General features: G+C 44.4%; 1 protein-coding gene across 2 annotated transcripts; it reads left to right on the top strand.

Moving 5' to 3' along the window:
• The first annotated feature begins 10521 nt into the window (after positions 1-10521).
• On the top strand, positions 10522-64569 carry PLPP2 (phospholipid phosphatase 2). 2 transcript variants are annotated; one of them, XR_014173833.1, is made up of 7 exons: positions 10522-10898; positions 48391-48542; positions 54255-54532; positions 57254-57311; positions 59754-59930; positions 63400-64203; positions 64315-64569. XR_014173833.1 is itself a non-coding variant. In XM_081935875.1 (6 exons), the coding sequence occupies exons 1-6, from the start codon at positions 10847-10849 to the stop codon at positions 63526-63528; spliced, it is 846 nt and encodes a 281-aa protein (XP_081792001.1). In that variant the 5' UTR covers positions 10522-10846; the 3' UTR covers positions 63529-64259. The 2 variants fall into 2 exon arrangements, 1 of the variants encoding a protein (XP_081792001.1); XM_081935875.1 differs by lacking the exon at positions 64315-64569 and having other exon boundaries at positions 63400-64259.
• Positions 64570-68241: the final 3672 nt, after the last annotated feature.

Raw genomic sequence — 68241 nt, 5'->3', positions numbered from 1 at the left:
ATAGTAGAGTTGGAAGGGACCTTGGAGGTCTTCTAGACCAACCCCCTGCCTAGGCAGGAAACCCTATACCGTTTCAGACTAATGGCTATCCAACATCTTCTTAAAGACTTCCAGCGTTGGGGCATTCACAACTTCTGGAGGCAACTTCTGTTCCACTGATTAACTGTTCTAACTGTCAGGAAATTTCTCCTCAGTTCTAAGTTGCTTCTCTCCTTGATTAGTTTCCACCCATTGCTTCTTGTTCTGCCCTCAGGTGCCTTGGAGAATAGTTTGACTCTTCTTTGTGGCAGAAGTTCTCTACACTAGCCAAACCTAATTCCTTCAACCGTTCTTCATATGTTTTTGTCTCCAGGCCTTTAATCATCTTGTTGTTCTTTGCACTTTTTCCAAAGTCTCAACCACTTTTATGTAATGTGGTGACCGTAACTGGATGCAGTTATTCCAGGTGTGGCCTTACTAAGGATTTATAAAACGGTACTAAGACTTCACGTGATTTTGATTCCATGCCTCTGTTTATACAACCAAGGATCGTATTGGCTTTTTTGGCTGCCGCTGCACACGGCTGGCTCATGTTTCACTAATGGTCCATTAGGACTCCAAGGTCCCTCTCACAGTTACTGTTTTTGAGCCAGGTCTCACCGAAGCTGTCCTTGTGCCTTTGGTTTTATCCTGCCCAGATGTAAAACCTTGCTTTTCTCCACAAAATTTCATTTTGTTGGATAGGGTCCATTTTTCAAGTCTGTCATTTATTTATTTATTACTAGTGGATAGCCCAGTGTTGCCTGGGTATTTATTTATAGGGGGGGAAATGTCCAGACCAAACTTAATTTCTAATGTTTGATTTTCCCCCTTACCAGAGGGAGCCCCCCTTGTGGAGTACTTTGAAGTCGTTACCATGGCAATTCCACTGTGCTGTACAGTAGAAGCCATTTAACGGCAGTACAATAGAAGCCATTTAAAGGCACAAGAGGCTGCACCTTAACAGAACACACACTCCAAGGTGTGTTAGGGGTGTCTTACCCCCACAGTATTTTTCTCCAGAGATTAAGTCATCTATGTTTTCCAAGGCACCTGAGGGTAGAACAAGAAGCAATGGGTGGAAACTAATCAAGGAGAGAAGCAACCTAGAACTGAGGAGAAAATTCCTGACAGTTAGAACAATTAATCAGTGGAACAGAAGTTGCCTACAGAAGTTGTGAATGCCCCAACACTGGAAGTCTTTAAGAAGATGTTGGATAGCCATTTGCCTGAAACGGTATAGGGATTTCTGCCTAGGCAGGGGGTTGGCTAGAAGACCTCCAAGGTCCCTTCCAACTCTACTATTGTATTGTATTGTATTGTATTGTATTGTATTGTATTGTGTACCAAGTTTGGTGGAAATTGCTTGAGGCATTCCAGGGTTATGCTGGAACACACACACACACACACACACACACACACACACACGGTCAGAAAAGTCATAAAAATGGGGCAAACCTCAACAAATTTCTCACTTAGCAACATAAATTCTGGCCTCAGTTGTGGTTGTAAGCCAAGGATTTTCTGTTATTCTGCTGCCTTCCCGCTTACCGTTTTTTTACACTGCAATTGTACATTTTCAACACTAGAGGGCAAAGTGGTTCCATCGCTTTCCCCGAGCTGCCTCTTTGAAGGAATCCCCAAATCCCAAATTCTAATCCAATGTGGCAGTTTCTCCCCTAATTCTCCTACATTTGCCCCCCCCCCCCGCGCCTTATTTAGAAGCCATGAAATGATTATTATTCCTATCGTCAATGATTGACTATTTTAACCTTCCTGGAAACTTTTTGCTTAGTGCCATGAAAAATTCCGTGATACCCAGAAGGTCTGTGGCTATTTTAATTTCCATCCTCCCCTGACCTTTAAGGAAAACACCTACAAGCCAGTGGGTGGGATTCAGACGGTTCGCACCACTTCGGGAGAACTGGTTGTGAACTTTCTGAACAGTTTGGCAAACTGATTGTCAGAAGAAATCATTAGGGCAGAAAACCGTTTTTTTTGTTTTTTGTTTAATTAAGAATTTTTAATAAGTTTTACAATTATCACCCCCCCCCCTTACCCTTCCCTCTTCCCACTCGACCTCCCCCCGACCTCCCAAAGCAAAATACAGGGTATAAACATTTAACAACCATACACTAACATAAGCTAACTAATTTTAACATATTACTATTCTTGTGCTTTAACTCCCCCTTTATTAAACTAGCTTTGAATAAATTGTACTATTCCTTATGCCTTCATTCATAAGCTAACTGAAATTTTTTAGTCCGGTATTTGTTTTGAATATAGTCAATCCATCTTCTCCAGTCCAGCTTGTACTTCTCATTTGAGTGGTCCTTCAGATACGCTGAAATTCTGGCCATCTCTGCTAAGTTTACTACTTTTAACGTCCATTCTTGGATAATGGGCAACTCTCCCTTCTTCCAATACTGCGCCACCAACAATCTTGCTGCCGTTGTTAGGTTCAAAATCAAATTAGTCTCTGTAACGGTACAATCTGAAACTATACCTAACAGAAACAACTGGGGCGTGAACTTTATCCTCTTTTTCAAAATATTTTGAATAACCCACCATATTTTTATCCAAAATGCTTTAACTTTTTTACAAGTCCACCAAATATGGTAGTACGTGGGGCAGAGAACCGGTTGTTAAATTACTCGAATCCCACCACTGCTACAAGCAGTCCTTGGTGTAGGACCACAATTGCTAAGCAAGACAGTGGTTAAGTGAGTTTTGCCCCATTTTACGACCTTTCTCATCACAGTTTATGAGAATCATGGCAGCTGTTAAATTAGGAACATGGTGCTTAAGTGAAGCTGACTTCCCCATTGACTTGGCTTGTCAGAAGGTTGCAAAAGGGGAACATGTATCATGTTTCCCCGAAAATAAGACAGGGTCTTATTTTCTTTTGACCCCTGAAATAAGCGCTTGGCCTTATTTTTGGGGCGCTCTTCTTATTTTTGAGATGCAGGAAGCCCCTTAACCGCGGCCTGTAGAACAGCTGATCCAGGGAGGGCAGGTTCCCCCCCCTTCCTCCCTCGGGAAATGGCGGGGACCGACTGCGCATGTGTTTAAAAATTTTAGGGTAGGGCTTATTTTGGGGGAGGTCTTATTTTAGTGCATGCACTCAAAAGCCTGGTTAGGCTTATTATCCGGGGAGGGCTTATTTTCAGGGAAACAGGGTAGACTTTGGGTAGCAAGCAGAGGTGGGTTCCTACTGGTTCGGATCACTTCGGCTGAGTAGGTAGTAACTCGGCCTGCCACGCCCCCAAACCAGTTCTGTCACCGGTGGCGGCATCTTGATTTTCGGTTCTGTGCATTTACAGAACAATCTTCATTGCCCAAAAAAATTTTTTTGTTCTTGCGCACACATTTTTTGTGCACCGAACCAACAATAATGCCGGTAGCAACCCACCCCTGGTAGCAAAGTTTAATTTGTAGAAACTACAACAACAACAAAAGCACTTCTGGAGTAAATAGTGAAATTGCTACCCAACCAGTACAATATCAAGAGTGAGATGGGAAATGATGTTCTTTTATTTAAAAAAAATGGAGGATAGGTAACTTTAGATACTTCATGGATTTGCAAAGTATTACGACTCTCGGTTGCTTAACAACCGTGGGAAAAGAGCCAGCAACTTTTAACTCTGATCTCTGCCCAAAATTACACTGCTGTGTAATGTTGAAGTAAACAGAAATGGCTTTTTTCCATAGATGGATGTCAGTTAGCCAGGAATTGCTGGGTTCTGCGTTCTTCAGTATTTGACTGAGTTCACACAAACCACAGTTTCCTTCAAGCAGGGTTTTTCTGAGCACAGTCTAGGATTCTCCAACTTGTTGAGCACTTTCCACACAAGTAAGATGCTAGAGGTGAGGAGGACCACGAGGTCGTATTAAAGCATTGCTGACAAAAGGTTGTGTGAAGGCATCCAAAGAAGGAGAGAGAACCTGCCATCTCTGTGAGCTTGTGGCTTCCAAACATTGAAATGTTCTTGGTGTTTTGGGATCTTCCTTCTTTTAACTCCGTTATTCCATGCCTGGAGTGAGAGATGTCCGCTCTTGAATTTGCGCCAAACTTCCAGACGTTTCAGGAATGTTCTCGGAGTGAAGTCCATCTTTTCTTCTTGGAGCTAAATAACTTTACTCCTCCTCATCTTTTTTCACTGCTTTTAATTTCCACTGTTCTCCTTATCTATATCTGTGTCTCTCAATCGTGGACTTCAACTCCCAGGATTCCCCAGTCAGCTATGCAGATCAACATTTCTGGACCTCAATAGCTTTTAAGATGTGTGGACTTCAACTCCCAAGAGTCCTCAGTCAGTCAGCCATGCTGGCTGTGGAATCCTGGGAATTGAAGTCCATACATCTTAAGGTCATTGAGGTCCAGAAATATTGATCTACACTGCCCTCTTCTGAATCGGCTTCACTTTTTCTAAGTCTTTCTTCAAGTGGAAGCCTTTAGACCAGGGGTGTCCAAACTTGGGAACTTTAAGACTTGTGGACTTCAACTCCCAGAATTCCCCAGCCAGCAGCTGGCTGGGGAATTCTGGGAGTTGAAGTCCACAAGTCTTAAAGTTCCCAAGTTTGGACACCCCTGCTTTAGACGAGTGGTTCCCAACATGGGGGGGGGGAGCAATTTGATTTTTAATGGGGGCAATTTGAACCTTGTTTAAACCAAGTTAATGGCCTTTTAGGCTTCCTCCGCATGAGTAGAGTTCACTTTTTGAGTAAAGTAAGAATTATATGTTACAGGAGGTGGGGGGGGGGACACCAGGATTTTAGAGATGCTTAGGAGGGGCATGCCCCAAAAATGGCTGGGAACCACTGCATTATAAAATGTTTGCCTAATCTTAGCGATTTTAAGACATGGGGACTTCAACTCCCAGAATACCTTGCTGCCCGGGGTGTTCTGGGAGTTGAAGTCCGCACATCTTTAAATGGCTCAGATTGGGAAACATGGCATTATTAGGATGGATTCTGACCATAGCAGAAGAAAGAATAATGACTTCCCATGTTTTGGAAACTAAATTTCTGCTGATTCAACCCAGGATAACAAAACAGAATTCTTCTGCTCTGTCACACACATGGCCTGAAGGCAAAAACCATGTTGTGCCTTATCATTATCTTTTTCCTGCAGAGACAAGGGGGATCAACCCAGCTTTAACCGAGCCTAGAATCCCCACTAAGTCATAACTTGTGGCTTGCAAACCACACCGCATAGATTTGCATGTGCCAAGAAGCTGAAACCAAACAGAACTGCAGCAAACTTGAATCAAAGGTATAGATTCATATCTAAGGATGTATTTCTTCGTTAGGCCCCGATTATAAAGTGGTTAAGCCTGTAAGAACAGCGAGTCAGTTAGCTCAGTCCTTGACTTGTGACCACAACAGAGCCAAATTTTTTGTCGCTAAGAAAGGCAGTTATGAAGAAGTGAGTAGACGGCCTTTCTTGTTAAGTTGTTAAGTGAATCACTGCAGTTATCGTATTTTTCGGAGTATAAGACGCTCCGAAGTATAAGACGCACCTAGCTTTTGGGGAGGAAAACAAAGGGGGGGGGAATCTGCCTCTGCCTCCTAGCAATTTGCCTCCTTGCAACAAACGGCAAACAGTACAGACAATATACACTTTGTAGTGTTACATTTCAGACTATACTTGTACAGATGCTGTTAAAATGGATGTGGCTTTCTGGAAGTATAGTTATTTCTCTGCTATTTAAAAGAAGATACAATAGCCCTGGGCCTCTTCAGATCAAGCATTTATTTTAAAAAGTGTCTTCATTTTGTTAAGCTGTCTGGAACAATAATGAAGCCGTCTTTAAAAAATAAGTCTAATAATTTGAACATTCTATAGGCATTTATAGTTATTGACTTACCTCCTTGCAGCAAACAGCCTGATTAGCACAAGAAAAAAAAGCTGCTTCTGCCTCCCAGCAATTTGCCTCCTGGAGCAAACAGCAAGTTTCACTTTCAGTTTAAGAGTGCCTCCCGATCATCAGCTGTTTCAGGCTGCAGGGATTGCTATAGCCTATTGCAGCCTCCGCAAGCCCCATTTTCCCTGTTTGCTGCAAGGAGGTAAATTGCTGGGAGACAGAGGCCAAAGGGGGTGGGTGGGTGTGGGGGGGCTACTTTCATTTGGGCTACGCACCCAAATTCTCACCCTCTTTTATGGGGGGGAAGGTGCGTCTTATACTCCAAAAATACGGTGATTTAGTAACACAATCCTGAAGTTAATCTGGCTTCCCCATTGACTTGGCTTGTCAGAAGGTTGCAAAAGGTGATCACGTAACCCTGGGACTCTGCAACAGTCTATGAACCAGTTGCCAACCGTCTGAATTTTGATCACATGGCCTTAGGGATGCCACAACGGGCATAAGTCACTTTTTTTCAGCACTGTCGTAAGTTGAGCACATGGGGAAGCTGAGATGGACAATGGTTGCTTGGCTGGAAAGTTCTGCAAATTACTTGGGTGCACGAAGAACAGGGCAAATATGATGGTTTGCAGGACTCCGATCCTTGTAGGAACAGACACATCCCAGCATCTGATATTTTTTCCAAGGATTTCATGGCTGCTTTATCAAGTATTCATCTGCAGTGGCTCAGTGGTTAGAATCCAGCATTGCAGGCGGACTCTGCTCACTGCCAGGAGTTCAATCGTGACCGGCTCAAGGTTGACTCAGCCTTCCATCCTTCCAAGGTCGGTAAAATGAGGAGCCAGATTGTTGGGGGCAATAGGCTGACTCTCTAAACCACTTAGAGAGAGCTGTAAAGCACTGTGGAGCGGTATATAACTCTAAGCGCTATTGCTATCATCTCTCTCTCTCTCTCTCTGTCTCTCTCTCTATCTATCTATGTGTCTGTCTATCTCTCTCTCTCATCTGTCTCTATCTCTGTCTATCTATCTCTATCTATCTCTATCTCTCTCTCTCTCTCTCTCTCTCTCTATCTATCTCTCTATCTATCTATGTGTCTGTCTGTCTCTCTCTCTCATCTGTCTCTATCATCTATCTATCTATCTATCTATCTATCTATCTATCTATCTATCTATCTATCTCTATCTATCTGTTTGTCTGTCTGTCTGTCTGTCTCAATCTCTCTCTCTCTCTCTCTCTCTCTCTCTATCTATCTATCTATCTATATCTATATCTCTCTATGTGTCTATCTCTCTCTCTCTCTATCTATGTATCTGTCTATCTCTATCTCTATCTATCTATCTCTATCTATCTATCTATCTATCTATGTCTCTCTCTCTCTCTATCTATCTATCAATCATCTATCTATCTACCTACCTACCTACCTACCTACCTACCTACCTACCTACCTACCTACCTACCTATCTATCTATCTATCTATCTATCTATCTATCTATCTATCTATCTATCTATCTACAATCTCCTTTTCTCCCTTTCTCTCTCTCAAGAGCCCTGATAGTGCAGTGGTTAAAATGCAGTATTGCAAAATAACCCTGCCCACTGCCTTTTGTTCAATCCTTACCAGCTCAAGGTTGACTTATCCTTCCATCCCTCCGAGATGGGTAAAATGAGGCTCCAGATTGCTGGGGGCAAGACGTTGACTTTGTAAACCGCTTAGAGAGGGCTGCAAAGCACTATATACGTCTGCATTTCTTAATTTTTGATTCCTTTGGGGTTCAGAGTTGATCCTAAAAGGCAAAGACTCTCCACAAAGATACCACATTTCGGTATCTTCATTGTCCTAGTCTAAGGCTGGTTGTTCTACAGGTAGACCTCGACTTAGAAACCACAATTGCCACTGGAATTTCCACCGCAAGGCGATGTGATTGTTCAACAAGTCGCTCCCAATTTTACAACCTTTTAAAAAAAACACCACACTTCCTTAGAGGTGAATCGCTGCAGTCGTTAAGCGAACAGGCAGTCCCTGGGGTGAAATCCTCCCGGTTTGGCCTGGTTCGGCCGAACCGGTCAAGCCGCTTGTCCTTGGTTTTGCAAACCGGTAGGAAAAAAAACCCCTGTGAGCTGTGCGATTGTCGGAAGCTTTTTTTTCCGCTTGTTAAACATTTTCCCCTGTCAAATAGGCAGAGAAAAAATGCTTTAAAAAGCTGAAAAAAACTAGCTGAAAGTGAAAATAAAGTTAGCCACACCCACCCAGTCACATGACCCACCAAGCCACGCCCACAGAACCAGCGGTTGGGGGGAGGTTGAATTAGATTTCACCACTGATACCACCCCTGCCGAAGGCGGCTGGGAATCTACCTGATCCCAAGACAATTAAACCCAGGGGTGGAATCCTACCGGTTTAACAACGGATTAACTCTCCCATCAGGAAGGCATGGCACTCTGCACATGCTCTTGGTTGCTGAGAGTCGTGTCCCCCCCTGACCCCCGCCAGAATGCTACAGGATTGGGTGGGATTAAAATCAAAGGGATGCTAATAAGAAATCCTTTGCCTGTGTGCATCAAGGCGTTTCTCACCTTCCTCTTTTCTAAAGAGTGAAGTGGAAGGGCATGTTTGGCGGCTGCTCCGAATTATTCTGTTCCTGATTTCAAAGAGTGGGGAAACAAACGGGGGTCTCTGAGCTTGCTTGTTTTCTTGGAGGCGGTTCCTTACCCAAAGTAGGCTACATCAAACTAGGTTACCCAAACTGGGTTACTACTAGTGCAGGTTTGACTAGCCCCAATGACATCACCGCTTAAGTCAGAGGTGTCCAAATTTGGGAACCTTAAGACTTGTGGACTTCAACTTTAAGACTTGTGGACTTCAACTTTAAGACTTGTGGACTTCAACTCCCAGAATTCCCCAGCCAGCATGGCTGGCTGGGGAATTCTGGGAGTTGAAGTCCACAAGTCTTAAAGTTTCCAAGTTTGGACACTCCTGACTTAAGGTAATGAAATCTCTGCAAGAAAACAAGCAAGCAAGGTGAGAGAGCACCAAGGATCCTCATTTCAATCCCAAGCAACAAATATTCGCCTTTTGAGTGGGGGGATTCTTTGTGGATCGCCGGGTGGGAACCTTTCCTTCCTGCCGATCAGAAGGGGGAAAAAAGGATGAGAAACATCGCAGGGGCTCCAGATCCCCAAATTTTCTGGAAGTCATTAAAACAAAGCTTTCTCCTTCACAAGCACTTATACAGACCGTCCTCGACCTACAACAGCTCGCTTAGTGACGGTTCAAAGTTACAACGGCACTGAATAAAGGGACTTATGACCATTTGTCACACGTGGTCACGTGATCAAAATACAGGCGCTTGGCAACTAACTCACATTTATGACAGTTACAGTGTCCCGGGGTCATGTGATCACCTTTTGTGATCTTCTGACGATCAACTGATTCGTATTTATGACGGTCGCAGCGTCCCCGGGGTTACGTGATCCCCTTTTGCGACTTTCTAACAAGCACAGTTAAGGGGGAAGCCAGGTTCATGTAGCTGCTGCCTTGCAACCTGAACAACCAGAGCGATTCACTTAACAACCGTGGCAAGAAAGCTTGTAAAACGGGGCAAAATTCACAATGTCTCACCTAGCCACTGAGATGTTGGTGCTCAGTTGTTGTCGTGGGTCAAGGACTACCTGTAATAAAATCGACAATCCAAGCAGGATTGGAGAAAGGGTTGGGGAGGGGGGGAGCGTCCGTCCTCACTCTATGACCGCCAGGTCTTTAGGGGTGTGGGGGGAAAAAAACCCCACTTCATTCTTCATTCTGGAGGTTGAAACATAAACAGCGGTTTCAGGAACTGGGAATGTCTAGTTTAATGAAATGAAACACAGAGGCTCAGTGGCTGAAACGCTGAGCTTGTCAATCAGAAAGTTCGGCAGTTTGGCAGTTCGAATCCCTAGTGCTGCGTAAGAGTGAGCTCCCGTTCCTTGTCCCAGCTTCTGCCAACCTAGCAGTTCGAAAGCACGTAAAAATGCAAGTAGAAAAATAGGGACCACCTTTGGTGGGAAGGGAACAGCGTTCCGTGCTCCTTCGCCGTTGAGTCATGCCGGCCACATGACCACAGAAACGGAGATGAACACTGCCCCCTAGAGTTGGGAACAACTAACACATATTTGTGAGGGGAACCTTTACCTTTTCCTTTTCCTTTAATGAAAAGAAGGACTAGGGGAGACATGATAGCAGTCTTCCAATATCTCAGGGGTTGCCACAAAGAAGAAGGAATCAAGCTATTCTCCAAGGCACCTGAGGGTAGAACAAGAAGCAATGGGTGGAAACTAATCAAGGAGAGAAGCAACCTAGAACTAAGGAGAAACTTCCTGACAGTGAGAACAATTAATCCATGGAACAACTTTGCCTCCAGAAGTTGTGAATGCCCCAACACTGAAAGTTTTTAAGAAGAGATTGGACAAGTATTTGTCTGAAGTGGTGTCGGGTTTCCTGCCTAAGCAGCGGGCTGGACTAGAAGACCTCCAAGGTCCCTTCCAACTCCGTTATTCTATTCTACTCTATTCCTCCTCCTTGAAATCTCATGTCACTCTTGACGTGCTCAGGAACCCCGGTTCCTCAAGCGCCTTCCGCCCGCTGGTCCTTCCCAACAGGTGGGGCAGGTTGTCAGCTGATCCCAAGTTGCGGGTCGCAAGAGCGAGGCACTCTGCACGTGCTTGGAGCTCGTCCCGCGGGAGCGGCTTAAGCCCGGCCCTGCGCCTCGCCCCGAAGGAGAGAAGCGAGAAAAGCGAGGCGAGGCGAGGCGAGGGCGGTGCTTTTCCCTCTGGCCGATCTCAGCCACTCGGCCGGCTCCGCCTCTTGGCTTCCTTCCCTCCGAAAGCTGCAGCGGCGGTGGCGGCGGCGCTGGGGCTCGTCTTTCGGCCGGCTCCTTGCGCGATGTGAGGCTCTGGATCGCAGAAGCGGCGGGCGCAGCGCGATGGAGCGCACCAAGCTGTTCGTGGCGCTGGATGTGCTGTGCCTGGTGGTCGGTAAGGAGCCCCCCTCCCTCCCTCCCTCCCTCCACGCGGGACCAGAGAGAGGAGCCCCACTTTCTCACGCCCACCCCCCAACCTGGCTCCTTAACTCGGACCCTCCCCGAATGCCTTTATCTTTGGGGGGGAAAGGGGGTCCAGAGCACCCCTTCCTTGTTTTGCATCTCCCCTCCAAAAGACGAGTCATTGATTGATTGTCTGATTGATTGGTTAACCGACTGATTGATTGATTGGCTGATTGATAGATTGATTGATTGGCTGGCTGATTGATTGATGGGCTGATTGACTGATTTCCATCCGAGTCCCTTTCGCAATCATTTCTCCTGCTTTTATCTTTTGCCTTTTTTGTTATGTAGGGGTGGGAAAAGTTTTACTCTCTTCTTCTGCTCCCCTTAAAGTTGTTCTAAGCACTTCGTTTCCTTCCCTTCCTTCCCTTCTTTCCCTTCCTTCCTTTTCTCCTTCCTTCTTTCCTTTCCTCCCTTCCTCTTTCCTTTCTTCCTTCCTTCGTTCCCTTCCTTTCCTCCTTCCCTTCCTTTCCTCCTTCCTTCCTTCCTTTCCTTTCCTCCTTCCTTCCTTCCTTTCCTTTCCTCCTTCCTTTTCTTCCTTCCTCTCTTTCCTTTCCTCCTTCCTTCCCTTCCCTTCCTTCCTTCCTTCCTTCCTAGGACTTTTTCCTAGGGGTTGTTTGGGGAACCCCGCAGAATGGGAAAGCTTTCTTCCTGGTAAATGTGCTTCAATCTCTTTGGTCCTTGTTTGCATTCCTGGGGAAGGAAAACTCCTGGGACCCTTCTAAGAAACTCATATTTTACCAATTTGCTGTGGAGCCTTATTCCTCATTTCTTATATTGCTGCAGCCTGTTTTATTGAGACCAGCTGGGGCCTGGGTGGGTGGGTGGGAGGATGCTCCCCCCTTGCATTTGGAGCCAACAAACCCAGCATCCCTGCTCTTCTCCTTTGAAGGCTGCTCACCTCTCCCTTTCTAACAAAATCAAATCCCTCTGCCCCTCCAAGGGCTGCATTCACAGGACACGCTTAACCTGCTTTCCCCAAAAACGAACCCCTTTTCTGACTTCACACAGAACCGAAGGGCTGGTTCGTGGGACATGCAGAATTGGCAGCCTGGATCAAGACTAAGTAGCTTAGTGCCCTTGTGTAAATGCGAGGGCTGTTGTCTTTTGTTGGGAAGGGATTGCGTGTGTCGGGGGTTGTGTGAATGCTCAGAGCCAGGCAGAGGGAAAGATCTGAAGTTGGTGCTGAACTGTAGACATTTGGAAAAAAAGTTGTGGTGGTGTTTATATTTAGCTTAGGAACTTTAAGATGGGTGGACTTCAACTTCCAGAATTCCCCAGCCAGCATGGCTGGCTGGGGAATTCTGGGAGTTGAAATCCACCCATCTTAAAGTTCCCCAAGATTGGGGGAAAAAAACCACCATTTTGATTCTTTCAATAAATAGCCAGCGCAGCTTTGGAGTCCAACCAGCTTAATCATAATGGTTTAATCATAATCGTGGTTTAGCGAAAGTTGACTTTACAGCATTTGCAGCCCCCCCATCCCCACCCAACCCCCCCCCCCGACTGTCTGCCTCTAAGCTGGCTGTTTGAAATATTATCCGTGATCTGAACTCCATACACAACATTTCAACATTCAAGCAGAGTTATTTGGATTTTGGCTTGTTCCACAAACCTTGCCAAATGTGCATTGTTTATAAACCACAATTGGGCCAGCTTTGGCTTGGTCACATGAAGCCAGCTGTTGCTTCGCTCTTTAAAAGTCCCCAATTTTTTTCCCCTTCGTGCTCAGAACGACGCATCACACTTCAAGGACCGGTCGTAAGTCCCTTCCTTCAGCAACGTTTTAATTTTGGACAGTCGCTGAACAAATGGTCGTAACTTGAGGTAGTCCTCAAGTGACAACATTTACATGTAGCGACTGTTTGAAGTTATAACGGCACTGGGAAAAAAGTGACTTATATACCTTTTTCACACTTACAACCAATTGTGGCATCTCTACAGTCGTGTAATCAAACTTTAGACTTTTGGTAATTGACTCATATTTATGACGGTTGCAGCATCCCAGAGTCTTGTCCCTTTTGCGACCACCTGAAGTCAATGGGAAGCCAGATTCACTTAACAATATTGCTAACAGCTGCAGTGATTCACTTAACTGTAGCAAGAAAGGTAGTAAAAAACGGGACAAAATTCACTTAACGACTGTCTTACTTAACAACAGAAACTTTGGGTCCAATTGTGGTTATAAATAGAGGATTATATGTACGTATTATAAAAACAAGAATTAGCTTTGGTCATTTCATTGTGTTTCGTCTTAACAGGAATATTTTGGAAGATTTTCAAACATTCCATACATGACAATCTTTAATGTCCCCGTTGTGATGTGTATTTTGCGTTTAGGTGTTGTAACGCAAAGAATAACTACTTTTACAGGTGGTCCTCAGTTAATGACCACAATCGAGCTTCAAATTTTTATTCCTAAGCGGACAGATGCTAAGTGAATTGTGCCTCGTTTTGCGACTGTTTTTGCCAGCAAATCACTGGAGTTGTTAAGTGAATCCCATGGTTGTTAAGTGAATCTGGCTTCCCCCATTGCCTTTGCTTATTGGAAACTGGCTGGGAAAGGTCACAAATGGTGATCATGTGATTCGGGGACAGTGCAACTGTCATAAGTACATGCCAGTTGCCAAGCGTCTAAATTGTAATTATATGACCCGCAGTTGTAAGTGTGAAAAATGGTCATAAATCACTTTTTTCAGTGCTGCGATCACTTGCCACGGTCACTAAATGAATGGTTGTAAGTCAAGGACCATTTGTACCCAATTTGGAGTAATTGACCAAAGATTTGGGAAAGCATTGTCTTAGAATTATCTTATGTGATGATTTTAGCCAGAACAAGAAGGTTATTGTGACAGATATGGGTGGAGTTTTGAACCTGAATTATTTTGGGGTGCACATCCAGAATTTTCAATGTGTAACTTTTTGTGGTTCTGATTTGGCGTGCCTCATTTTCAGGGGGAGTTTGTTGTATTGTGTTGGGAGAATGCACTGAGGGAGCTCAACCAATCTCATTGTACATCGGTTGTGCACTGACAAATAAATTATTATTATTATTGTTATTATCCTACACTCCAAACTCAGCAAAATGCTTAGGGATCTGAACTGGGGCAAAGTGAGTCCAGATAATGGAGAAAATTAGGATGGCCCCGCTATTAAACAAGCATTACTTTGAATCCAGGGAAGTTGAGGTCAAAAAAGTCAAGATGGCAGCCACAAACCATGCCATTGCAGGCCTGCCCACTTTTCGGTGTGTTTCACGTTGGCTGGAGGGCATCTTCTTAACTTTTCTTTTATCCTCTCTAAATAACACCCATCCCCTTCCGGGTGGTACCCAAATTCTGGAAATGACTTCTTAAAAAAGACACGAAATATATTTAATTGTTTTTAAAATCATGCATTTAGTTCAGAGTGCTAACTCCAATTTCTTCCTAATTTGGAATGTTTTGCCCCGACTGTTTCTAAACAGCCTGGCCTCCACGGAGATGTGAACGCAGTTAGTCTTAATATAAATAGCCCGGATATAAATGGGGAGGGGGATTTCCTAATCAATATAATATAATTATAATCGGAAGGCCAGCATCTTAAGTGTGGTTCTGTTGACATAATGGCCCATTGATAGACAATTGCATTTGTCTCTAGAGATTTAAATTCCTTTTCTTGAGCATTTTGGTCCCCCCCCCCTTCTCTTCAGTACTTGTGGCAGTGAGTTCCAGATGTCCAATTATGCATTGGCGTGAAGGTTCAACATCTGTTTGTTCTGTAGGATGAAAACTGGGCAGCCCAGACAAACATATGGAAGAACACTGGAAGTTTTTAAGAAGATGTTGGACAATAATTTGTCTGAAGTGGTGTAGGGTTTCCTGCCTAAGCAGGGGGTTGGACTAGAAGACCTCCAAGGTCCCTTCCAACTCTTGTTATTCTATATTTGGAAGGTGATGATCTGATAGAACGAGACAGGCACATCCTGTGTGCTAAGATAGGATTTTACATTTTTCATGAATGAACATTGAAAACTAATAGATAGGAAGGGAGGTAGGGAGAGAGGAAGGAAAAGAGGAGAGGGGAGGAAGGAGGGAAGGAAAAAGGAAGAGAAGGAAGGAAAAGGTGAGAGTGGGAGGGAAGGAGGAGGGAGGGAGGGAGGAAGGAAAAGGGAGGGAGAGGGACGGAGGGAGGAGAACAGAGGGAAAAAGGGAGGAAAGGAAGGAAAAGGGAGGGAGAGAGAGTGAAGAAGGAAAGAGCGAGGGGAAGAAGGAAAGAAAAGAGGGAGGAAGGAAAAGGCAGAGGGAGGGAGGAAGGAAGAGAAGGAAGGAAAAGGCAGAGGGAGGGAAGAAAGGAGCAGGGAGGGAGAGAGAGGAAGGGAGAGGGAGGGAAGAAGGAAAGAGCGAGGGGAAGAAGGAAAGAAAAGAGGGAGGAAGGAAAAGGCAGAGGGAGGGAGGAATGAAGAGAAGGAAGGAAAAGGTGGGAGAGGGAGGGAAGAAAGGAGGAGGGAGGGAGGGAGGAAGGAAAAGAGTGGGAGAGGGAGGGAAGAAGGAAAGAAAAGAGGGAGGAAGGAAAAGGCAGAGGGAGGGAGGAAGGAAAAGGTGGGAGAGGGGAGGGAAGAAAGGAGGAGGGAGGGAGGGAAGAAGGAAAGAGAGGGAGGGGAGGAAGGAAAGAAAAGAGGCACGGAGGGAGAAAGGGAAGAAGGAATTGGCTGGTGAATTCTGGGAGTTGAAGTCCACACATCTTAAAGTTGCTGAGGTAGAAGAAAGACATTAGTAGTGTCATCTATATTTGCTGGAATTGTGTGAGGACCCCCAGCGTTCTCCTCAGGGGCCTCAAAAAAGTCAAAATGTCAGTTGCCACTATGTGACCGAAGCCCCATTGCCTTTATATGTGCTTGTGCAAAGCCGCGAGCCTGAGATTAAGCGGTTGAAGCCGCCATCTTTGTTTATCATCCCTGCAGAGACGCTACTGGGCATTGCAGGGGTCTGAGCTAAGTTGGGCAGAGATGCTGATCTGATCCTGTTGAATTGGTGGTTTAGTCCCTAACAAGCGGCAAACATTAACCCTAACCGTAACCCTAACCGTGTAGACTACAGGGAGTCCTCGATTTACAAACCACTCGTTTAGCGATCGTTCAAAACCACAACGGCATTAAAACAAGTGACTTATGACCATTTTTCACACTTACGACCCTTGGTGACGTGATCAAAATTCGGGTGGTTCATATTTATGACAGTCGCAGTGTCCCGGGGGGTCGTATGATCCCGTTTTGTGACCTCCTGACAAATAAAGTCAATGGGGAAGGCTGATTCACTTAACAACCATGTTAACAACAGCTGCAGTGATTCACTTAACAACCCTGGCAAGAAAGGTCGTAAAATGAGGCAAATTCACTTAACAAATGTTTTACTTATACCAACAGAAATTGGGGGCTCCATTGTGGTCGTAGGCCGAGGACTGCCTGTAAATGTCGGAATGGGGGCAGTGGTCAGGGGTTCTAATCCTGTCTCAAACCATTTAGGGATGAAATAGAGTTCCCACTTTTATCTTCACACACACACCCTCCCAAACGATACAAATGTCAGATTAAACGTAAAAAATGAAGGATCATTGCTTTTCTCCTCTCCATAATGAGACTGCTCATTGTGGTCATAAAGCTAGTCAGTAACAGGATTGACCTGATTTTACAATGTTTTTAGGGCCATTTCATTTTAATGTGTGCTGATTAGTGTACATTTAAAGTGACAATAAAGTTCCATTCCATATTCTATTCTATTCTTATTCCTTATTCCAGTCCACTCTATATTCTATTCCATTCTATTCTATTCTTATTCCTTATTCCAGTCCACTCTATATTCCATTCCATTCTATTCTTATTCCTTATTCCAATCCACTCTATATTCCATTCCATTCTATTCTATTCTATTCTATTCCTTATTCCAGTCCACTCTATATTCTATTCTATTCTTATTCCTTATTCCTTATTCCAGTCCACTCTATATTCCATTCCATTCTATTCTATTCTATTCTATTCTTAGTCCTTATTCCAGTCCACTCTATATTCCATTCCATTCTATTCTATTCTATTCTATTCTTAGTCCTTATTCCAGTCCACTCTATATTCCATTCTATATTCTATTCTATTCCATTCCATTCTATTCTTATTCCTTATTCCAGTTCACTCTATATTCCATTCCATTCTATTCTATTCTTAGTCCTTAGTCCAGTCCACTCTATATTCCATTCTATATTCTATTCTATTCCATTCCATTCTATTCTTATTCCTTATTCCAGTTCACTCTATATTCCATTCCATTCTATTCTATTCTTAGTCCTTAGTCCAGTCCAGTCTATATTCCATTCTATATTCTATTCCATTCCATTCCATTCTATTCTTATTCCTTATTCCAGTTCACTCTATATTCCATTCCATTCTATTCTATTCTTAGTCCTTAGTCCAGTCCAGTCCAGTCTATATTCCATTCTATATTCTATTCTATTCCATTCCATTCTATTCTTATTCCTTATTCCAGTTCACTCTATATTCCATTCCATTCTATTCTATTCTTAGTCCTTAGTCCAGTCCAGTCCAGTCTATATTCCATTCTATATTCTATTCCATTCCATTCCATTCTATTCTTATTCCTTATTCCAGTTCACTCTATATTCCATTCCATTCTATTCTATTCTTAGTCCTTAGTCCAGTCCAGTCCAGTCTATATTCCATTCTATATTCTATTCTATTCCATTCCATTCTATTCTTATTCCTTATTCCAGTTCACTCTATATTCCATTCCATTCTATTCTATTCTTAGTCCTTAGTCCAGTCCGGTCCAGCCTATATTCCATTCTATATTCTATTCTATTCCATTCCGTTCCCTATTCCATTCTATATTCTATTCTAAATGAACTGTTGCAAGTGTAGGACTACCTGTCTTGATAGGCGACAATACAGGTGAGATGACAGCTTGCCTGCAGAAGTTGTGGATGCCCCATCACTGGAGGCTTTCAGGCAGAGACTAGACAATTATTTGTCTGAAATAGTTATAGGTCTCCTTGCCTGAGCACTGGGTTGGACTAGAAGACCTCCAAGGTCCCTTATTATCCTATGTTCTATGGAGGACTTGGCTTTTCAAAAAACCATGTTTGACTATGGCCCTGAAAAGAAAGGAAAGCCACAGCCACACAGGCCTTACCTGGCAGTTATAAAAGACAAATTTCCACGCCCTTCTGGTGGGTGCCAGCCGATGAGTCATCTCGACATGGCTGTTTGGACTCAACAGGGGGAAAAAATTCAAAGCTTGGGACCAACAAATCAGGCGTAGGATCCAATTTTTCAAACTTTGGATCTCCTTCCACAAAAGCATTCCTCTCCCCCTTTAAAATAGGACTGCATAAAAGAAATGTAGAAATATTTTGCCCCTTCCTTCTGGAGTCAGATATATATATATATATATATATATATAGTTAAAGTGGAAACGAGAAATTAAAATACGTGCTTTGGCAAATGCAGATTTTCTTTTTCTTTGTGCCCTTTTAATTGCACATATTGTTTTCAGATTCCCAGAGACGGTGGCTTGGGGACTTTAGATCTGCATCTTTGCCCTGTAGCACGAGAACAAGGAAATTAATAGGTGAACCGACGCTAACCATAACTTCCTTTTTTTCTTTTTTGCAAATTTGCATGTTGGTGCTTGCCTGTCAGATTACATTAGGTAGTGTAAACTTGGCCTAGCTTTTTCCAGAATGTTGGTTGATTTGGTTACAATACTCCCCCCCCTTCCCCAATGTTCTATCCTGCAGATGTTTTTTTTTTGGGTGGGGGGAACTGCCAGCGTTGAATGGCACGTATTGGAATTAAATTTGCGTTTCCCACACATCTGGAACTGTACAACTAAGTTTTCTAAGTTACTTTTAACCAGAAGCAGGAAAGAGTTGGGGTGGGGAGGAAAAACTACTTTGGGGTTATATATATATATATATATATATATATATATATATCACTCGCCATCTTCAGGCTGTGGTCTTTATATATATATATATATATATATATATATATATATATATATATATATATATATATATATATATATATATATATATATATATATATATATATATATATATATATATATATATATGTGTTGTATTTGTACTGATAAATAAATAAAGGGAGACTAGTATAGATCTATTTCGAGCTAATTAGCTCTCATCAGCTAGGTTCAAATCCCAGTAAGGGTATGGCTAGCTGATGAGAGCTAATTAGCTCGAAATAGATCTATACTAGTCTCCCTTTATTTATTTATCAGTACAAATACAACACAAATATAAAAGGCAACATTAAAAATAAGAATATGGTTTTCTGCCTGCATGGTCTTCTGAGATGAAGCCGAAGGACAGAAAGAGGGAGTAGTGACCTTCCTCCCATATTTAGTCATACCAGGGGTTGTAACACAAATATATATATATATATATATATATATATCACTCGCCATCTTCAGGCTGTGGTCTTTATATATATATATATATATATATATATATATATATATATATATATATATATATATATATATATATATATATATATATATATATATCACTCGCCATCTTCAGGCTGTGGTCTTTATATATATATATATATATATATATATATATATATATCACTCGCCATCTTCAGGCTGTGGTCTTTAAGCCTTTAAGCCAAAGACCACAGCCTGAAGATGGCGAGTGAGATCTTGCTGAAACGTTGCAAAGACAATCTTAATCTTACACGGGAAAAGACCCGAATACAACAAAACCAGCATATGTGTGTGTGTGTGTGTGTGTTACAACCCCTGGTGTGCCCTCCCTTTATTTATTTATCAGCACAAATACAACACACACACACACACACATGTATGTATGTGTATATATATATACACAAACCTCAGAAAACACACACACACACACACACACACACACACACACACACACACACATATATATATATATATATATATATATATATATATATATATATATATATATATATATATATATATATTTGTGTTGTATTTGGGCATACCAGGGGTTGTAACACAAATACATACATACATACATACATACATACATACATACATACATACATACATACATACAGGAAAGTTAAGAGTAGGAAAGTTTTCTAGAAAAGCAGTAACGTACTAATACATAAGTATATGTTCAAAGAATGTGACATAGGTAAAAAAAAACAGATTGGAAAATATAACGAGGAAAAGGGGATGTAAAATGGCAAATATAAAGTTAGAAGTGGGTTTGCTAGAATACCATCCCGAAAATACACCAGACGGAAGAGGAAAATGGGCAAGCACAACAATAGAAGAGGAAAGGAAGAGAGGAAGAGGAGAGGGGGAAGGAGAGGGAAAGAAGAAAGAGGGAAGGAGAGGAAGATGGGGAGGGATAGGAAGAGGAGGAGCGAGGGTGTGAAGGGGAAGAGGTAGAGAGGAGTAGGGGAGAGGAAGGGGAAGAAGGAAAGGGAAAGGAGAGGAGGAGAAGAAAGGAGAGAAGGGAGGGAGGGAGAAAAGGAAAGGAAAGAAAAGTACAAAACAAAATAGGTGTATGGCAGGGGTGTCCAAACTTGGGAACTTTAAGACTTGTGGACTTCATGCTGGCTGGGGAATTCTGGGAGTTGAAGTCCACAAGTCTTAAAGTTCCCAAGTTTGGACACCCCTGGTGTATGGGATGGTAAGCAAAGCAATCCTGATCATATGTATTTTAATCTTTTATATGGAAAAGTGAATGTTTAAAAGTGTTAAAACGGGATAAGAATAAGAACTAAGAGAATGTGTGTATGAGATTAAAATAAAAAACTTTTTTAAAAAAAAAAAAGGAGGAAAGTTTTGACTCAGGAAGAGGCGTTCTTCTATAAAAACCTAGGGTTGTTGTGCGTGGGCCCTTAAGGTAGAGTGCTCCCAAATTGGAAGGCTTTGAGGCGACCCGTTAAAAGAATGGATGCGCAATTGAAGTACAACTTATGTGCTTTATTTGGAAGTGGGTTCGTCTGTATTTTGGGACAAAGGTGGATGAGAAGGGAAGAAGATTAGCCATGCAGATAGGGGCAAAAAACTTTAATTTATTCTCTGTTGGCTGATTAACGCAAAGGACAAAGGATTATGCCAGGAACTGAAGCTCTCATCCCAGTTCCAGGAAGTTTTCCGTTCATTTCTCATCCAGTTTTTGAGATTTTTGGCAGAATTTCTCGATGGCTGTGCCTAGAGACGCTGCAAAAGGAGGCCAAGCAGTTTTTCTACTCCTGCCACTGGCCAAACCAAGGCATTTTTTAAACAGGTAGTCCTCAACGTACGACCCCAACTGAGCCCACGGTTTCTGTTGCCAAGTGAGAAATGTGTTAAGTGACTTTGGCCCCATTTTACGACTTTCCTCGCCACGTCTGTTCAATGAATCGCTGTAGTTCTTCAATGAGGAACGCGGTTGTTAAGTGTGTCTCGTTTCTCCCATTGGGCTTTGCTTGCCAGAAGGTCGTAAAAGGGGGATCACATCACTCCGGGACACGGCAAGCGTCATAAACGTGGGTCAGTGGTCAAGCAGCCAAATATAAATCACGTGACTTTAGGGATGCTGCAACGGTCATAAGTGTGAAAAATGCCATAAGTGTAAGTGTCATAAGTCACATTTTTCAGTGCCGTTGTAACTTTGAACGGTCACTAAATGTTGTATGTTGAGGAGTACCTGTACTCCATTGGTATTTGCCATTTTGTTGAATTGGCTACTGACTGTGTTTTCGAATCTCTTAAATGCTATTCTGATTTTTAAGGGCTGAATATTGTTGATGGGAACTAATCCAGGAGAGAAGCAATCTAGAATCACTTCCTAACAGTGAGGACAATTAACCAGTGGAATGATCTGCCACTGGAAGTTGTGGGTGCCTCCATCACTGGAGATTTTTAAGAAGAGACTAGACAACTATTTCTCCAAAATGGTATACAGCCTCCTGCTTGAGCAGGGGGCTGGACTAGAAGACCTCCAAGATCCCTTCCAGAGCTATTCTGATTTATTGATTGAGCTCTAGCTTGGTTCTACAGTTTAGGTAATCCTCAACTTACAACCATTCATTTAGTGACCGCTTGAAGTTACAGCGGCACTGCTGTTTTTTTACACTTACAACCATTTGCAACACCCCTGTGGCTGTGTAATCAAAATGTTGAAAGCTTGGCAGCTAGTTCCTATTTGCGATGGTTGGAGTCTTTCCTGGGGTCACGTTGATCCCCTTTTGCGACCTTCTGACAAGCCAAGTCCATGGGGAAGCCCGATTTGCTTAACAACCATATCGCTAATTTAAGAACTGCAGCCATATGGCAAGAAGGGTTGTAAAATGGAGCCAAACTCACTTTGCCACTGTCTCACAAAAAAACGCCAGATAGATCTCGTTTCAAAGTGATTATTTCAGTCGTGCAAATGTATTTTGAATGGTTAATTTGTTGTTGTTAGTTTTGAAGTCGTGTCTGACCCATCGCGACCCCATGGACAACATTCCTCCAGGCCTTCCTGTCCTCTACCATCCTCTGGAGTCCATTTAAGCTCACGCCGACTGCTTCGGGGACTCCATCCAGCCCCCTCATTCTCTGCCGTCCCCTTCTTCTTTTGCCCTTCATCGTTCCTAACATGAGGCTCTTCTCCAGGGAGTCCTTCCTTCTCATTAGGTGGCCAAAGGATTTGAGTTTCCTCTTCAGGATCTGGCCTTCTAAAGAGCAGTCAGGGTTGATCTCCTCTAGGACTGACCGGTTGGATCGCCTTGCAGTCCAAGGGACTCAGTGCAGGAGTCTTCTCCAGCACCTGCGAGTTAATATCATCCATTTAATTATCTCATCCTGTCTCTCTGGGCTGGTGACTCAGAAGCCACTGACCTTTGAGCCGTTGGGCCTTGGCAACAGATTCAGGAACATGGGTGGCAGAGCCCTGAGGTTTAATCCCTTCGGCCTGAGCATGTTTTCGTATGGGGAGTCCTCAACTTAAAGCCACGATTGGGGCCAGGATTTCTCTTGCTAAGCGAGAGAAATGGTTTAGTGAGCAAGGCCCGATTTTACGAACCGTTTGGCTGCTGTTGCTAAGTGAAGCACTGCTGTTGTTAAGTGAATCAAATGGACATTAAGTGAATCTGGTGTCTCCCATTGCCTTTGCTTGTCAGAAGGTCGCCAAAGGGGATCCCGTGACCCCGGGATGCTGCAACCGTCATTAATGTGAGTCAGTTGCCAAGTGCCCAAATTTTGAGCGTGTAACTGATGCTGTGATGGTTATAAGAATGAGGACTGGTCATAAGTCACTTTTTTCAGTGCTGTCATAACTTTGAACGGTCTCTAAGTGAATGGTGGTACATTGAGGACTACCTGTGCAGGTAGGCCTCGACTTACGACTGCAATTGGCCCATTTTATGACCTTCCTTGCCACACTTCTTAAGTAAATCATTGCAGCTGTTAAGTTAGTGACAAAGTTGTTAAGTGAGTCTTGATTCCCCATTGACTTTGCTTGTCAGACGGTCGCAAAACCCCAGGACACTGCAACCGTCATAAATATGAACTGCTTGGCAAGCATTTGAATTGTGTCCATGTGACCAAAGGGTCGTAAATGTGAAAAATAATCCTACCTAAGTCACTTTTTGCAGTCACGTGGTAACGTCGAACGGTCGCTAAAGCAACCGTTGTAAATCGAGGACTCCCTGTGATGCTTTTTGCATTTGGATTTTATTTTGCCACCTCTCTGGGAAACAGGGAGTCCTCAACTTACGACAGATTCATTTAGTGACTGTTCAAAGTTACAACAGCACTGAAAAAAGTGGCCTACGTCGATGTTTCAGACTTACGACCATTGCAGCATCCCCAAGGGTGATGTGATTTATGTTTAGATGCTTGGATAACCGACTCGCATTTATGACGGTTGCTGTATCCCAGGGGTCACGTGATGACTCCCTTTTGCGACCTTCTGACAAGCAAAGTCGATGGGGGAAGACCGATTCACTTAACAACCGTGTTACTAATTTAACAACGGCACATGCAAGGAGTGGAATGTGTGGCGAGAAAAGTCGTAGAAACGGGGCCTGAGTCACTGAACCAATTTCTTGCTGAGCAACATAGAATTGGGGGATGGGGGGGTCCATTGTTGTCGTAAGTTGAGGACTACCTGTAACCCATCCTCCCCATGGAAAAATCGGTCCTCAGTTTTTGCAGGCGTGAGCTTTGGAGAGAAAAATTCCAGTCGAAAATCCTGGGTGTTGAGTTGTGGGTCAAAGCGGGCCAGGATTGGGGTGCGGCTTGTTTATAAGCTGCGGAAAATGCCATTGAAGAGTCTCTTGTAGGCCCTTGACGGAGCCGCTTTGGAATGGAGAAATTCCACCTGGATTGAGAAACCTTTTTTTCCTTCTTGTCAATCATCGGATGATGACGATTTAAATTTTGTCGTTTTGTTTTCAAGTTGGTGGAAGTCGTCACGCTTTCTCGATTTCTCCAAGCGCTGATTCTTGAGAGGAAAGGGACGTAATACGGCTGGTTCTCGACTTCCGACTGCAGCTGAGTCCAAAATTTCCATTGCTAAGCGAGGAAGTCATTATGTGAGCTTTGCTTCATTTTATGACCTTTCTTGCCACAGGGGTTAAGTGAATCCCCGCAGTGTTTACATCAGCCACACGGTTGTTAAGCGAAACTGGCTTCCTCCTTGATTTAGCTCGTCGGACGGTCGCAAAAGGGGATCACAGGGCCCCAGGACGTTGACGCCGTCATTAATATGAGTCAGTTGCCAAGCGCCTGGATTTTGATTGCGCGACCGCGGGGGTGCCGCAGCCATCGTAAGTGTGAAAAACAATCCGATGTCACTTTTTATCAGTGCCGTTGTAACTTTGAACGGTCATTAAATGAACTGTCGTAAGTCGAGGACTGGCTGTATTCTAATCAGTGAATTGGTCTCCTGGATTGGCAGCCGGAATTGCTCCAGGGCAGCATTGATTTAGCAAACCAGGTTTAATTAATTGATCACAGCTTAAACAACGTTCAGCCTATCTGGATTTGCAACGTGTCTGTTTCGGCGGCTGAACCTTGTTTAAGCTATGATCAATTAATTAAACCTGGTTTGCTAAATCAATGCTGCCCTGGAGCAATTCCGGCTGCATATATTATATATATGTAGTCCTCGACTTACAACAGTTCATTTAGTGACTGTTTCAACGTCACTGAAAATAGTGAGTTATGGCCATTTTTCCCAGTAACAACCTTTGTAGGATTCCCATGATCACGTGATCAGAATTTAGATGCTTGGCAACTGACTTATATTTATGACGGTCACAGTATCCCTGGGACACGTGATTCCCTTTTGCGACCTTCTGACAAGCCAAATGTCCATGGGGAAAACCAGGTTCGCTTAACAACCAGGTGACTGACTTATCAACTGCATGGATTCACTTAACAACGGGGGCAAGAAAGGTCGTAGAAGGGAGCCCAAGCTCACTCCACAAATGCCTCACTTAGCCACAGAAAGGTTGGGCTCCGTTGTGGCCGTAAATCGAGGACTTCCTGTATGTCAGCAGCTCTCCCTTTCTCTTTCTTTAGCCCCTCTTCGGTTTCTTTGAAGGAGATTGGGTGAGTCATATTTGAATGAGAAAAGTCAAATAAATCTTCCCCCGCTTTGAAAAAAGATCCCTTCCCAACCTCTTAAAAGGCAGATCTGTAAACCCACACCGTAGCTTCTGATGTTGCAGCTGAATCATTTCTCAGCAGCGGAGAAAAATTGGTGGAAAGGAGTCTTTATTGTAAGCAATTCCCGACCAATTTCGGCTGCCTCTTTTGTCCAAGAGAGATGGAGAAAAAAAAAATCAATAAAATACTGCACTTGCAATGCCTCTGACATAATATAAGCGGCACATAAAATTAATGTGTTACTGATAGAAGAGAATATGTGTAGCTCTGGATTGGAAAATGGGGTCCTAGGTACTCTCTGAGTTGGGCTGTTTTCTTGCAGACATTTGGCGACCCAGCTAGGTAACCTCATCAATCCTAGAAGGTGTGTGTGTGTGTGTTCTAGCATAACTCTGGAATGCCTCAAACAATTTCAACCAAACTTAGTACACAGATGACGACACTTTCTGGAAAAAAGTACTGTGGGGGTAAGACCAATGTTCCCTCTAATTTTTTTTTCAATGTGAGCAGAAAAGTATAGAGTTTGAGCGGCACATTTTCATGCCTGAGCACCTGAATTTTTTTCACAGATGTCACCTAAGTCAACAATGAAATCAGTATTATTTGAAACTCAAAGTTATGTTTCTTCAAGGTACCCGCTTAATTCAAAGTGTTATATAATATCAGTATCACTTAACAACGCTCCTGCTTAGCAACCAAAATGTTGGCTCAGAAACTCTGGCATTTGAAGCACGCAAGTCTTAAAGCTGTCAAGTTACAAGATCCTTGCACCCCTAACCCTTTAGAAAAAAAAAAACCCAGGGGTCTTCAAACCTGACAACTTTAAGACTTGTGGACTTTAACTCCCAGAATTCCTCCTCCAGTCATGTTGCAGCGACGTCATCTGCATGGATCTGCTCCATCTTTGGTTTCTTCATCGTGGGCAGGGCTGCTGCTGAAGATGCCGATGAGCTGCCACCAGAATAACTGCTGCTAACTCCTCCTCCTCCAACAGACCACCACATTTGCACCTGAGCTCAGCGCCGCATTACCCCTGCCCCCTCCTCCTCCGCCGTGCTTTTGAGAAGCCATGAGGCTTTTTTTCCCCCTGCTCCCCCCCCGCCTTCCTACTGGCTCCCACAGCCTCATGGCTCCTCAAAAGCACGATGGAGGAGGAGGAGGGGGCAGGGGTAACGCGGAGCTGAGCTCAGGTGCTCCGAGCGGAGGGGAGGCGCCGCTGCCACGCTCGGGGATGCTGGCTGGAGCTTTGGCGGCTTCATCTCAGCCACAGCGCCGGGCGGCAAATCCGGCAGTGCTGTTAGAGGAGGAGGAGGGGGCAGCAGTTATTCAGGTGGCGGCGGGGGCTTGGGGGCTTCACAACTACCCTCAGTCGCCCCGTGCTCATCAAAGCAAGTCCGGGGAAGACCTTTGCGGGCAGCCCGTTCTAGCTGCCTGCAAAGGACCTCCCCAGCTTCCGGAGCCTGTGGCAATAAAAATCACTGCGCAGCAGTTGAAAACTGCTGCGTTGTGTTTTCTTGCCACGTGCGCGGCCGCACACCTTAGAGGGAACATTGGGTAAGACACACCTCTGGGTGTGCCTTCTGTTAAGATACAGCCTGTTGTGCCTTAAAATGGCTTCTACTGGACTGCCGTAAAATGGCTTCTACTGTACAGCACAGTGGAGTTGCCATGGTAATGGCTTCACAGTACTCCACAAGATGGCTCCCTCTGATAAGGGGGAAAATCCAATATTAGAAATTAAGTTTGGTCCGGACATTTTCCCCCTATAAATAAATACCCAGGCAACTCCGGGTTATCAGCTAGTGTGAAATAATACATAGAAGGGAGTGGGGTTTGTAGAGTGGAAGAGGAAAATGATTGTAGGATCCTTGATGCTCTCCTGGCTTGATTGTTTTTTTGAAGACCTTTCATGACCCAACTAAGTAACCTCATCAGTGCTGGAAGGGAGCCGGGGAGGAGGAGGACTGTTAGATTCTTGGTGCTTTTTGTGTTCGGTTGCTTTCTTGCAGACATTTCATGACCCAACTAGGTAAGCTCATCAGTGCTAGGAGACGTGTGTATGTGAAATAATACATTCCATTATTCAATTCCATTATTTAAACCCCTGAGAATTATCGAGGAAGAGAATGCTGAAAGAGAGGGGTATGATTTTCCCCAGAACTTTACAAAAGGGAGTAACATGAAGACATTGTTAGGTTCATGACAGGGGTGGGTTGCTGCCGGTTTTACTACCGGTTTGCAACCCGCGCACAACGTGTACACAACACATGCTATACGCTGTTCAATGTAAATTGTTCGTGCATGCGCAGAACAATCTACAGTGAACTGCGCAAACCCAGTCACTAAAATCCAAAGTGGTGGCGGCCCAGCACCAGCAAAGGAACCGGTTCAGAGGCGTGGCAGGCCTGGGTCGTTGCCGGTTCTGGGACCCAGGCCTGACTTCCACTACCGGTTCGGCCGAACCGGGCCGAACCGGCACCAATCCACCTCTGCTTCGTGAGATATCAGTTCATGAAATAAATGGTGGTATTGCAAGAAGCTCATTTCAACAGCAAGGAGACCAAAAAAAAATGAACCTACTGGTTTTGGAGGAGATGCTCCGCATTAAAATGTATGAACCAAAACTGATTTTTTTTTCTCTTTCTCTACACTTTCTTTCTTTGCTCCTGCCCTTTTTTTTCTTTCTTGATTTAGCATCCAGCTCGTATTTTAAAGCTGCTTCCTGTCTCTTCGCCTTTGCCTTTAATGCATCAAGTTGATTGGACCTTTCTTTGCACAGCTGGAGATGCCCAGAATGGTAACTCATCCTGGTTACCATAAATAGCCCTTTTAGAGCCTCTTTTGCTATAAGCATCCTTGGATTCTTTTTCTTACTTTTTCTTTCTTTCTTTCTTTCTTTCTTTCTTTCTTTTTCTTTCTTTCTTTTTCTTTCTTTTTCTTTCTTTCTTTCTTTCTTTTTCTTTCTTTCTTTCTTTCACTTTCTTTTTGTTCATTCTCATTTCTCTTTTTATATTTTTTCTTTAATTTCTTTTTCTATTTCTTTTGTCTTTCTCTGTTTCTTTTTTCTATTTCTCTGTTTTCCTTTGTTTCTCTTTCTGTCTCTCTATTTCTTTTACTTTATTTCTTTTTCCTATTTCTCTTTTTTCCTTTCTTTCTCGCTCGCGCTCTTTCTTTTGTCTCTCTCGCTTTCCTTTCTTTTTCTATTCCTCTCCCTATTTCTTTTCCCTTTCCCGTTTTCTCACGGTCTCCTTTTCTTCTTTTTCCTGTCTTTTATTCTTTCTCTCTCTCTTTCCCTCTTTGTTTCTTTCTCTGTGTTTCTTTTTCTATTTTTATTTTCCCCCCTTTCTTTCTCACACTCTTTCATCTCTCCCTTTCTTTTCTTTTTATATTTCTCTCCCTATTTCTTTCTTTTCCCTTTTTCCTCACTTCCCGTTCTCTCATTTTGTCTTCTTTTCTCCTTTTTCTTCTTCTTTTTCCTGTTCTTATTCTTTCTCTCTCTCTCCCTCTTTCCCTCTTTGGTTCTTTTTCTATTTTTCTTTTTTCCCCTTCTTTCTGATGCTCTTTTTGTCTCTCTCACTTTCCTTTCTTTTTCTATTTCTCTCCCCATTTCTTTCTTTTTCTTGTTTCCCTCCCCTTTCTCTCCTTTTCTGTCTCCTTTCCTCCTTTTTCTTCTTTTTTCCTGTCTTTTATTCTTTCTCTCTCTCTTTCCCTCTCTGTTTCTCTTTGTTTCTATTTCCATTTCTTTCTTTCTTTTTCTTTCTTCCCTACCCCTTTCACGCACATAAACAATCCAATTTTGACCTGCTCCGCCCAGGGGGAAAAAATGGAAAGAGCCAAGAGCCTTGTTTCCAAAATAGTGGTTTCCGTCTCCGTAATTTTAAGAGTGTCCTTTAAAAAGAGCACCAAGGTTTTAATTTTCAGCAATGGCCACCTCCGTTGCACATTTGTCCTGGACTTCTCACTCTTCTGCCACCTAAAATTGGGTGCAATCAGAGGTGAAGAGTGACGTTGCAGTGTTTTGGTTTAGGCCGACATCTGGAACATCTTATTTTTAGCCGGGGGAACAGATTAGCACGCCAAGGAGAGCTTAAAATGGCCCAGTAACTTAGAATTTCCTTTTGTTTTCCTGTGTGCGATGTGTACGCGGACTCTAAATATAAATCCACATTTTAGGAAAGAGGCATCTATTTTGGAATCACCTGCAGGGCAGAGCAAAATCACAGAGGTTCTCTGTGGGAGAGAGAGAAATTATAAATATCTTTTGTGGCCAACTTGTGAGCATCAAGAGGCCATGCAGGTAGTCCTCGACTTAACAACGGTTCATTTAGTGACTGTTTAAAATTACAGCGGCACTGGGAAAAAGGACTTCTGACCATTTTTCACACTTAGGATCATTGCAGAGTCCCTGTGGGTCCCATGACCAAAATTCAGACCCTTGGCAACTGACTCGTATTTATGACAGTTGCGGTGTCCCCTTTTGCGACCGTCTGACAAGCCAAATCAGTGGGGAAGCCAGATTCACTTAACAACCATGCTACTAAATGAACACCTGCAATGATTTGCTTAACAACTGTACCAGGAAATGTCAAAAAACAGGGCAAAACTCACTGAACAAACATCTCCCTTAGCAACAGAATTTTTGTGTTGTGGTCGTAAGCCGAGAACTACCTGTACTTCACAGCACAGGACCAGTACAAAAGATACTCTTGGGGTGTCTTGGGAATAAAACTCCATTAGGTCAACTCCATCTGGGAAGCATACATGGGATTGTAGTTTAGCTTATGGAACTTCCCGCCACAAGATCTGGAGCTGTCTTAAATCCATAGCAGAGTAGCCAAAGATCCCTGCATTCAGCCTCTATTTTGGGTCAGCATGGAGAGAAGCCACAGAGAATATTGGGGATCGGAGGCCTTCATAACTCACTGGGGAATTGTGGGAATTGAAGTCCACACATCTTAAAATGGCCAAGATTGAGAAACAGTGCTGACAGGGGAATTGTGGGAGTTGAAGTCCATATATCTTAAGATGGCCAAGATTGAGAAACAGTGCTGACGGGAATTCTGGGAGTTGAAGTCCACACATCTTAAGATGGCCAAGAGTGAGAGACGTTGCTGACGGGGGAATTCTGGGAGTTGAACTCCTCACATCTTAAATTGCCCAAGGTTGAGAAACGCTGCTGACGGGAATTCTGGGAGTTGAAGTCCACACATCTTAAGATGGCCAAGAGTGAGAGACGTTGCTGACGGGCATTTTGGGAGTTGAAGTCCTCATGTCTTAAATTGCCCAAGGTTGAGAAACAGTGCTGACGGGAATTCTGGGAGTTGAAGTCTACACATCTTAAAATGGCCAAGATTGAGAGGCGCTGCTGACAGGGGAATTCTGGGAGTTGAAGTCCTCACGTCTTAAATTGCCCAAGGTTGAGAAACAGTGCTGACGGGAATTCTGGGAGTTGAAGTCCACACATCTTAAGATGGCCAAGAGTGAGAGACGTTGTTGACAGGGGAATTCTGGGAGTTGAAGTCGTCACGTCTTAAATTGCCCAAGGTTGAGAAACAGTGCTGACGGGAATTCTGGGAGTTGAAGTCCACACATCTTAAGATGGTCAAGATTGAGAGGTGTTGCTGACAGGGGAATTCTGGGAGTTGAAGTCCTCACGTCTTAAATTGCCCAAGGTTGAGAAACAGTGCTGACGGGAATTCTGGGAGTTGAAGTCCACACATCTTTTTTTTTTTTATTAAAAGAGTTTTGTACAAACAAATTTTCCCCGTTTTCACCCCCCCTCCACACAATATAAATCTCGTACAAATGCTATACCCCCCCACCCCACCCCCCGCAAAAATTCACATTCAAATATTATACCAAACACTTTACCCCCTCCCCTCCCCCCATCTTAAAATAGATTACTCATAACCCCTCTCCTCCCAACAAACACTATATAAATTTCTCTTAAATTAATAATAACACATTGATCATTTTCTAAGCTAATTTAACATCTATAACTCTTAATATAAATTTCTCCTAGCCTAACAATGTTTCATTAATCCCATCTTCTAATTTATTCATATATATATATTGCCCCACCCTCCACCCTAACCCTCCCCCACCTCCCACACAAACCCACCCCCCTGACTTCCGCTGTATACCACTCTAACAATTCCAAACATCCCATATACTATTTACTCTGATCATCTATCGGTCTAAACATTCTTACCTAAAGACTAGATAATAACTCCTAGTCTGATATTTATTCTGTATATAATCAATCCATTTTGCCCACTCCTGTGTATATTCCTCCTGTTTCTGAGCTTTTAAGAAAGCTGAGATTTTTGCCATTTCGGCGAACCCCGCCACCTTCTGAATCCATTGATCAATTGTCGGTAAAAAATCTTTTTTCCAATGTTGCGCAATCAACAACCTAGCTGCTGTAACCATATACAAGGCCAATTTTGTTTCCCCTTTGGTAAAATCCTTAACTATACCCAATAAAAACATTTGCGGAGTGAATTGTATTCTTTTCTTAAATACATTCTGCATAACCCACCATATCTTTATCCAAAAAGCTTTCACCTTGTTACAAGTCCACCATACATGAAAAAAAGTAGCATCTAGACACCCGCATCTCCAGCATTTTGGTTGAACATTTGGGTACATGCATGATAATTTTTTAGGATCTAAATACCATCTGTAAAACATTTTATAAAAATTCTCCCTTAAATTCTGTGACTGTGTAAATTTAACATTCTGAATCCATATTTTTCCCCACGTTTCCAACATAACCACTTCACCAAAATTCTGAGCCCATTTAATCATACAATCCTTAACCAATTCATTTTCTGAGTCTCTTTCTAACAGTACATTATATATTCTTTTAACTTGTTTTGGACCAGTCTCTTTTATCTGCTTAATCAGTTCCACTTCTTTATCCATAAAACCGACCCTGCGATCTTCTTCCCATCTCTTCTGAAGCTGTATATAATGTAACCAATTTAAGGTAATTCCTTCTTCCAACAGCTGTTCCAAAGTTTTTAACTTCCATTCGCCCCCATCAGCAATAAGCACATCTTTATATAAACAACCCCCGAGTGACTTAATATTCATAATCCCCATGGTGTCTGCAAGATCCAACCAAAGCGGTATTTTATAATCCCAATTGGGCCGGTGCTTCTTCCATATTCTCATCAAGGCACTACGGAGAGCATGGTTGTTGAACACTTTATCCACCCTGCCTTCATAAAAAAGATATGCATGCCATCCCAGAGCAAGATCATGGCCTTCTATATTCAGCAATTCCATTTTTGTTTTCCCGAACCAATCTGCTACATGCGTTAATACCGCAGCTTCATAATACAATCGAAGGTTTGGGAGTCTGAGGCCGCCTCTTTCACGTGTATCTTGCATAATCTTCATCTTTACTCTCGGTTTTTTCTCCTTCCAAACAAATTTATTTAATGTTATTTGCCAATTTAACAAGGTTTTATCTGACTTAAGCACCGGAATCATCTGGAATAGAAAGATAAATCTAGGTAGAATGTTCATTTTAATTGCTGAGATCCTTCCAAGCAAAGACAATTGTAACTTTTTCCACGCTTCAAGATCTTTCTGTATCTTTTGCCACAACACTTCATAGTTATTTGAGAAAAGTTTTGTGTTTGATTCTGAAATTTGTATTCCTAAATATTTAACTTTGAAGTCCACACATCTTAAAATGGCCAAGATTGAGAGGTGTTGCTGACAGGGGAATTCTGGGAGTTGAAGTCCTCACGTCTTAAATTGCCCAAGGTTGAGAAACAACAAGTAACAACATGCGATTTTATACAGGAAAGCTAAGAATACATTTTTAACATTTGTGAGGGGAGGCTGAATTTTGTCCCAGTGTAAAACATGTACTTCAAGCTAAATAGTTCACCCTCGGCCCTCCACCTGCCCTTTGCAAAGCAGGGCGTAACTTTAGGCCAGTTCTGATGTTGGCGCGTCTCCTTGCAACTGATTTAAGATCCTATTTGTCTGCCACACACACGTCAGCCTCCCAGAAAAATTAGAAATAAATAAACAGCTATTTTTTCCCTCTCCCTCTCGCTTTGGTCGGACAGCAAAGTAAAATGAATTCTTCCCCTGTGTTGCAATTCTTCCATCTTGCCTGTGAAACTGGTTAGGTGACTTTTAGTGAACTTTAGTACAAAGGCTGGGCGCACTTCAATAAAGGTGTGTTGGAAGGTTTAAAGTACACAACTGTAAACTGCAGAAGGCTCCGTGTTTGAAGATGATCGGTTGAGGAATTCGCTGGCTCCTTCCTGTTTCTATACCGGCAGTCCTGGACTTACAACCGTTCACTTAGCGACCCTTTGAAGTTAAAACGGCATTGAAAAAAAGGAACTTAGGACCATGTATTCACACTTACAACCATTGCAGCATCCTCAGGGTCAGCTGATCAAAGCTCAGGCACTCAGCAGTTGTGTTTATGATAGTTGCACCATCCTCGGGTTCAGAGGTAGCATTCAGCAGGTTCTGACCAGTTCTGGAGAACTGGTAGCAGACATTTTGAGTAGTTCGGAGAGCCACCTCTGGCTGGCCCCGCCCCCATCTATTCTCTGCCTCCCGAATCCCAGCTGATCAGGTGGGAATGGGGATTTTGCAGTATCCTTCCCCTGGAGTGGGGAGGGAATGGGGATTTTGCAGTATCCTTCCCCTGGAGTGGGGAGGGAATGGGGATTTTGCAGTATCCTTCCCCTGGAGTGGGGAGGGAATGGGGATTTTGCAGTATCCTTCCCCTGCATGGGGAGGGAATGGGGATTTTGCAGTATCCTTCCCCTGCATTGGGGAGGGAATGGGGATTATGCAGTATCCTTCCCCTGCATGGGGAGGGAATGGGGATTTTACAGTATCCTTCCCCTGCATTGGGGAGGGAATGGGGATTATGCAGTATCCTTCCCCTGCATGGGGAGGGAATGGGGATTTTGCAGTATCCTTCCCCTGGAGTGGGGAGGGAATGGGGATTTTGCAGTATCCTTCCCCTGGAGTGGGGAGGGAATGGGGATTATGCAGTATCCTTCCCCTGCATGGGGAGGGAATGGGGATTTTGCAGTATCCTTCCCCTGCATTGGGGAGGGAATGGGGATTATGCAGTATCCTTCCCCTGCATGGGGAGGGAATGGGGATTTTACAGTATCCTTCCCCTGGAGTGGGAAGGGAATGGGGATTTTGCAGTATCCTTCCCCTGGAGTGGGGAGGGAATGGGGATTTTGCAGTATCCTTCCCCTGCATTGGGGAGGGAATGGGGATTATGCAGTATCCTTCCCCTGCATGGGGAGGGAATGGGGATTTTACAGTATCCTTCCCCTGGAGTGGGAAGGGAATGGGGATTTTGCAGTATCCTTCCCCTGGAGTGGGGAGGGAATGGGGATTTTGCAGTATCCTTCCCCTGGAGTGGGGAGGGAATGGGGATTATGCAGTATCCTTCCCCTGCATGGGGAGGGAATGGGGATTTTGCAGTATCCTTCCCCTGGAGTGGGGAGGGAATGGGGATTATGCAGTATCCTTCCCCTGCATGGGGAGGGAATGGGGATTTTGCAGTATCCTTCCCCTGCATTGGGGAGGGAATGGAGATTTTGCAGTATCCTTCCCCTGCAGGGGGGAGGGAATGGGGATTTTGCAGTATCCTTCCCCTGCCACACCCACCAAGCCACACCATGCCCACCAAGCCACGCCCACAGAACCGGTAGTAAAAAAAATGATTCCCACCACTGGTCGGATTGTGTGACCTCCTTTTACGACCTTCTGGCAAGCAAAGTCAATGAGGAAGCCAGATTCACTTAACAACCATGTTACCAACTTCACAGCTACAGTGGTTCACTTTACAGCTATGTTACTGACTTAAGAAAAGCAGTGATTCGCTTAACAACGTGTCTTCTTTTAATGATAATAATCCCTTGCAGAATGGAGTCTGAGCAACTGGCCAGATGCCCTTCCGGTCACCAGTGCGGAGGTTTTTTTTTTCCCCAGCAGATATATTCTCATTGTGCCCAGAGAGAGAAATATCCCCCTCTACTTAGGATTGAACTCACAGCCTCCTGGATTGTGAGGCCAGGGCTCCACCTCTAGGCCACCGCACCACTTGATTCACTTAACAACTGCGATATCAAAAGTTGTAACATGGGGCAAAACTCATCTTCACAACTGTCTCACTGAGCCACAGAAATTTTGGGCTCAATTGCAGTGGTGAATGGAAGATTACCTATATAACATGTCACTTCTGAATGTCTGAATCCTCATCTCTTCTTTGCTGGCTTGTTCAGGCATATAACTCTGGAAATGCAGATTGCAAATTGTTCGAATTTGCAGAGTTGTTCCTAGTGAAGGAATTGCTTCTTTTTAAAACTAATCTGTTTCACCCCCAAGGTGGGTTGCTTAATCTGATGTTATCTGAGCAAGAATTAGAACTGGGCTTTCCTGCTTTTGTCACGATATCCAAAAGTTTCTTGGGAGATTGACTGATAATGTAATTGATTGGTAATGTAATTGACATCAGTCACTGTCCTGAAGCTGATTGAATCCGTCCAAACACTCATCCACTGTAGTGTGCCATGTTTCCAATTGGATGCTTAAGGAAGCTCCCAAACAGGGCATAAAAACATTGCTTTTCCCACACCTGCCTTGATGGATCTTGAGAACTTTAAGGTAGACTGCTTCTGGGTAGGAATAACAGAATAACAAGAGTTGGAAGGGACCTTGGAGGTCTTCTAGCCCAACCCCCTGCCTAGGCAGGAAACCCTATACTGTTCCAGACAAATGGCTAAACAAAATAATCTTAAAGACTTCCAGTGTTGGGGCATTCACAACTTCTAGAGGCAAGTTGTTCCACTGATTAATTGTTCTCACTGTCAGGAAGTTTCTCCTCAGTTCTAGGTTGCTTCTCTCCTTGATTAGTTTCCACCCATTGCTTCTTGTTGTACCCTCAGGTGCTTTGGAGAATAGCTTGACTTCCTCTTCTTTGTGGCAACCTCTGAGATATCGGAACACTGCTATTATGTCTCCCCTAGTCCTTCTTTTCATCAAACTAGACATACCCAATTCCTGCAACCGTTCTTCCTATGTTTTAGCCCCCATCTTTGTTGCTCTGCACTCTTTCTAGAATCTCAACATCTTCTTTTATATGGTGCCAACCAAAACTGGATGCAACATTCAAAATATGGTCTTACCGAGGCATTATAAAACAGTCTTAACACTTCATGTGAACTTGATTCTCTCCCTCTGTTGATGCAGCCTAGGGTTGCATTGGCTTTTTTGGCAGCTGCAGCCCACAGCTGGCTCATATTTAAGTGATCGTCCACTAAGACTCCAAGATCCCTTTCACAGTTACTACTATTGAGCCAGAGACCACCTATTCCACACCTGTGCATAGAAAAACGCTTCCTGTTCTCAAATGTACTTGGCATCTGAGACTATTGTGTATTCTCTCTGTGGTTGACAATAGTTGCTATGCTGTTGGAGGCTTGTAAGACAATCCCATGGTTGTTAACGCAGTTATTTTGAAGCAATGGATTTAAGCACAAATACGTTTAAAAGAAATCCCGGAAGACCAGTGAAGAGCAAATCCCAGGGTTGAAAAAGAGGTAAAAGAGGACCTTAGAAATGGCAGATCGTTTCTGTACTAAGATTCAGGAACAGGGTTGTTAAACAGCATTTCTGGGAGCACAAAAAACTGCCATTTCTCAAAGCCAACATGGGTTTATCACCAACACGTCAAGTCAAATGTGGATTCCTAAACTTGGATTCTGCTATCTAATGTCATTCCAGTCCTTGTTTGCTATGATTCTTTTAGATTAGAATAGAATAGAAGAAAAGAGAAGAGTTGGAAGGGACATTGGAGGTTTTCTAGTCCAACCCCCTGCTTAGGCAGGTTTAACAAATGGCTATCCAACATTTACAATACAATACAATACAATAGTAGAGTTGGAAGGGCCCTTGGAGGTCTTCTAGTCCAACCCCCTGCCTAGGCAGGAAACCCTATACCGTTCCAGACAAATGGCTATCCAACATCTTCTTAAAGACTTCCAGTGTTGGGGCATTCACAACTTCTGGAGGCAACTTCTGTTCCACTGATTAATTGTTTTAATTGTCAGGAATTGTCCTCTTCACTGTCAGGAAATTTCTCCTTAGTTCTAGGTTGCTTCTCTCCTTGATTAGTTTCCACCCATTGCTTCTTGTCCTGCCTACAGGTCCTTTGGAGAATAGCTTGACTCCCTCTTCTCTGTGGCAGCCCCTCAAATATCAGAACACTGCTATCATGTCTCCCGTAGTCTTCCTTTTCATTAAACTAGACATACCCAGTTCCTAAACGGGCTACAGGTAGTCCTTGCCGTACAGCCATTATTGAGCCCAACATTTCCGTTGCTAAGTGAAATATTTCTTGAGTGAATTTTGCCCCATTTTACAACCTTTCTTGCCACAGTTGTTAAGTTAGCAACATGGTTGTGGTGAAGAAAGGGTGAGGTCAGAGACCACTACAGGATAATCTTCTCAGGCGGGGGAGAGTTCAAGCAAACACAGAAGTGCTAATGTAACTTTATTATAAGGCTATATTAACAGAGAGCCAGTTTGGTGAAGTGCTCAAGGCATTAGGGCAGAAACCAGGGGGCAGTGAGTTCTAGTCCTTAGTTCTAGTCCTTAGGCATGAATGCTGGACTTAGGGACAATCAGCAGGAGATGATGAGTTCTAGTCCTGTCTTAGGCAATGAAAGCTGGTTGGGTGACTTAGGGCCAATCACCAGGTGTCAGTGGGTTCTAGTCCCATTTGAGGCATGAAAGCTGGTTGGGTGACTTAGGGCCAATCACCAGGTGTCAGTGGGTTCTAGTCCCATTTGAGGCATGAAAGCTGGTTGGGTGACTTAGGGCCAAACACCAGGTGTCAGTGAGTTCTAGTCCCATTTGAGGCATGAAAGCTGGTTGGGTGACTTAGGGCCAATCACCAGGTGACTATGAGTTCTAGTTCTGCCTTAGGCATGAAATTCAAATGGATGACTTTGGATCAATCACCAGGAGACTGAGTTCTAATCCTGCCTTAGGCATGAAATTCAACTGAGTGACTTTGGGTCAATCACCAGGAGACAGAGAGTTCTAGTTCTGCCTTAGGCATGAAAGCCAACTGGATGACTTGGGTCCAATCACCAGGAGACAGAGAGTTCAAGTTCTGCCTTAGGCATGAAATTCAAATGGATGGCTTTGGGTCAATCACCAGGTGTCAGTGAGTTCTAGTCCCATTTGAGGCATGAAAGCTGGTTGGGTGACTTAGGGCCAATCACCAGGTGTCAGTGAGTTCTAGTCCCATTTTAAGCATGAAAGTTGGTTGGGTGACTTAGGGCCAATCACCAGAAGATGGTGTGTTCTGGTCCTGTCTTAGGCACGAAAACTGGCTGGGTGACTTAGGGCCAATCACCCAGAGACGGTGAATTCTAGTCCCGCTAAGCATAAAATTCAGCTGGGTGACCTTGGGCCCGCCGCTCTTTTTCAGCCCAACCGTCTCACATAGTTGCTGTGGGGGAAATAGAAGGAGGAAGGAGCATTGAATTATTTATAAGCGATACTAAAGGCAGGATATAAACACATTAAATAAATAAATAAAACCCAGGAAGGATGTCTTTGGGCCAGTCACTCTCTCTCAGCCCTAGGAAGGAAGCAACAGCAAAGCACTTCCCGAAAATCCATGTCAAGATAACTACAAGGAATTGTCCGAGAACCAGGCATGATTGAAAGGAAGAATTAAAAAAAACCCAATTCACAAAATCTTGCAAGGCAGAAGGGAATGCCCCCCACTGTCACCTTTTCAGCCTGAGAAACTAGGGAGGGTGCCACGCCTGAGCCCTTGCTCTGCCCGTTATGCAGCTGTGGGCTAGGCTGCCTCTTATCTGGTGGCTATCTGAGCAAAGTCCCTTCTTTCTCAAGGTCTTTTTTTAACACATCGTTAAATATATGGAGACCAAGCCCTGTTGCTAATGGGAACAGGGGCTGGATGGTTTAGCTAGCAGAAGAAAATAGAAAGGGAGGGGGGGGAGATACGATTGTGGCTTGCAACTATCTAAGACAGGGGTGTCCAAACTTGGGAACTTTAAGACTTGTGGACTTCAACTCCCAGAATTCCCCAGCCAGCATGTTCAAACTTGGGAACTTTAAGACTTGTGGACTTCAACTCCCAGAATTCCCCAGCCGGCATGTCCAAACTTGGGAACTTTAAGACTTGTGGACTTCAGCTCCCAGAATTCCCCAGCCAGCATGTTCAAACTTGGGAACTTTAAGACTTGTGGACTTCAACTCCCAGAATTCCCCAGCCGGCATGGCTGGCTGGGGAATTCTGGGAGTTGAAGTCCACAAGTCTTAAAGTTCCCAAGTTTGGACACCCCTGATCTAAGAACTCTACTCTTGCAGTTCTCTGTTGAAACCAAAAGCAGGAGAGAAAAACAAAATCATGGGGTTGAAATTCAAATTCAAATCGGTCGGAAACTACCCAGTTTCTCCCCCAAAATAAGACCCAACTGAAAAATAAACCCCAGCATGATTTTTTGGTAATATAATCCCTACCCCAAAAATAAGCCCCAGTTAAGATTGTCAGCAGACGGAGGTGTTTAGTATTGTATTTTCCCCCAAATAAAGACCTCACCGGAAAATAAACCATAATGCATCTTTTGGAGCAAAAATTAATATAAGACCCGGTCAAGAAAAGTCATAAAACGGGGCAAGATTCGCTTAGCCCCTGTCTCGCCTAGCGGCAGAAATGCTGGGCTCTGTTGCGGTCGTAAGTCGAGGACTATCTGTATTCCTGCCCATGGTGGAGCGTAAAACCCTTGGCTAAACGGACGCGAAGCGTGACCTAAAGCTGGTTTGTTCCATGTCTCCCAATCTTTTCTTCACTCCTCCGACCCATCAGCTTTGCATAAAGACGCCGAGGGAGCGTGTAATTTGCTTAGCAAGCTGGAGAGGGGGGATATAATTAGATCCGTCACCCCTTTTGAAAAGATTGGGGGTGTCCTTGAGGATTTGCACAGATTGAGCTGTAGCTGGGAACAGCAAAAGTCTGCATCCTGAGTTCAGTATTTTAAAAAATTCAGCCGGAATGAGATCATTCCTGGATTTATTAGAATTAGAATAGAATGGAATGGAATATGGAACAGCAATAGCAATAGCACTTAAACATATACCCTTCACTGTGCTTACAGCTCTCTCTAAGCAATTTAGAGTCAGCCTATTGCCCCCAATGATCTGGGTCCTCATTTTACCCACCTGGATGGAAGGCTGAGTCAACCTTGAGCCGGTGAGATCTGAACTGCAGCTAGCTGTCAGCTGAAGGAGCCTGCAGTACTGCACTCTTAACCACTGCCCCACCTTGGGTCTAGAATGGGATATGGAATGGAAAATGGAATGGGGAATGGAATGGAATATAGAATAGAAATAGAGTAGAGTAGAGTAGAGTAGAGTAGAACAGAACAGAACAGAATAGAATAGAAAAAAAAGAATAGACTAGGATAGAATAGAATAGAATAGAATAGAATAGAATAGAATAGAATAGAATTTTTTATTGGCCAAGTGTGATTGGACACACAAGGAATTTGTCTTCGGTGCCTAAGCTCTCAGTGTGCATAAAAGAGATAAGTGACAAATCACGATCATAAGTCACCATAAATACATTCATCATGAATGTATAAACATAAGAATATCAGATGGTTGGGAATACTATATTATAATATATAATACAATATTATATTCCCCCACAGCAAAAACAAGCAGAGATGGTCAAATTGGTTCTTTTACCCAAAGAAAAGAAAAGAAAATATCTCTCGCCTTGTTTCTGTTTTGAAATTGCTTCTGGATTTTGTGCTTGCGATGGAAAAAAAAAAGGAAAATGTATTTTTGCTAATCAGAGAGGTTGATGGTTATAGAAATGGCTTGTATGTACTGTTGCATAAAAGTAAAAAAAATGTGGTTATGTTACCTTCTGTGCTAAAGAGAGAAGGGAAGTCGGTGCCTGTTTTCCTTTCTTTTCCCTCTTCACACCATATTTTTTTTCTTTTGCCACCTCCTCCTCCTAGGTTTTTACTAGTTTTTTTTTAAATTTCCCTTTGTATTTTATACTTTTGATAAACCAATCAAAAGTTATCAAAAATAAAAGAGAGTATCAGATTGTGATAGGGAGCCAGGGTGGGCAAGCATTTTAAGATAGCTGCTAGACTAGAGTTTGATTTGTAAACAATACCCCAAATCTCTGCAAAATGATTAATTCAGCCCTCCTGCCATTGTGTTTCTGGCTCGGAATTTTTATCGGCGGATCAAATCAATCGTCAGGATCTCGTGGTTTCCTCTTGCAAGACTGCTAAAATAGCTAACAATTCTTTAAATATTCTGCCCAGGAAGCAGGGCCTCGCATTATCTGAAAGTGGCTTGATTACGTTAATAAGAAGAATGCTCCTATTTGACAGTCTTCTTGATGGAATCAGGAGTTTATTTGTTTTAAACCTTTTGAGAAAACCACGGAGGGAGGGGAATTACATCGGAATGCACCCTAATATAGAAAAGAATTCTGCAGAACAGTTTTAAGCTTGCTCATTCAGCAAACTCTTAAGCAGAATTGCCCAAAATTCTAGGTAAAATGTTATACGGGCTACTTAATTTCCAGCACAGGATGGACCACAGATAGCTTCCTTAAAATGTCCAGATTCCTGAAATGTGGTTGTGCAGCTTTGGGGGAGAAAACATGGCAGAACTTTATTAATTCATTCAGATTCTAGACCAGCATGTTGCCATAGTTGGCTTATAGGATCTGAATAAAACTAACAGGGTTTTTTTTTTATGGATGTCCACTGTGAAGGCTGTTCCTTATATAACTAAAACAGTTTGTATGTGCAAAGGAATACCCACATACTTATAACAACAGAGATGTCAAGCAATTCCCTAAAAGGAATGGAAAACTGAGATGGAGAGGAAAACTTAAAAGGAGGTTTCTGGATTAAGACCATCCATGCTACTGAATTTTACTGCAGGATGAAGCCAGATGGACTGAAGCTTCGGGATTCAACAGCCTAATGTCTCTCCTTTTAGAGCAAATCATTTTATCCATCAACATTTTTTGAAATGAATTTCTTTTCTACTTAAATTTTCTTATATTAGAAGTTTTGAACAGAAGATAACTAAACAAAAACGAAGGCAAAGAAAAGGAAGAAAGGAAAGGGAATAAAGGAAAACACAGTATTAAAAAGAAACAATAAAGACGTATAGACGTTTCCAGTTTTTTTTGCAGCAAATGCAATAGAATTGCATTTACTTTAGAATGACAAATCACATTTCTATTATCCATTTTTTCCCTAATTATCCAAAACCTCAAGTGCATTTATTTCTGTTTCATGCAAAAAGTCTATCAGGGTTTTCCAGTCAGTCATAAATTTAGTTTTTAATCAAATAAGTTAATTTAACCATTTTGAGTGGGGGAAAAAAAGAGAGCCCAAATGTAATTATGTACAGTACAGGCAGGGCTTGACTTAACCGTAATTGAGTCTCGAATTATGGACATAACACATGCAGGTCGTTAAGCAGGTCATCACTTGATTTTATATTTTTTTGCAGTATTCATTAAATGACCACCGTGAATTCATTGCTCATATTATTTGCTGGACCGAAAGTTGACAACGGTTTCCAGGGAAAAGTGACATAAATTGTGGTTACTTGACTGTGGGATGTTACAAATGGTCATTTGGCCGAGCATCCCAAATGTGATCATGTGATCATGTGGATGCATGAACCTTTTTATTTCCCAACTATGGTGAGAATTAAAAGACTGCCTGCTTTTCATTGGCCTGTGCCATGATTTGCAGGTCTCTTGATGATTTGTTCTTCTGAGATCTCAGAACTCGCACAGGCTATATTGGGTGGGTGGACTTCAACTCCCAGAATTCTCAAACGTGGCAGGTTTTAAGAGGAGTGGACTTCAACTCCCAGAATTCTCAAACGTGGCAGGTTTTAAGAATCATGGTCTTCAACTCCCAGAATTCTCAAACGTGGCAGCTTTTAAGAGGGGTGGACTTCAACTCCCAGAATTCTCAAACGTGGCAGCTTTTAAGAGGGGTGGACTTCAACTCCCAGAATTCTCAAACGTGGCAGCTTTTAAGAGGAGTGGACTTCAACTCCCAGAATTCTCAAACGTGGCAGCTTTTATGTGGGGTGGACTTCAATTCCTAGAATTCTCAAATGTGGCAGCTTTTAAGAGGAGTGGACTTCAACTCCCAGAATTCTCAAACGTGGCAGGTTTTAAGAATCATGGTCTTCAACTCCCAGAATTCTCAAACGTGGCAGCTTTTAAGAGGAGTGGACTTCAACTCCCAGAATTCTCAAACGTGGTAGCTTTTAAGAGGAGTGGACTTTAATCCCCAGAATTCTCAAACGTGGCAGGTTTTAAGAATCATGGTCTTCAACTCCCAGAATTCTCAAACGTGGTAGCTTTTAAGAGGAGTGGACTTTAATCCCCAGAATTCTCAAACGTGGCAGGTTTTAAGAATCATGGTCTTCAACTCCCAGAATTCTCAAACGTGGCAGGTTTTAAGAGGAGTGGACTTCAACTCCCAGAATTCTCAAACGTGGTAGCTTTTAAGAGGAGTGGACTTTAATCCCCAGAATTCTCAAACGTGGCAGGTTTTAAGAATCATGGTCTTCAACTCCCAGAATTCTCAAACGTGGTAGCTTTTAAGAGGAGTGGACTTTAATCCCCAGAATTCTCAAACGTGACAGGTTTTAAGAATCATGGTCTTCAACTCCCAGAATTCTCAAACGTGGTAGCTTTTAAGAGGAGTGGACTTTAATCCCCAGAATTCTCAAACCCCGAGTCCCTTTGGGGAGAGGGGGCAGTATAAAAGTCCAAATAAAGTAAAGTAAAGTAAGTAAACGTGGCAGGTTTTAAGAATGGTGGTCTTCAATTCCCAGAGTTCTCAAATGTGGCAGCTTTTAAGAGGAGTGGACTTCAACTCCCAGAATTCTCAAACGTGGCAGCTTTTAAAAGGGGTAGAATTCAATTCCCAGAATTACCTAGCCAGCATGGCTAGCTGAGGAATTCTGGGAGTTGAAGTCCACAGGTTTTAAAGTGGCCAATTTGGAGATACACTGGGCACCAGATTAAAAACCAGAGATCCTGAGTTCTAATTTTACCTTAGTTATGAATCCAGCTTGGAGACTCTGGGCCTTTACCCTCTCTCTCTCTCTCTTCTCCCCAGGGAGAAGAAGAAGATAAGGGCAAAACCACTTCTGAAATATATTGGCAAGAAAATAACAGGGACTTGTACCCTGTTGTCATCTGGAAGGACACCTCACACACATACACCAAACCTGTTTTCAGTCAAAAAGAGCCTAGGAGGCAGGCTAATAACAGGAAAATGTAGGAAAAAATATATCATTAACCTACATTCCTCCCCCCCCTTCCCCCCCCCCGAGAACCAGTGTGGTGCGGTAATGAAAGGCCCCAGGCTGGAGACCAGGAAGATGCGAGTTCAGATTCTGCCTCAGGCACGAAGCCAGCTGGGTGACCTAGGGCCAGTCACTCACTCACTCACTCGGCCCTGGGAAAAAGACGAAGGAAAACAACATCCAAAAACGATGCCAAGAAAACTTCAGGGACTTGTCCAAGCTATTCACCAAATATGAAGATTAATTTATTGTGTGACCTACTTCTGCTTTCTGGGAACACAATTTTCCCTGCAAAAGCCTGCATGGCCCCCAACTTTCCTAGCTTTCAGGAAAAGGGTTTTTTTTTCCCCTCATGTTTTTTTTTTTTTACATTTTGATGCAGGTGGGTAGTCCTCGACTTACGACCAAAACCAAGCCCCACATTTCTGTTGCTAAGCAAAACAGTTCTTAATGAGATTTGCACCCCGTTTTATGACTTTTTGGGGGAGCCACAGTTGCTAAGTGATTCGTTGCAGTTGTTAAGGGAATCTGGCTTTACCCTGCTTGTCAGAAACCAGCCGGGGTTGGACTAGAAGACCTCCAAGGTCCCTTTCAGCTCTATTCTGATTGATTGATTATTACATGTACATCAGACTTATTTGTTTAACTACTATGCTGCCATCTCTGCCAAGATATTCTGGGCGGGTTGCAATTAAAATCCTAAACATAAAAATATGTAAAGTACTTTTTAAAAACATTAAATCCAGAGATAAAGAGCTAAAAAAGCAAGATCCGTACATAATACAGGTAATCCTCAACGTATGACCACAATTGAGCCCAAAATTTCTGTTGCTAAGGGAGAGAGTAAATTGTGCCCCGTTTCATGATCTTCCTTGCCACCGTTGTTAAGTGAATCACTGCAGTGGTTCAGTTAGTCACACCATTGTTAAGTGAATCTGGTTTCCCCGTTGACTTTGCTCGTCAGGGGATCACGGGACCCTGCATCCGTCATAACTATCAATCAGTTGCCAAGCATCTGAATTTTGATCACGTGACCATGGGGACGTGGCAACAGCCATAACTCTGAAAAACGGTCATAAGTCACTTTTTTCAATGCCGTTGTAACTTTGAATGGTCCCTAAACCAGATGTGGTATTCTGCCGGTTCGGCCCGATACAGGCAAACCGGTAGCGGCGGTGTGGCGCGAGGCTCCGCCTACCTGCCCAGAGGTCATCACGGAGGCTCTGTGCATGCCGAGAAGCGCCATGCGCACTCCCAGTTCCAAACCGGTAGTGAAGGTAAGAGCAAACCATTACTGCACTAAACAAATGGTTGTAAGTCAGGGACTTAGAGTCTTCTCTGTTTAGAGCATTAGCCACAAGACACAACCACAATGGTGAAAAAAAGAGGAATTTTTGTCCATGTGACAGCAGAATGGAAGCAAAAAAAAGGCGAAAGATTGATACGATCTCAAGGGAAACTGCAGCATTCTCTTCAAGGACGCTTGTTTTGATTTGATGGAGAGAGAGAAAGTCGGAAAAAATTGCACATGGTCGACAATCAAAAGAGTGACGTGATGGAAAAGATCTCCTCATTCGTCCCTTAGAATTATTGGCATATTAGGCAGAGAAAATTAAATACTTTCACATACACTATATCAATGTGGATTTTATTTTTTTTGCTGAGACCATATTATGTTTGATGACATTGCTGGGATAATTCTAGGTTGGGTCTCTGGAATTTGAGCTTCCCAAAAACATTCAGTGGAAGATATGAACACTTTGGTTTGTTCTATTCCTCCGGGATTAAGAAATATCATACGTGATGGTGGAAAAGAAAGGAAAAGGACATGCATTTGTTTGTTTATTATTCATATCATGGCTTTATTTTATTTTTTTTAACATAACTCAAAGTGGCGAACGTATCCAATGTATCGGTCCGATTTGGCCAAATAGGTAGCAACTCCGGCGGGGCCATCTTGATCATTTTAAATGAAAATGTGCATGCAAAAGTTTTACTACCAAACTAGTAGTAATGGCGACCAGAACCCACCCCTAGTAGGTTCCTACCAGCTTTGGTACCGGTGTCTCAGTGTTCCAAATATCATCCACAATTAAATCAGAGTCCAAGGCAGAACTTTCCTCAAACTTCCAATTTATTAAGAGAGACCTGTTGGCACATCTGTGGGAAACCCGAATCTGAAAGCTTCCTGGGTTTCCCACCCAGTTGAAAGTTCATGATCTTGTCGCCGCAACATGGTCCAATCTTCCTCTCCCACGCTGGCATTTCCACCCATCTAGTGCCGGTCAGGTGCAGAGGTGCGGAGACAAAAGATGACCTTGGGCTTCTAGAAAGGAATGGCAACAACACATTCTACAATTCTACTCCTTACTATTCCCCCTCCCAATTACCCCACTAATGAAACAGCATAGTTGTTGTGGCCCAGCAGCGGCTGACTGAGCTGTTGGTGGACTCTTGACAGCGATGACCATTATGGGACTGCTCTGGAGGATGAGGAAGACTCTGGAGGGTGTTTGGAGTCAGAGCAGGAACTAGAGAGGCCAGGTGGCATCTGAGTCAGGGAGCAGTGAAGAGGAACAGAGGGAGGTTGTCGCTGATGTGCGTTTGCGTAGAATTGATAGGAGAAAGGAACAGCCGTGGAGAAGACGTCATAGAAGGAAGTAGGGACAGCTGGCTAAGGGTGTGGCCCCTTCCAAAGAGTTTATAGGTGGAGCGACGGGAGGAGAATCTTTGCAGGAAACAACAGTCCATTTTACTAGCCATTGAGAAAGCATTCCGTAAGTTTAATCTTGGGTTCTTGAAGATAGCGTTCTAGGCTCCTAGCCAAGGGATGGCTTTATCTATGTAATTCGTCGTGGCAGACATTCAAGCCTGGGTCTGCATATTCATTGGAATCACGGGACAGAACAATAGTAAAATAATAGAGAGTGTGGCAGGCCAAAGATCCTAAAAGGAATATGACTGCAGGCCTGACAAATGGTTCGGTTCGCGCACGCTTCTTGAATGAGAAGCGAAATGTCTTCAAAGAAAAACCAGAGAGTCGTTACCTCTTGATAAAAAAAGTCCCTTTGGGACAAACCATGATCTGGGATGCACTGAGAATCTCCATAGATATTCTAATGGGTTGTTTTGCAGATGAAAAGGTTAAGCACTGCCAGAAAGTGTGAAGGGCAATTTCTTTGGTGCCTAAACAACTTGTGTCCGGGTAACAACAACAACAACAAAAACCAGCTGTTGCGGACAATAAATTGATTTGTGCAGATGGATGTGAGATAAAGAGTTGGGGAGGAGCCCTATTGAATGTTGTGTCTTTTTTTTTCCTCCCCCTTGCAGCCTCACTTCCATTTGCCATCCTGACCTTGGTGAATTCCCCCTACAAAAGGAGCTTCTACTGCGAGGACACTTCCATCCGTTATCCGTACAAGTCGGACACCATTACACATGGGGTGATGGCTGGCGTTACCATTCCCTGCACCGTTTTTATAGTAAGGCTGATGTTTTTCTTTTCTCCTCTTCTTCTTGTGCCGTATCCGTCATTGGACGTTGGCGATCCTATTTTTATCAACAGCCGCACGAAAAAGTGCTGTTGAGTTTTGTCCGAACCCGGTCCCTTCGATTTCAAAGCCATGATGTACTTCTTGTGCTTTGACCTCGTTTGCCTTCGATCTTTCCTTGAAGGAAACAGTATAGGTGGTACCTGGCTCAGTAGTAGTAACTGTGAAAGGAATCTTGAAGTCCTAGTGGACAACCATTTAAATAGGAGCCAGCCGTGTGCAGCAGCTGCCAATAAAGCCAACACAGTTCTAGGCTGCATAAACAGAGGGATGGAATCAAGATCACGTGAAGGGTTAATACCACTTTATAACGCCTTGGTAAGGCCACACTTGGAATACGGCATCCAGTTTTGGTCGCCACGATGTAGAAAAGATGTGGAGACTCTAGAAAGAGTGCAGAGAAGAGCAACAAAGAGGATTAGGGGACCGGAGGCTAAAACAGAGGAAGAACGGTTGCAGGAACTGGGTATGTCTAGTTTAATGAAAAGAAGGACTAGGGGAGACATGATAGCAGTCTTCCAATATCTCAGGGGCTGCCACAAAGAAGAGGGAGTCAAACTATTCTCCAAAGCGTCAGAAGGCAGGAGAAAAAGCTATGGGTGGAAATTAATCAAGGAGAGAAGCCATTTAGAACTGAGGAGAAATTTCCTGACAGTGAGAACAATTAATCAGTGGAACAGAAGTTGCCTCCAGAAGTTGTGAATTCTCCAACACTGGAAGTCTTTAAGAAGATGTTGGATAGCCATCTGTCTGAAGTGGTGTAGGGTTTCCTGCCTAAGCAGGGGGTTGGACTAGAAAACCTCCAAGGTCCCTTCCAACTCTGTTATTCTATTCTGTTCTGTTCTATGAAATCTAGGATAATCCTTAAATTACATTTTATTTGTCTCTTTTGGGTAAGAGGATTAAGTGAAGTATTTTTCCGTGTGTCGCATCACATGTCTGAAATATTCTAACTTTCGCTTTTTTATGGTTTTGATTATATCCATTGGCTTTTCCAGGTGACTTATATTTTTTTTGCTCAGCCTAAAACAGCTGGGAACACAGGCAGTCCTCAACTTACAATAGTTCATTTAGTGACTTAGGACCGTTTTTCACACTTACAGCCGTTGCAGCATCCCCGGGGTCATGGGATCAACGTTCAGACCCTCGTCAACTGACTCATATTTACGACGGTTGCAATGTTCCGGGGTCCCGTGATCCCCTTCTGTGTGACCGTTGGATGAGCAAATGGGGAGATCAGATGCATTTAACAACCTTGTGACTAACTTAACAATTGCAGTGATTCACTTAAGAACGGTGGCAAGTAAGGTCATAGGATGCGACAAAACTCACTTTAAGAACTGTCTCACTTAGCCACAGAATGTTTGTGAAATATTGGGCCGAGAATTCTTTTATCAAATAAGACTGAAAGTCTTGTTTGTCACATTTGGAAATAATTTCCCTTTTTATCCCAATTTTTTTCTTTCAAATGTATGTCCAGTTTTTACTTGGCTCACCTTCGGGGAGATCAGGTGAAGGGGTGGGCATGTTTCTTTCCTTAACCACTCTTTTGGGGTGCAGTTTTCTCCCCCCCCCACTTCACCCAGTCCTTCCCAATATCTTACTATATCATGCAGATTGTTTTTTTGGTTAAAAAGGGCAGTTAATTGGTGTAAGGCGGGTCGGCAACCTTAAACACTCTAAGAGCCACTTGGACCCGTTTCCCACAAAAACCTTCTCTGACTATTTCCTGAGTGGCCACAAAACTAGTATATGTAGTTAAATATCTCAGGGACTGCCACAAAGAAGAGGGAGTCAAACTATTCTCCAAGGCCCCTGAGGGTAGAACAAGAAGCAATGGGTGGAAACTAATCAAGGAGAGAAGCAGCTTAGAACTGAGGAGAAACTTCCTGACAGTTAGAACAATTAATCAGTGGAACAGAAGTTGCCTCCAGAAGTTGTGAATGTCCCAACACTGGAAGTCTTTAAGAAGATGTTGGATAGCCATCTGTCTGAAACGGTATAGGGTTTCCTGCCTAGGCAGGGGGTTGGACTAGAAGACCTCCAAGGTCCCTTCCAACTCTACTATTGTATTGTAAACGTTCTGTTTTCTTCTGCAGCTTTTCTTTTCTTTAATTTATCCATGGTTTGGCCTATTGGGGGTTGAAAAGCACAATAAATTGAATGCTAGGGCGGGTTGTTTGTCAAAACCACATTGGTGGTTTTGACACATACACTATCTTGCCCAAAAGTATTCGCTCACCCATCCACATAATCAGAATCAGTTGTGAGCGAATACGTTTGGCAATATAGTGTATTTTGAGCGATAGGGAGCCGCAGCAGAGGGGGGGAAAGAGCCACATGTGGCTCCAGAGCCGCAGATTGCTGACCCCTGAGATAGGACAGTGATGGCTAACCTTGTCATTGCGCCTGAGACACACACACACACCGCATGCCACACATCTCTGCGCATGCACAGGCAAACCCCCTGCCCCCCCCGCCTCCGCCCCCCTCACATGCACATTCAAACACACACACACACCGTGCTCCGTTTTGGGCCGAATAGTCTCCCTGCAGCCTCCTGGGATCAAAAACAGGCCGCTGGCAGGGGGAGGCTGCATCCCCCCTCACCCCCATGCATGCGTGTGCACCCCTCTGTCCCACATGCATGCTGGGCTGAGCTGAGGGGGGGGGACAGCTCGCGTACCTGCAGAGAGGGCTCTTTCCAAGGCATCTGTGGTACATAGATGCCATAGGTTTGCCATCATGGATACAGGGAATCATTACCCACAGCCAGTTACTTTTTTTAATTAAAACAGTTAAAATGCTATTTATTTACGTTATGTTGTTTAGCATAATAGAGCCTCTACGGGTATACGGTGAAGGTTGATCGTCATTTCCTTCTTTTTGAAAAGTACATCAATCGTCCTCAGTCTTTGTTTGGTCTTGTGGTATCTGATTAAAATCAAAGGTGTAGCCTCCAAAAAAAGAGAAGATATTAAAGTAAGAATGAGCAGGTAATTCCTGAGGTTATACGATAAATGCTCAATGTAACGTTAGTAAAAGAGACGGAGCAACGTGTTTGTTTGTATGATGTGAAAAGGACGCTTTAACGTTTACATTTAATGCTCGGCGTCTGAACTTTACCATTGTTTGCAGATGTGAACAAAGAACCGGCAGACAATTTTAAAATCTTGGTTTTTATTCAGCTGTTCTAAATTTCACTCTCCTTTTCTTAATGAGAAACTTAATTAAAGTTTCCGACTCCATGTGGCTGAACAGGATAAAAGACTTCCTTCTCCGACTGAAAAATTTAAGGATAGACGTCGCCATTTCATTTTCCTAGTACAGGTGGACCTCGACTTACAAACACAAATGAGCCTAAAGTTTCTGTTGCTAAGTGAGACATTTGTTAAGGGAGTTTGGTCCCATTTTATACCTTTTCCAGATTGTTGGGGGGGGCAAGAGGCTGACTCTGTAAACCGCTTAGAGAGGGCTGTAAAAGCACTGTGAAATGGTATATAAGTCTAAGTGCTATGGCTATGGCTATTTTCTTGACACAGTCATTAAGTGAATCACTGCAGTTGGTAAGCTAGTAACACGGTTGTTAAGTGAATCCGACTTCCCCTTTGACTTTGCTTGTCAGAAGGTCGCAAAAGAGGATCACGTCACCCTGGGACATTGCTGCCGTCATAGGTACGAGTCAGTTGCCAAGCATCTGAATTTTGATCCCGTCACCATAGGAATGCTATAATGGTCATAAGTGTGAAAAAAGGTGACTTTTTTCAGTGCTGTTGTAACTTCAAACAGTCCTGAAATGAACAGTTGTAAACCAAGGACTGCCTGTAGCACAATTGGTCCCGTTTGCATTTGAGGAATAAGAGTAGAACAGAACAGAACAGAATAGAATAGAATAGAATAGAATAGAATAGAATAGAATATTGGAATGAAGAATAGAATAGAATAGAATAGAACAGATCAGAACAGAACAGAATAGAATATTGGAATGAAGAATAGAATAAAATAGGATAGGATAGAATAGAACAGAACAGATCAGAATAGAACAGAACAGAACAGAATAGAATATTGGAATGAAGAATAGAATAGAATAGAATAGAATAGAATAGAATAGAACAGAACAGAACAGAATAGAGTAGCATAGAATAGAACAGATCAGATCAGAACAGAACAGAATATTGGAATGAAGAATAGAACAGAACAACAGAATAGAACAGAACAGCGATGGCGAACCTTTTTTGGCTCGCGTGCCACAAGTGGGGGGAGCGCGGGCGGGGCGTGTGCGGGCGTGCTGCACCCATAATGCAACGCGCGATCCCCAAGTGCGTATGCGCGCACAACGCGCAACCCCCCCCCATTTTTACATGCTTTTTTCGCCCTCCCCAGGCTCCAGAGGCTTTATAGGAGCCTGGGGAGGGCGAAAAGAGCCTCCCCTGCCCCCCCGCCCCCCCGGAGGCCCTCCGGAGGCTTCAGGGACCGTCCGGAGGCTTCCCTGATGCCTTCAGAGCGCTTAAAAGCACCCTCCGAGAAAACCGGAAGTCACTTCCGGTTTGCTCGGAGGGTGCTTTTAAGCGTTCCGAAGGCTTCAGGGAAGGCTCCGGACGGTCCCTGAAGCCTCCGGGGGGGGAGCTCTTTTCGCCCTCCCCAGGCTCCTATAAAGCCTCTGGAGCCTGGGGAAGGCGAAAAATAGCTTTTAAAAAGGTGAACTGAGCTGGCCAGCGTGCGCATGCGCGCTGGCCAGCTGACAGGGTAGCGCCTCGCGTGCCCTGACAAATGGCTCCGCGTGCCACTTGTGGCACGTGTGCCATAGGTTCGCCATCACTGGAATAGAATATTGGAATGAAGAATAGAATAGAATAGAACAGAACAGAACAGATCAGAATAGAACAGAATAGAATATTGGAATGAAGAATAGAATAAAATAGGATAGGATAGGATAGGATAGAACAGAACAAAACAGAACAGATCAAATCAGATCAGATCAGAATAGAACAGAACAGAATAGAATATTGGAATGAAGAATAGAATAGAATAGAAGAGTATAGAACAGAACAGAACAGAATAGAACAGAACAGAGTAGCATAGAATAGAACAGATCAGAACAGAACAGAACAGAACATTGGAATGAAGAATAGAACAGAACAGAACAACAGAACATAATAGAATAGAAAAGTGGCATGCACAGCCATGTCTCCCGGCACATGCAGCCTTGCCTGTTGCTCTTCCGGGTTTCTGTCACGCATGCGCAAGTGACGATCAGCTGGCCTTTGTGCACGTGGCAGTGCCGGAAACCGGAAGAGCTGGTCTTCTAGTTTCCGTGTGCGCATGTGCACAGGCCAGCTGATCGTCGTGCATGCTAGAAACCAGAAGAGGGGCTGCAGATTGTGCATGCGGAAACAGGGCAGCTCCTCTTCCAGGTTGCGTCCCTGCTGAGCGCACCAGCGCCCCCTTTTTCGGCGTCACTGGTCTAGACTCTTCTTAGAAACGTCCAGTGTAGAATTCCCAGAGGTGTCCTCGGTCGTGGACGGTCCCCTGATGACTTAAGGGCTAGTGGCGTCTTCACAAGTGCGACCCACCAGCTTTGAGGGTGGAAAGAGAGGCGGGAGGGCGTCATGGAACCTCCCCTTTCATTTTTTTTTCCCTCAGGTTTCTGTCGGCGAGGCTTACCTGGTTTACACCGAGCGCTTGTACTCCCGTTCCCAGTTTAACAATTACCTGGCCGCCCTCTACAAAGTGATTGGGACCTTCCTGTTCGGCAGCGCCGTCAGCCAATCGCTGACCGACTTGGCCAAGTACACGATTGGCCGTCTGCGGCCCAATTTCCTGGCGGTCTGTCAGCCCGACTGGACCAAGGTGAATTGCTCACTTTACCTCCAGGTGGAAGACGTGTGCCAGGGCAACCCCAGAAACATCACGGAATCCAGGTACGTTCAACGCCGTCAGAGATGGAGAGGGTCCTCGGATTTATGACCGCTGTTGGGACCCGGTTTCCATAGCCATATATTCCCTATGGCTTCCGTATTGCGCTGGAATAGTCCCCGAATTTTTTTTCTTTCAGGAAAACACCTGGTCCTCGTTTAGCGATTACATTTGGACCTGGAATTTGGTCATTAAGTGAAGCTTAACGGGCGAGGAGGCAGCAATATAAATTTTCCAAAATAAATAAATAAATATAATAAACTGTGACTGTGCTTACACTCTTACTTTAGCTTTGCTTGCATTCACCACCAAGATTGTGAATGCAAAGATTTTTGTAAAGTTACTTTTTCACCACTGTGGCAATGGAGCGGTCGCTAAATGAGGCAGTCACTAAATGAGGACTATCTGTATCCATAATTAACTACTAACCTTTTTTTCTGGATTCTTTTGAATCAATTGTTACCGCTGGTGACCTTCTGAACAAGTGGCTGCAGTTTTCTTTGCAAATATTTTGCCATTGCTTCCCTCCTAGGGCTGAGGGAGAGTGGCTGGCCCAAGGTCACCCAATTGGCTTTGTGGCTAAGGTAGGACTTGAACTCAGAGTCCCCAGTTTCTAGCCTGCTGCCTTAATCACTGCAACAAACTACCCCCGTAATTAATATCTATAAAATTGCGAGGATTTACTCAATGGCTACACACACACAGACACACACACACACAATATTGTTTCTGTCCAAACAGCGTCATTGATGTGAGGAAGTTGTTACCCAAATGCCATCACAAAAGTTCATTTAGTGACCGTTCAAAATTACAACGGCACTGAAAAAATGATTTAAGGCATTTTTTTCACACTTAAAACCATTGGTCCCTGTTGTGGCCCAGCAGCGGCCGGCTGAGCTGTTGGTGGACTCTGACAGCTCAGACCATTGTGGGACTGCTCTGGAGGATGAGGAAGACTCTGGAAGGTGTTTGGAGTCAGAGCAGGAAGTAGAGAGGCCTGTTGGCCACCAGGTGGCATCTGAGTTGGGGAGCAGTGAGGAGGAACAGAGGGAGGTTGTCCCTGATGTGCGTATGCGTAAAATTGATAGGAGAAAGGAACAGCTGTGGAGAAGACGTCATAGAAGGAAATAGGGACAGCTGGCTAAGGTTGTGGCCCCTCCCAAAGAGTTTATAGGTGGAGCGACGGGAGGGGAATCTTTGCAGGAAACAACAGTCCATTTTACTAGCCATTGAGAAAGCATTCCGTAAGTTTAATCTTGGTTTCTTGAAGATAGCTTTCTAGGCTCCTAGCCAAGGAGTGGTTTTATCTCTGTAATTAGTCGTGGCAGACAGCCAAGCCTGTGTCTGCCTATTCATTGGAATCACGGGACAGAACAGATCCCCATGGTCACATGATCAAAATTCAGACGCTTGGCAACTGGTTCATACTTACGACGGTTGCAATGCCCCGGGGGGTCACACGATCCCCTTTTGCCACCTTCCAACAAGCAAAACCCATGGGGAAGCCAGCTTCACCTAACAAACCTGTTACCAACTTAAGAACTGCAGTGATTCACTTAACAACTGTAGCAAAAGGGGCCAAAAAGTCACTTCATGAATGTTTCACTTAGCGACATAAACTTTGGTTTCCATTGTGGTCATAAGTCAAGGACTGCCTGCATTGTTTTTGCAAAGGCCAGAAACCTTGCAGCAGAAATTCGATCAGTATGCAAAGCTACGTTCGAAAAGGAGGTTTCAAATATAACATCACCCAAGAGGGGCAAATTAGAGAGACTCGGTGGCTAAGACGCTGAGCTTGTCAATCAGAAAGGTCGGCAGTTTGGTGGTTCGAATCCCTAGCGCTGCGTAACGGAGTGAGCTCCAGTTACTTGTTCCAGCTTCTGCCAACCTAGCAGTTCAAAAGCACGTAAAATATACAAGTAGAAAAATAGGAACCACCTTTGGTGGGAAGGGAACAGCGTTCCGTGCGCCTTCGGGCGTTGAGTCATGCCAGCCACATGACCACGGAGACGTCTTCGGACAGCGCTGGCTCTTGGGCTTTGAAACGGAGATGAACACCGCCCCCTAGAGTTGGGAACGACTAGCACATATGTGCGAGGGGAACCTTTACCTTTAAGAGGGCAAAATGCCTAAAAGGAAAAAAACTCTATTTTGGGAATAGATGAGCGTGAATATGAACTAAATTTCCTGGCAACTCTTAAAATCAATGCAGTTATAAATAGATGCTGGTAACCATTAACAGGAAGCAGTCAAAAATTAATAATGATTCATCATAGTTAATGAATACAGGGAGAACTCGACTTACAACAGTACACTGAGTGACTCTTCAAAGTTACAACGACACTGAAAAAAGTGACTTGTGACTGCTTTTCACACTTGTATGACCGTTACAGCATTCCCACGTGATCAAAATTCAGATGCTTGGCAACCGATTCGATTTGTGACGGTTGCGGTGTCCCGGGGGGTGTCACGTGATCCCCTTTTGCGACCTTCCAACAAGCGAAGTCAATGGAGAAGCCAGATTCACTTAACAACCGTGTTACTAATCTAACGATGGCAGTGATTCACTTAACAGCTGCTGCCAGAAAGGTTGTAAGATCGAGCAAAATTGGCTTAACCGATGTTTCATGTAGCAACAGAAATTTGGGGCTTCCAATTGTGGGATTATAATTTAAGGATTTACCTGTTGTCTATATATTTCTTTTTTCCCCCCCTTCTCTTTCTAGATTGTCGTTCTATTCTGGACATTCTTCCTTTGCGATGTACTGCATGATGTTTTTAGCGGTGAGTGAGTGGATCGAGAGATTGAAATGGTTTTCTGGAATAAGAGGGGGGGATGGATGCCATTTTGGGGAACCAAAGACACAAGTGTGTTTTCATTTCGAAGGATCAGGAAAAAAGCGATCGTGAGCAGTGTTTCTCAACCTTAGCTACTTAAAGATAGGTGGACTTCAACTCCCAGAATTCTCTAGCCAGTTCTGCTGGGGGGGGAATTCTGGGATTTGAAGTCCACCCATCCTACTGGCTGGCTGGGGAATTCTGGGAGTTGAGGTCCACCCATCTGGCTGAGGAATTCTGGGAGTTGAAGTCCACCCATCTGGCTGAGGAATTCTGGGAGTTGAGGTCCACCCATCTGGCTGGGGAATTCTGGGAGTTGAGGTCCACCCATCTGGCTGAGGAATTCTGGGAGTTGAGGTCCACCCATCTTCAAGTGGCCAAGCTTCAGAAGCTACTTGAAAATAGGTGGACTTCAACTCCCAGAATTCCCTAGCTAGTTCTGCTGGCGGGGGAATTTTGGGATTTGAAGTCCAGCCATCTTTCTTGCTGGCTGGGGAACTCTGGGAGTTGAAGTCCACCCATCTTCAAGTGGCCAAGCTTCAGAAACATTGGAATCTTGAGAACTCTTAACAAAGTTTTGCAGGATGTGGCCAACGTGCCCCCACAAATCAGAAAAAAAGAGATCTGGTTGACTTCCAAAGCTCCTGGTTCTTTTAAAAAATAAATAAAGTAAAAATAAATAGTGAGCTAGCAGATGTTCTGCTTCTCTTTCTATCTCAATTCTGAATTGCAAATACCCCTTAGACGTCTGATCAGATTTTCTACTCATTTAAAAGGGAAACGAGGGAGCCACAAGGCTGGCACAGAACCCCTAAGCAGCTTCCCCGGTCACTGGGGGCGGGGGAGAAGGGCAGGTTTCTATGAGGATCTTTCAAATTGGGGGAGGTAGGGGGGAGAGAAATGTTGCATGGTTATTTATTGGTGCACTCCATTTATTTATTTATTTATTTGCTAACTTTATTGGTTCCCTTTGTTTATTTAGTCATCTATTTGCATGCTTCCTTTATTTGCACCCGTTATTTGCTTTTTTGTTTATTTACAATAATACAATACAATAGCAGAGTTGGAAGGGACCTTGGAGGTCTTCTAGTCCAACCCCCTGCCTAGGCAGGAAACCTTACACCGTTTCAGACAAATGGCTATCCAACATTTTCTTAAAGACCTCCAGTGTTGGGGCTTTCACAACTTCTGGAGGCAACTTCTGTTCCACTGATTAATTGTTCTCACTGTCAGGGAGTTTCTCCTCAGTTCTAAGTTGCTTCTCTCCTTGATTAGTTTCCACCCATTGCTTCTTGTTCTACCCTCAGGTGCCTTGGAGAATAGCTTGACTCCCTCTTCTTTGTGGCAACCCCTGAGATATCGGAAGACTGCTATCATGTCTCCCCTAGTCCTTCTTTCTCTTAAGCTAGACATACCCAGTTCCTGCAACCGTTCTTCATATGTTTTAGTCCCCTAATCCTCTTTGTTGCTCTTCTCTGCACTCTTTCTAGAGTCTCCACATTTATTTGTGTGTTTCCTGTATTTCTTTCTTTCTTTCTTTCTTCATTCGCTAACTTAATTTACTTGCTCCATTTATTTTCTTTGCGTGCTGCCTTCAGTTATTTGCTGGCTTTATAGGACTTGCGGGCTTTATTCATTGATTTATTTGCACGCTTTATTTACCTGCTTCCTTCGTTTGTTTGTTTGTTTGCACACTTCCATTATCTACTTATTTCTGTCCTATATATATTTCTCCTTCCTTTATTTATTTTTTTGGAGGCCATCTCTTATTTATTTTCATGCCCTATTTATTTAATTGGGAACTTTATTTATTTCCGTCCTTTATTGATTTATTTATTTGCATGCCTCCCTTGTTTATTTACCGTTTGTGTGCTTTGTTTATCTGCTTGCTCGTTTGCTTCCTCCTTCTTCCTTCCACTCTCCATCCCTTCCTCCTTCCTTCCACCTTCACTTCTCGCCTCCCTCCCTGCTTCTTTCCTCCTTCCTTCCTCTCTGCTTCTTTCCTCCTTCTCTCCTTCCATCCACCCGCTCTCCCATTTCCTTCCTCCTTCCCTCCTTCCTCCTTTCCTCCTTCCCTGCACCCTCCTTCCCACTTCTTTCTTTCTTTCCTTCCTTCCTTCCTTCCTGCCTGCCTGCCTGCCTGCCTCCCTGCTTCCTTCTTTCCTCCTTTCCTCCCTCCCTCTCTCCCATTTCCTCCCTCCCTTCTTCTTTCCCATGGCCTCGTTAAGCAAGCCCAGTTTCAGTGCTCATTTAGGATTGGAAGCATGGGGTGGAATTCAATTTGAGCATCAGGTTGGGCGTTGGGGTACAAAGGAAGGCCTTCTCTTCCAAAGCCATAGTCCTCTGGCGGCCGTCTCTAAAGCCCTGCTCCTTTCTTGTTGATTCTAGCTCTACATTCAGGCCCGGTTGGTGGGCAGATGGGCTCGGCTGCTTCGCCCGACTATCCAGTTCTTTCTCCTCTGCTTCGCCATCTACGTGGGCTACAGCCGAGTGTCCGACTACAAGCACCATTGGAGTGATGTGCTGGTTGGCCTCTTGCAGGGAGCACTCATCGCTATCCTTACGGTAAGCAATGGGCTGATGGACCCAAAGTCACCCAGTTGGCTTTCATGCTTAAGGCAGAACTAGAACACATAGTCTCCTGGGGATTGACCCAAAGTCATCCATTTGAATTTCATGCCTAAGGTAGAACTTGAACTCATAGTCTCCTAGTGATTGGGACTTTAACCTGCCATCGGTGGGAGAAGCATCCGAGGGGGTTCGGGAGTTCATGGCTTCCATGACAGCCATGGACCTGACTCAATTGATTCAGGGCCCGACACACGAAGGAGGTCACACCTTGGACCTTGTTTTTGTCTCTGGCCAGTGGTTGAGTGATCTGGGAGGAGGGGACTTAACCATCACTCCCCTGTCATGGTCAGATCACTCACTCCTTCGTCTTGACTTCCCTGGTGCTACCTCCCGCTGCGGGGAGGCGGAACCGGAAAACACTAGATGGTTCCGCCCCAGGCGCCTAATGGAACCAGAGAGGTTCCAGATGGAGCTTGGGCCACCTTCTGTAGCCCTGACCCGCCCTCGGGTAGAGGACCTGGTGGTCGCGTGGAACAATGCGACTACCGGGGCCTTGAACCGGGTGGCGCCTTTGCGGCCTCTCCGGCGGCAACGCTCCACCCTGGCCCCTTGGTTTACCGAGGAGCTAAGGGTGATGAAGCGCCGCAAGAGATGCCTAGAGAGTCGTTGGAGATCCTCCCGTTCCGAATTTGACTGGACACAGGTACGAGCCCATTTAAGGACGTACCTTGTGGCATTGAGAGTGGCCAAACGTCAATATTGTGCCGCTCTCATTGCATCCGCAGAGAACCGCCCTGCCACCCTGTTTCGGGTGTCCCGCTCCCTCCTATTTCAGAGGCCGTGGGAGGCCCCTCTACAGGGTAGGGCAGAGGAATTTGGGAAATATCTGCAGGATAAAATCGCTCAAATCCGGAAGGATTGGGTCCCTTTCAGTGGCCCAGTCGAGACGCCAGTGGCGAGTCTTGAGAAACCTTTTTGGGAGGAGTTTGACTTGGTTGCCATCGAGGATTTGGACAGAGTGCGTGGACGACTGCGACCTACCACATGTTTACTGGACCCGTGTCCCTCCTGGCTTGTACTGGCATCCTGGGAGGTTACACATGACTGGCTCCTGGGCCTAGTGAACGCTTCGCTGGGTGAGGGGTCTCTTCCAGCCGCCTTGAAAGAGGCGGTGGTGAGACCCTTGCTCAAGAAGCCTTCCCTGGACCCTACGGAGCTGGCCAATTATCGTCCTGTCTCCAACCTTCCCTTTCTGGCGAAGGTTGTAGAGAGTGTGGTGGCTTATCAGTTTCCACGACATCTGGAGGAAAATGATTATCTAGACCCGCGCCAGTCCGGCTTTCGCCCTGGGCACAGCACGGAGACGGCCTTGGTCGCGTTGGTGGATGATCTCTGGAGGGCCAGAGATAGGGGTTGTTCCTCTATCCTGGTCCTATTAGACCTCTCGGCGGCTTTTGATACCATCGACCATGGTATCTTGTTGCACCGACTGGAGGGGTTGGGGGTCGGGGGCACCGTTTTGCGGTGGTTCGGCTCCTACCTTTCCGGCCGGACGCAACGTGTGTTGACAGGGGAGCAGAGGTCGACTCTAAGCCCCCTTACCTGTGGGGTGCCACAGGGGTCGGTCCTCTCGCCGCTCCTGTTCAACACATATATGAAGCCGCTGGGTGAGATCATCCGTGGGTTCGGGGTGGGATACCATCTGTACGCTGATGATACTCAGCTGTACATTTCCACCCCGAACCACCCCAACGAGGCCGTTGAAGTGATGTCCCGGTGTGTGGAAGCCGTACGGGTCTGGATGGATGACAACCGACTCAAGCTCAACCCCTCCAAGACGGAGTGGCTGTGGGTTCCGGCCCCCTGGTTCAACCAGTTAATCCCATCTCTGGCCATCGGGGGCGTACAACTTGCCCCGGTGGAGCGGGCGCGCAATTTGGGCGTCCTCCTGGATGCTCGCCTGTCCATGGATGACCATGTGACGGCCGTGGCAAGGGGGGCGTTCCACCAGGTTCGCCTGGTGCGCCAATTGCGCCCCCATTGGACCGGGATGCCTTGCGCACAGTCACTCATGCGCTGGTGACGTCTCGCCTGGACTACTGTAACGCGCTCTACATGGGGCTTCCCTTGAAATGCACTCGGAGACTACAGTTGGTCCAGAACGCGGCCGCGCGGGTAATTATGGGGAGTACAAGGTACTCCCATGTGACACCTTTCCTGCGCGAGCTGCACTGGCTCCCTGTGGTCTACCGGGTGCGTTTCAAGGTCTTGATAACGATCTTTAAAGCGCTCCATGGCTCAGGACCTAGATACTTGCGGGATCGTATCCTGCCCCATACATCCCTGCGACCAATTAGCTCGCACAGAGAGGGACTCCTCCAGGTGCCGTCCACCAGACAATGTCGGGGGGCGGCGTCTAGGAGCAGAGCCTTCTCTGTAGCGGGCCCAGCCCTGTGGAATGACCTTCCCCCAGATATTAGGACCACCTCTGACCTCCGCGCCTTCCGGATAAAGCTCAAGACCCACCTATTCCAAGTAGCTGGCCTGGCTCAACCATAGTTTGTTCACTCTGCTCCTGACGGGTTTTTTAATTTTAATTTTGTGGTTTTTGGAATTTATTAGGGGATTTTAAATTGTGTTTTTAATTGTCTTCATTCATCTGTCTACCTCCTCCATGTACACGTATTTGTTTATTTTGTGTGTGTATTGTCCATATTGTATTTTATGTGTTTTTTACTGTACGCCGCCCCGAGTCCTTCGGGAGAGGGTGCGGCTAAGAAATAAATTTTATTATTATTATTATTATTATTATTATTATTATTATTATTATTATTATTATTATTATTATTATTATTATTATTGCCCCAAAGTCATCCAGTTGGCTTTCATGCCTAAGGCAGAACTAGAACTCATTGTCACCTGATGATTGACCCAAAGTCACTCAGTTGAATTTCATGCCTAAGGTAGAACTAGAATTCTCTGTCTCCTGGTGGGTGCCCCCAAGTCATCCAGTTGGCTTTATGCCTAAGGCAGGACTAGAACTCCCAGTCTCCTGGTGATTGGCCCAAAGTCACCCAGCTGCCTTTCATGCCTAAGGCAGGACTAGAACTCCCAGTCTCCTGGTGATTGGCCCAAAGTCACCCAGCTGCCTTTCATGCCTAAGGCAGGACTAGAACTCCCAGTCTCCTGGTGATTGACCCAAAGTCACCCAGGTGGCTTTCATGCCTAAGGCAGGACTAGAACTCTCTGTCTCCTGGTGATTGACCCAAAGTCACCCAGGTGGCTTTCATGCCTAATGCAGGACTAGAACTCTCTGTCTCCTGGTGATTGACCCAAAGTCATCCAGCCGGCTTTCATGCTTAAGGCAGGACTAGAATTCACATTCTCCCAGTTTCTAGCCTCGGTGCCATAACCACTAAATCGAAGAGTCCATCTTCTCATCTGAGCCCCCTTTTTTCCCCAGGTCCGCTACATCTCCGACTTCTTCAAGGAGAGGCCCCAGTCTGAACAGGACCTCGGGCGTAAACCCAGCATCCCCCTGCCGCTAAGCGAGTCAGAGTGTAACCACTGCAACCATCGGATTCCTGTGTGAACGGGGCGGTTTTGAATTGGCTTCATTTCAGCAGCGAACACGTAACCCGCTTTTAATCCAGCATCCTTCCTTCTCCGATGCGTTTCTACTTTCCTTTTGAACTTGTCCAACAAAGAGGAAAAACTGGGAGATTTTTTTCCCCCTCTTTCGTTCTTCTTTTTCGTTCGTTTTTAAACCCTTTTGTTTATGTTTTATTACGCCCGAAGCTACTGCACAGCACAAACACAACACAAGTTTGACACTTGGAAAGGCCTGCCTCGCCGCCACATAAGCCGGGGCAGAACCTGAAAATGTTCACATCTTTTTGTCTCTTGTTGAAAGACTTCTGGACAAATTCTTTTCCGCGTGGGGGTAAAATAACACACCGGTGTGTACATTGAGCTCGATGGCCGGCATTTTATCTGGACTTCGCTGTTGGCTTTGCAAAAGTTTGCAACTGCTTGCTTTGCAAAAGTTAGTGGGTGTCTCATAATCCCTCTCCCCAAAACTGTGGAAGGATTCCCAAGCAAAAAACCCCAAATTGGTGTTTTTTTAACACCTTTTGAGTGTTTTTCTGACATTTTCCTTTAATTTAGTACTCTTTATAGGGACCCAATGGGGGATCGAAAAGGGGTTTGTGTTTGAATGCAGACAAACCGTCTGAAATGACCTGGGGTGTGAAATATTTGCTATGGGGTGTCCAATATTGGCAACTTTGAAGACCCGTGGACTTCAACTCCCAGAATTCCCCAGCCAGCCATGGCTGGCTAGGGAATTCTGGGAGTTGTAGTCCATGGGTCTTCAAAGTTGCCAAGTTGAATATCCTACATTTTCTCCATAAAAAGCAAATTGTCAGCCAGATAATATCTTAAAATTTAGCCTGGGTTGAGCGACTATAAGAAGTACCAATACTGGACATAAGTGTTGTTTATTAAACTGCTAAAATGAAGCGAGGGAGTCCTATCTCTCTCCGATATCAGATTTTTGTACAGGTGGATTTGTATTTCCCAATGGATAAAATTGAGAAAGATTGAATAAAATTGAAACGGACTTTTTAAGTCACTGCTGACATCTTTTTTTTTTAAATTGCTCATTCTACTAATAGACCATATTTTTTCCCAAAGCTCCGAAATTTTTAGCAGTAGGGATGGGAAAAACTCCAAATTACAGGCTCTTGGTGCTACCCCGAGAGAGAAAGAAAATTATTGAAATGATTGGAACGGCAGACATTTCTCATGGGAATTGGAGTTTGGGGGGTGGGTGTTTGAGTGTGTTTATTGCACGTGGCGAGGAATGGGTGCAAAAGAAATGAAGGTTTGATCCTTTCAGAATTTGGTTGGGTCATGATGAATTTGGGAAGAGCAGATTTCAAACCAATGGCTGCACGCCGAAAAGGAAAGGAAAACAGAGGGATAGAATCAAGATCACGTGAAGTGTTCATTAATACCACTTGGTAAAGCCAGGGGTGGGTTTCAAATTTTTTTACTACCAGTTCAGTGGGCGTGGCTAGATGGGCATGTGGCTAAGTGGGCGTGGCCAACTTGACATCACTCATGCCCACTCAGTCACATGACCTCCTCACCAAGCCACACCCAACGAAACAGTGGCAAAAAGTTTTGACCGGAGGGGGGGGAGCTCCGGCCTTCCCAGAGATAAGGGAGCATCTGCAAACTACCCAGTATGAAAAAAAAGTTTTTTGTCCTCCCTGGCCCCCAGGAACACTCTGCGTGAAGGGGCTGCGTGAAGGCAAAAATGCCCCCGTTTTTGTAGAAAATGGGCTATTTTTCGCAAAAATGGAGGCATTTTTCCCTTCCCACAGCTCTGCTGATGCCTGCAGAGTGTTTCGGGGGGCTGGGGAAGGCAAAAACGCCTCCGTTTTTGCAAAAAACGGCTTGGCAGAGAAATTCACGGACAGATCTTCACACTACTGAAACAAACAAACGAATCAACAAATTGTTTCCTGCAAAAGCCCACTCCCCTTTCGCTCCTCTTTTATTTCCTATGGGGGGGGGCAATCACCTCCAAGGTGTGGCTTTACTCCCAAGTCAACCCTGATTTCTTGGGTCTTCTCATCTTCTGGCAGCTCTGTGCATGCGCACACTGGGAACAGGCTCCACCTGTCCCTCTGCCTCACTGCTGTTTAGCTCCGAAGGCAGCTGAGAACTGTCAGACAGCCTCGGACCCGTCTCTGCCTCCGACGCAGAGCCCTCGTCAGCGCCTTCCCCAGACTCCAGGACTGGTCCATGCTCTTCAACGCCTGACTCTGCTGCCAGTTCCGTTGGCGGGCCACAACAAGTGGTACCTGTTTAACTACTCGCATTTGCATGCTTTCGAATTGCTAGGTTGGCAGGAGTTGGGCCAAGGACGGGAGCCCTAAATTCTGTCCGATCGCAGAGAGGCCCAGCCTTCAGAATTTCGAATGTGCGTCGTAACTCCCCGCTTTTGGGGCCGGTCATAACATTGAATGGTTGCTAAATGGCCGGTCGTAAATCGAAGACGACCTGTATTTTCCCCACAACCTTGTGAAGCAGGCTGCGCCAAGAGGAACCACCTGGCCCAACATAACTACCACGTTGCGCGAGGGTACAAAAGAAAGCGGCATCCTGTGTTTTAGCCAACAACGCGCTCTGTTTCCTAAGCAATCTGTTCGTCTCGAAAAGGAAAACGTAGGCTGGAAAACGGAGTTTTTTCCACCGTGCCAGTTTTTCACTTAAAAAAAACAAAACAAAAAAAAAACACACACAAAAAGCTTTAGAGAGAGTGGAAAATACGAGGGCGGCACAGATGCCAAAGAGAGGATTGTGAGCTTGTTGGCATTCTGTGGTGCCACACTGGGAGATGAAAAGAGACTTGGGAAGTTTTACAGATATAACTAAATCAGTTTTGGAACATTATTGATAGCAGATTGTCGAATGAAGATACGTTTGCATTCACGGTGGAGTGTGTTTTGTTGTGGCTGTGTGTGGTTTTGAGTTTTTAAGGGTGGCTTGCTGAGCAAGTGGATCTTTTTTTTTTATATAAATGGCCAGTTGTTTTAGTTTGTGTGCCTCTTTACTTACTTTACTTTATTTAGATTTCTAGACCGCCCCCTCTCCCGAAAGGGACTCGGGGCGGTGTACAGTCAAATTAAAACACAAATACATAGGAATAAATATAAATACACAAATCTTAAATTAAATGAGGAGGTTAGAAGACTGTATCTTAAAGTAAAGCAGTTAAAACCTTAAAAACATCCCCAATTAAAACCCAAACCCAATTAAAATAAATCCCCGGGAGGTAAAACTAAGAGAGTGCCAGGCCAGCTGATTGAAACAGGTGAGTCTTTAACTTTTGACGGAAGGAACGGAGGTCGGTGGTGGTTCGAATGTCGGGGGGGAGGTCATTCCAGAGGGTTGGGCCCATCACAGAGAAAGACCTACTCCTAGGTGTCGCCCGCTGACACTGCCTAGCGGACGGCACCAGGAGGAGTCCCTCCCTGTGTGAGCGGATAGGTCGCAGGGACTATTTAAGTACTTTATGAGGTATGGACTTCAACTCCCAGAATTCCCCAGCCAGCCATGGCTGGCTGGGGAATTCTGGGAATTGAAATCCACAGATCCATTTGAATTTCTAACAGCCTTGGAAATAGTAACTTACATCCTGACCTTACAAACATTGGACCACCATTGAGGGTAAAGGTAAAGGTTCCCTTTGCACATATGTACTAGTCATTCCTGACTCTAGGGGGCAGTGCTCATCTCCGTTTCAAAGCCGAAGAGCCAGCGGTGTCCGAAGACGTCTCCGTGGTCACATGGTCGGCATGACTAAACGCCAAAGGCGCACAGAACGCTGTTCCCTTCCCACCAAAGGTGGTCCCTATTTTTCTACTTGCATTTTTTACGTGCTTTCGAACTGCTGGGTTGGCAGAAGCCGGGACAATTAACGGGAGCTCACTCTGTTACACAGCTCTAGGGATTTGAACCGCCGAACTGCCAACCTTTCTGATCGAAAAGTTCAGCATCTGAACTGGTCATATTATCAGATCCGGTTCCATGATGACTCATTTAACGACCGCATTGCTTAGCAGTCCCAATGATGGCCATAAGTCGAGGAATAACTGCTAACCTCCCCTGCATCTTTTGGGATCTCGGCATCTTTTTGAAATTTTATAATGTCCTTTTTTTAATACTTTATAGAACTAAGGAGAAATTTCCTGACAGTGAGAACAATTAACCAGTGGAACAGCTTGCCTCCAGAAGTTGTGAATGCCCCAACACTGGAAGTCTTTAAGAAGATGTTAGATAACCATTTGTCTGAAGTGGTGTAGGGTTTCCTGCCTAGGCAGGGGGTTGGACTAGAAGACCTCCAATGCCCCTTCCAACTCTGTTATTCTATTCTGTTTTATTCTATGAAATCTAGGATAATCCTCCTTCCTACTCTGTTATTCTATTCTATTCTTTAAAAAAAAAAGCTTTTAATCTTAAATTATTCTGGTTTTAGTGCTTCATTTTATGGATTGAATTGTACACTTTGCTGAGTGAGATGGGCTGTTAAGAGGGGTGAAAAATTAATAAATATGTAAATGAGAGGAGAGGAGAAGGGAAAGGTAGGTGTTAGATACCAGAATCAGTTACAATGGTTTTCACCAAGGTCCTCTGTTCCGTCGGGAACGGAGATTCGACATGATTGGCTGAAGGGTCTGACAGCTCCCCATAAAAGGGCAGATTCAGACCAAACCTTCGCTGGATTGTACAT

The sequence above is a fragment of the Natrix helvetica genome (genome assembly GCF_964273705.1).
Source record: "Natrix helvetica genome assembly, chromosome: 1".
Classification (NCBI taxonomy): Eukaryota; Metazoa; Chordata; class Lepidosauria; order Squamata; family Natricidae; genus Natrix; species Natrix helvetica.
Note: the sequence above shows the minus strand (reverse complement) of the source record. Positions and strands in the feature narration are given on the sequence as shown.

Bases quoted from the DNA above. Each gene is read 5' to 3' on its own strand.
- PLPP2 (XM_081935875.1), top strand. From the start codon at position 10,847: ATGGAGCGCACCAAGCTGTTCGTGGCGCTGGATGTGCTGTGCCTGGTG. The intron at 54,533-57,253 runs GTACGTTCAACG...TTCTCTTTCTAG, and splicing joins AGAAACATCACGGAATCCAG to ATTGTCGTTCTATTCTGGAC. The intron at 59,931-63,399 runs GTAAGCAATGGG...TTTTTTCCCCAG, and splicing joins CACTCATCGCTATCCTTACG to GTCCGCTACATCTCCGACTT.